This window comes from Patagioenas fasciata, chromosome 1, assembly GCF_037038585.1.
Source record: "Patagioenas fasciata isolate bPatFas1 chromosome 1, bPatFas1.hap1, whole genome shotgun sequence".
Classification (NCBI taxonomy): Eukaryota; Metazoa; Chordata; class Aves; order Columbiformes; family Columbidae; genus Patagioenas; species Patagioenas fasciata.
In genome coordinates this window covers 114,463,971-114,536,059 of record NC_092520.1, presented here as the reverse complement: position 1 = coordinate 114,536,059, position 72,089 = coordinate 114,463,971, and the positions used below count along the sequence as shown (strand labels likewise).

The window sequence follows — 72,089 nt, the reverse complement described above, 5'->3', positions numbered from 1 at the left end:
TATATTCTAATCTTATCAACCTAGCATTTATCTTAGCCCAAATATGCCTAGAATGAGAAGAAATATACACAGTATCTCTGGATATTAAGCTAGTCAGCAGTTATGCAATTATAGAGTAGTGCACATGTGCAGTACCCAAAGGTGAAAAGGACAGAAGCGATGAAGACTACTTACTTCATCCTGAAGACCCCCTGAAAGACCACCAGAGGACACTGCGCATGATCAAAGTAGTTCCAAGGTGTTGCAATCGATGTTGCAATAAATGTTGAGTAACTATTACGTATCGTAATGATTCTAATGAATATATGAATATGTATGTGAATGGATTGTATAAATACTGTGCAACTTAAACTGACCGCTGAAGCCAGCTTTGGGTGCGAACCCCTGGTTTCCCAGCGCTGAAATAAAGCACCGCATATAACTACGCCCGTGGTTATGTGTCCTGCTTGCTAACAATGTCTTCCCTTCTCTCATGTGGATTGTAAAATAATGGTACCATTCTCTGTATGATATGGAATTGTGGGTACTAGTATAAACTACTTCTATTGAGAGGGAGATATGAGCAAATATCTTGAAATTCAGAAGTCCATGGATGCATGGCTTGTCAAATCCAAATTAAAATAAATAAAATACAATCTATATTTGAAAATCAAATAGATAGATAGATAGATAGATAGATAGATAGATAGATAAATAAATAGATAAATGCGGTAAAACCACCACTAACAAAACAACATCTGGCCAGTATAGTTTTCCAACCTTGGAAATCCTTTCTTTTTACTGAACAAAAAACTTTAAAAGAATCTGTGTAATGAAGGAGCCCTTATCCTTTCAAAGCAAAGGGCTCATTTCCACATTGACACACCAAGACCTATCAGAACTGCCTACCAGTAAATGAGCAACATTTTTGCCATAAACTGACATCCTGGCTATGTAGAAAATAATTGTTTTGCACAGATTTCAATAGATGCAAGTGTGAGAACATGAGTTACCAAGAAGAGCTATGGGTGTAGCAGGAAAAGATAAAACAGCTGATGTGAAGCTTCTCTTATCTTATGGCGTGCCATTTTCTGAGTTGTTTTTCCTGCTGTGCAATACATCCTGCAAACACACAGTGTCTTTATCTTCCTCGATCACGACGGGTGGTCACATGGTTCTTTTTCACAACCGGCAAAGAAAACAATTAATGCATTTGGTTTAAAGGTGTTAATTCCCAATGATATTTTCAGTTAAGACGAGTTCAGTGCAATGTGCAGTTCATACCACTTCCCAGACCTTTCTTTGGGAGATAGACCATCTTTTAAGAGATGTTTGTTATTCTCCTCTGTTTTTCAGCATTATGATCTCTTCAGACACTCACACACAGAGACAAAAAAGGTCATTTTCAATAACCATAAAGATTAATAGAAAAACTATAGGAAGGATTATATGACTAATTTAATAGTTTTGATTTCCCAAACAAAATGAAGTATACAACACAATAAGGATGAGGTTTTGACTTTATGGTTTCAGCTGCAAGGTCTGTTATTTTATTCAAAATGGAGAGGATGGATCGAGAAGAGAAAATTACGTATGTAAGTTTTCTTTGCATGAATAAAGATTGAGGAAATTCTTTGATAACTTTGAGAAAAGGCAAAGAGTTATTTCCTGTTAGCTCTGTGAATTGTACCTGAGTTAGGAACAAATGTTCTGCTTGTCACATTATTTCTGGAATTTCAAGATGTTTGCTTTTGTTACTTTTTCATTTGTTTGGGGTTTTTTGTTTGTTTGTTTGTGTTTGTGTGTGTGTGAGTGTCTGTTTCTTTGCTTTTAATCCTGTGCTAATTTTCTTTTTACCCTTTATATTTTGAGTTCCAACTATCAAGTTCAAAAGGCAGCTTCTAACACTGGCATATTTGCTAATCATAAAATAAAGGCTAAAGGCATGATGATCGAAAAATGCTGAAACACCTCAAATTTGCTGAGCTTACTTCAGTCCATGATCTAAGGAGGTCTATAGGACATAGCTATTCTACTCTTACTAATCTTGTACCAGCTCCTTCTCAACACCTACTCATCTAGCACATCTCACAGGAACTGGAGCTAATCCTTAATGCTTTAAAATATATTTAAAAAAAAAAAAAAGTCAGAGAGAGAAAGAATACCAAGCTTCAGAAGACTCACTATATTTTTTTAAGCTGATTTCAAAAATATCTTTACAGTTTCCTAAATACTATAGATATAAAGATATTAAAACTGACTGGAAATTAAGAATAAAATCATAGTCTTTTTGAAAGCAGAAGAAACATTGCTAGTGACTAACTCAGGGAGAAACCTTACAGTTTTCTCATTGTTTTCTGACAAAAAAGGTGTCCTTCTATACAGTACAAATTTCTTTGTATGTGAACTGAAGAAATTTGCATTCAGTATCAACCTAATAACAGAAAATGAAACATCCTGTGCCTTGGAGTAGGTAGGTGTTTCAGTTAAGGTTTTTTATATCTCTGATAAATAAGGATAACTCTATTTTTATTTGTGTCACTTGAAAGAAAAGAAATCAACAAGCGTGCTGCATGCTTGTACTTCTAGTATGAAACTGAGATAAGAAGGAAATTGTAGTTGTAGGAGATCTGAATTTGAATTTAAGATATTGTGTGACTAAGAATGACTGAAACATAACAATAAAGTGACATATTTTCTACATCCATTTACCTACTGAATTAAATCCTTAAAATCTTCATGGCATCTTTTGAGACAAAGTGATAAAAACCTTTCAGTGACTGAGATGGGATTGCCTGAGGATTTAATTTAAGAACTATGCAAAGCTGCATCTAGTTTTTAAATAAAAACTTGACAGATATTTCACTGTTCTTGTTCTGCAATGGTGTATTTTTTTTTTCCTAATGAAGGATTTACACTGGCTGAGGGCCACTTCAAATGGAAAACTGTGAACATCACAGAATGTGATTTATGATATTTCTATTGCTACACTAAGATGGCGAGGACTATTCAGGTAACTTTGCTGTTCTTCTACCCAGTAGAAGTAAGGACAGGTCTATCCCAACAAAGTCTCTTGGAAAAGACCAGTCAGTAGCCTTGTTTTAGAGCATAACAGGCCTAACACAAAATCTGTCTGGTGGAAATTTTCGCTGAAGTCGCTCAAAAGCCCACTGTCTTCTGTCCACTCTCTTTCTGTGCATGGGTGTTCCGCACAGCCTCGAGCCCTAGACAGGGGTTTCGGTGCCCCCTGCAAACCCCAGCCCTCAGAGCCAGCCCAGAAGCAGTAGTCAGAAACTGGGTCAGCTGAAGTCAGAACCAGAGACTGTGAAAGAATTTTCCTTACACAACCACTTCATCTCCTTCTCATTGGAAAAGTATTCATTTTTTCTTTTCTCTCTCATCTTCCCTCTCCATATCTCTTTCTCCCTTTCTAGCCTCTGATCTTCCATATTTATACAGTTATCAGATATATGTACCACTGCAATATGTTTGATATGACACAGTTTAGCTAGTTGAGAATTTTCTGCATTCAATGTTACAGTACTATGGTTTCTAAAATACACAAACCAGGCATTCATTTTAACTGCTACTAAAGAGAAGCATTCCAGTGTTATCTCACTGACAAAATTTTCACAATAAATATATTCACTTTAATTTGATTTGACTGGTTGTGTTTAGTTCATGTCTGTAGTATTTTTTTCCAGTACCTTCTATCCTTCTTTACTTCACAGACCTCACTTACACCAGGTCATCATCTCTCATGAATATGTCTCCACAATAACAGATAGTATAGGTAATACATGGAAGCAGGAAGGAGCGAGAGGCAGAAATGGGGAGGGATTCAAGGAGATCTTTTTCCTCAGCCCAGCATGGTGTGTATTGCCTCTTCACATCTACTGAATGTTATTAAATTTCTAATGCTACATCTTCCTTCCTTACTTACAGAATATTCAATGGTGTAACATTAAGATTTTAGATTATAACAATTTGGGATAGTCACTTTAATCCTCAGTAAGAGAAATGCAATAAGATATCCCCCAAGGAAAACAGATTAAAATTCCACACCACTCTTCCCTATTTGATTCTGCAGTAATACATATAATACAGAAAGGCTATTTTAGGCACAGATTGTTGTATATGTCACAGGGGATTACCTTCTGGGTTGTGTATTTCTATCCACGATTTCAATGTAAAATTGAGAAAGATATCACGAATTTGTAATATTTCTGTTCTGGTTTTATTTTGGTTCATTGTCTGTTTGTTGTTTTGGTTGATTGCTTGGTTGGTTGTAGTGTTTTTTTAAGAGATACAGAAAACTATATTTGGGTTTAGTTATCTTGATGCATGTCCCCCCAAATTAATAATTTCCAAAAGTTGAGGAGGTGTGAAGATTGACAATACATTCAAGGATAATTCCCATTTGAAATAACAGCTTTAAGACTCACTGCTTCACATTACATCCCTGTACTGTGACAGTATTTCATCAGTGATATATACACTAACTATATGTATGTACGGAAGAATACAGGAAGTTTTTATTTGTGGTATTTTTACATGATTTATTTAATCCATTTGATGCACTTATTGTTTCAGCAGAAAAAAAAAAGTTTTGGGTTTAAATAAGAAACATTTCTTCCTACGGGTAAATACTCAAAAAAACTGACACAACAGTAATAAACCAGACTCTTTGATTTAAATTTGGTTTAAAAATATGTTGTCCTCACTTCTGCTAGTCCTCACTTCTATATAAACAATCTAACCCATGGGCCAGTAACCTGAAGTCCTAACTTATGCAAATCCTTCTGAATTACAAGACTTTTAAATTGTGACTCACCTGTTTTCAAAAGACATTTCTTATCAACATTTCAGAAGAAATAGAGACTTTACTTAAAGATCTTAAGAATTTTGCTTTTCTCAGGGTTTCTCTCTTTATTTATAACAACCATATCTCATAGTGAAGGCTGTAACATTTTTATGTACAGCCAGGGAGAACTTAAGATTAATTTTCCACCTTCATGAACACAGTTCTATGTATGTTTCACATAATAAATAACAACTGAATAGCCCTTGGATAAAGACTTATTTTTCATTATGATTTAAACAGTCTCAAGAGGGAAAAAAGGGCAAATCAACAATATGTTGCTGTTTTCATCCATGTTTCAAAAAAAAACAGGGTTAGTAAGACACGTAGTTGACATCAAATTCAATTAACTTAAAATAATAAGTTAATTCCTACTTATTAAAGTTTAATCCCTGTGGACAGACTAAGAGCCCTTATGTGTGATGCAAATCCCATGCAACTATTTTTGGGTCAGCTTCAGAAGCAGCAGATAGCATAACAAGCCAAGATTGCACAAGCAAAAATCAATATTTATGAGGGTCTCAGAAGCTGATTTTAAGAAAAATGGCGTAAATGTTATAGCATTGAAATTAACCTAAGTAGTGAGAGATCAAGTTAGGCTTTCTGCTTCCTCTGCTCAAAAAAAAAAAAGACTTTATACATTGTTGTCATTTGTTGTTACAAGCATTTACATACAGTGTCATTACCTTCACACAGGACATGGCATATTAGCACTGGTGGAAAGGCAATGCAAAAATTTGTGTAGGATATGAAAGAATCATTATTGCAGACTCATGAACAGCATCCACATTGCTCTTAGGCAGGAAAGATACAGTCATTATTGTAGAGTAGTCAGAGTCGGTGTTTTGAAAACTAATTTTTAAAACTTCTTTCGCAATTACACATGAGGAGGTGTAAGTGTTCTAGGAATATTGAATACTAATATAATATTAATCTTATTCAATATTAAAATTAAATAGCATTTGTAGTAGATTGAAAATGATTATTTTTCAATTATACTGTTGTAGCTATGGCATAGCACATTAGTAAACTCAAAAAAGTAAAAATCAAAACAACAATAAAAAACCCTCCAAAAACATAATCACCTAGTAACTAAATGATGACAGCATTCCCAAAGATACACAATTTTTCTAGATAAAGGATTTCTGCCAAGAATGCCTTGGAAGTCTTACATAGTTTGATAGGTGTTGTTTGCCAAGCTGATGTGATTTTTCTGTGACTGAACCTGTTTCATTAATTTGATGTGTGACAAATAAATATTTGCTATGCAATTAACTGGAGATAATTTTGGTCTAATGGAACTTTCTCATACAAACAGATGCTTGGCCCCTTAGATGTATAAAAAGCATATCAGTACTCTGTAAACAGAACAAAGCTGTGAGGAAAATATTGTTAAAGACATTTAATTGGTGAACAAAAATGATGTGCATGTAATAGTTTTGGATTTGTTTAACTGAAGTAGCAAAGAAAAAATAACAGTTACCATGTGTGCAGATATATTTGCCAATTCTGTGGAAACTATATTGAAGGTACAGCCAGTAAAAGTAACAATCTTTTTTTAACAAAAATACATGCATTTGTTCTCAAAATCTCATATATTTATCTTGTATATGTTTTATAAGACCAACTGTGTCACTATATGTTCTGATAAAACAAGAAATGAAAAAAAGGTTGAGAAAATTATGGGCTGAAAATTATAGTACTTAACAGTTAAGATATTTTGTCTATTCTGTAGAAAAAAAAAAAGAAAATATATAAAAAAAGATATATTCAATGTATTGTCTAGACTGCAAACCACTGGAAAGGGAAAATTGATGTCTTTATCCTGTACAGTTAGCCAATTCCCAACTGAGAGATTTGGTCTGACAGTTCTTTTGGTGGTATGATCTCTTCAACTAACTGAAGTAAGTAAGTGAGTAAGTAAATAAACAAATAAGTTAGCTGGTTGGTTAGTTAGTAAGTAAATAAGGGGAAGCTCTGGATGGTAGGTGGTCCTAACACTGCATTTCAGAAACAGCACATTTATAGCAAGACTCTTGCAGCATACTCAAAGTGAAAAATGTATGAATAAAACTAAGAAGCTACAGAAACCAAGAAAATATCAAGCAGATAAATGATAATCAATTCTACCTCTGATATACATGGAAATATTTTGGTCTACAGTAATGTGTTTTAGGCATTCAGGTAGGACTTCTGGTCCATCTCTTTTAAATTATAATTCACTGTTTTAAATTCATTTTACACAACTGGCACAAGACTTCCTACAGTACAAGCTCTTTTCTCCAGGAGCTAGCAGGGGTAGGCATTCTCAGTGTTGATAACAAAGGAGGAAATGTGCATCCCATTCTAGCAAAATAAAGCTAGAACAAGGGTAGCATTGAACCTTCATAAATACTTCTTCTGCAACAGTATAGAACACTTAAAAGATAAAAAGAAATCTAAATATATACATGTAAATGTAAATCTACATCTATCTATATATAAATAGATATATAAATAAAATGGGCCGAAAGGACAATGTTTTGGAATACCTTATTTCTGAAACTTCTCCAAATGTCCTCATCTTTTTTTTTTCAATGCCAGCCACCAGTACAGGAAGCACTTTGAAAGTCTGTAGATCAAATGGTGCTCTCCCATACTGTATAGAGAAAGTTCAAATATCTCAGTACAATGCAGTATGAAACAAGGTACAAAAGTACCTACTCCATAATTCTCAAGAATTACTTTTGTATGGAGACTCACCTGTTAGTGCTGTGAGACAAGTTAAAATGCCAACCTATGTTAAAATATCAAACTGGGCAATGAATGGGCTTTGAACCTTGCACTAAAAGTTCAAGTTGCTACATAATTTTAAAATATTGGTTATATTACCAGTGTTCTTTAATGTAACTATGAAATTAAATTAAAACTAGATGCATAAAGGGAACATTCTGGCTGCCGAGGTTGTAATTCAAAAACAAAGAAACAACAAAGTTTAAGATAGCACACTGTAAACTGAAGAAAGGAACAATATTTATTTTCATTCTCACTGCTCAATGAGCAAACTTCTTTCTCATTAATTCTGCAGTGACTCTCTTGTATGCTGAAGGCCTAATGGCTCAAAAAAATGTATGTGCTAATTTAGTGAGATCTATAGGCTTCAGAAGGCTTAACCAATTTTTTTTGTTTTGTGAACAAATGCTAATTCAGAATAAAGCACAGATCCACATGCTTGAAGGAATCTAGAGAAGCAGAAAATATCTTTATGAAGTCTAGGTCTTTTAAATGATAGATTAGGTTTGTTGTACACAGCACGTAATGCTTAAATAGCATATGTGAACATAGAGAAAAAAATATAAAGACAGATGAAAAAATTTAGGTAAATGGAGCAATAGCAGGAAAAAATGGCTTAGTAACATTAGAAATATTGTTCAACACAGCAGCTTAGTTGTCACATGACTTTTCCACAGTCCTACATGTTGCCAGCCACAGGTGATTCCTCCAGAAATCTTTCTTGAAACTATGGTTTCTTGAACTGAAAAGCTTTTATCCAAAGGTACTTCCCAAGTACTTCCAATATGTTATCTCACAGCACAGGGAAGGAAATTCAAACAGAGAATTAAGTCTGGATCTGAGTATCAGAGGTGACACCATTTGTAAGGCAATTTACAGATGCCAGTTTTCCTCCCTCTGTTTAAAAATATTGCAGCAAAACTCAGTTTCCAGTCCTAAGTGCTTATAATCCTTTGTCCTTTGTGTCTTTTTAGTGAGGCTCTGCTGCTTACGTGCTCTGGCATTTTAGGCAACATGCATGTCTCAGTGCGAGTATCCAGAGCTTCCTGGCAAGCAGTTCCAAAAGAGCATTTAGTTTCCTGGCATTGAACTACTCTAATATGATGTTTGTGAAACAAATCAGGATCACAGCACTAAACCTGAGCACAGGGTAAGGTCCAGCAGTGAGAAGGAAAGCTGTTGATTCCTGGGTCACATCTCTATGAAGGCACAGTGCTTCACCCTGACGTTAAACCAAAGCAGTAGCATCTCTTTGTAGGTTCTCCACAAGCAGAATCTCACCCTGAAGTGACTTGGAAAGCAAACAGCAATCTCACATCAAAGCTATGTTGTAAATGATGCAGCAGAGATGCAAGGATGTGCAGAACTTAGAGGGCACCTGCGTCTGAAACAGTTCTTGCTAAAAGGGAGAAATGAGGGATAATTTGTTATGGTATTTGTCACAAAATATTTCAGTTTAATAACTGAGTGTCCCCACTGATAGAAGGGCTATTAGGTCAAGTGGAGCAGATAACATATTCACATTGGGAAATGTAACATGATTCCCCTTGTAAATGCATTCTGCCACATGGCACAATGTAATCTTTTCTGATATTGTCCATTATGACGTAGTAGCCAGAAATCCAATGTTCCATCTGAGGAAAAGAGAAGGTCTTCTCCACAACTTGTTAATAGAGTCTATCCTGCCAACTTTAAAAACAGTTAGCCTAGCTAAAGGGTTAAAGGAAGGCCACCTTATTTAGGGCCCCATGAATGTCATGTGGTTTCTTTGGTTAGCACTGTTGCTTTTGATGGTTTCACAGACAGGTCTGTTTGCTTTCTGTTTACATTTGTCGCCATAGGGAACTATGTACCTCTCATATCTCAACTGTTACTAGTACTAAAACAACTTAGCTGGGGGCAGGGTGCCAACTGAATAAGGCAGTAACAGGCTGTATTAGAAAACATTAGACCTGCTCCAGTGATTATCGAAAAGAAATGAAATATTAAAAAGTATTTAAAAGCCCTGACAATTGTTTTTAAACAATGACAATGATGTTACACCAGGATAGGTAATGGGTAGAAGGTGAAGGGGTGAAATGATATTATGGCTGGTTCAGATTTCTTCAAAAGGAATTGCTTTGGAAGTTTTTTACCACTTGATGAGTAGCTCTGGCAAGTCACCCTCAGAACTCACCACTTCTTTCTTCGGTGGGGGGCCTGGTCATTTAAAAATATCCCGTTAATCCCCCATCATGCATAACTCATTTTACACTCTCCTCATCCCACTTTGCTTCTCCTTTCCTAATATTTTTGTTCCGTTTCCCTCTCCCTCTCTGCCTCCGACTCTGTTGTTTGTCTCTCTCCCTATTTTTCTCCCTCTTTTTCTCCCTCTCCTATTACCTTTACCTCCACAGACAAACAGACTTTGGAAAGGTAAAATCACACAAGAAAAATAGAGTAGGAATTTATTACACAGAAATAATTTTTCACACTTTAATTAAGCTTCCACTTTTGCAGTACATGCATCTCTAAAATTAAAGAATCTCAGGGAACAAATGCCTTTTAAAATTAAGGGACAAACACAATCATGAAGCAGGAACTACAAGAGTCATATTTAACATTTAGAAGTTACTAAGTGTACCTGGATTTACTATGCCTCTGAACTAATTATTTACATGAAAATTGTAGCACCTTAGTGACAACATACCTCCCATCAAATAATTCTGAGGCTTGTACTATTACTTGACTAGAACTCATAAGTCTTATCTTGAGACGAGCTGGAATCTTAACTGATCTGGTGATGAAGATTTTGGGGCTGTTGAGGGTTAAGATTGCGGGGTGACAATCAAACCCTGGCAGATGTATTGTTAACCTCCTCTCCCCACCCCCCCCCACACTTCCCCCTTTTGCCTCTCCCTCTCCCCCCTTCCCACTCAGGACAGGCGATCAGGAGGGAAAGAAAGACAGAGAGAAGAGAGTTAGAAAAGTTAAAGATGTTTTACTAATGCTACTAATAAGAATAGAGAAAATAATACAAAATATACAAAACCAACCTTGTAAGTCTCCGCAACTGCAGAGTCAGCACCCAAAGTCCTGGATTAGACTCTGTAGCCAACCGGAGCTGGATTCAGTCTCTCACTAGGCCTCAGTTTGCAGGGACGACCAGCAAGGTCCTCTCCTAATGTCAGCCATGAGGAAAAAAGAGAAAAAGGGCCAAGATCCTCGTGATCTCCCACTTTTATATGAAGTATTCACGTGAATGGAATGTTATACACCATTGGTCAGTCCCTCGGTCATCAGTTTCTCATTGCCCCTCTTGCGAGATGTCCATCTGTGCTTATCAATAAGTTTGCATTCCATTGCTAGGTTTAACCAAAACGTGTGTTGAGTTCTCCAGGAAAATGCAGCTAACATGAAGGCAAATTCACTAAACAGGCAAATTCACTAAAAGAGAAACTTGTTTCTAACAAAACCAGGACAGGGGCATACACTTAAAGCAAACAAACATGATCAGTATCTGCTGTTCAACTTTAAAATGCATAAACCACACAAGAAGATAGTTGAGCCACTTGCAATTTATCTAACTTTTTCATTAAAAGACCCTTCCATACTGAACTGGCACGAACAACAAAACTTAAATGAGTGTTGTTACATGTCAGCATGTGTGCACTAATGGAGACAGATGCTGTTCTGACCTCTACTTATTAGGATCTGACAGCTGGTTTAGATACCATCTGCCACCCTTTAGGGATGTCACCTGAGAGTGACATTACTGATGCACCATGATGGCCAATTGCTGCCACTTACAGTTCAGCAAATGGAGGCAGAATTGGAATGAAAAACGCATTCTGTTACTATACCTGCTGCAGAAAGCTTGGCTCCTAACCTGACTGGCTAAAGTTCCTAAAATATTTATCATGGGAGAAGAATATTTAATTGAAGTTTCAAAGACAAAAATGAAACTGTTTCATTTATGGAAATGTACTATGGATTCACAACTAACAAATGAAGAATTTCCTGCCACTCCTGTTATAAGTAACTTCCTAGAAGTACTGACCTTTTCCCTTACCTTAAATGCTCTGTCTTGCACCATGGATATCTATTGTTTTACTGTTTCCTCTTTACTACTCTAAGTAATTGGACATTTCTTAAATACAGTTCCTGCAGCACTCAGAGGTGTTCTTCTGGGAGCTTAAATACTGCAATTTAACTGTAATATTAACAGGTTTAAACTTCACAGTCTTTACATGCTAATTGAACAGTCTCCTCCCATTCCATGAGAAAACAAAACAAAACAAAACAAAACAAAACAAAACAAAACAAAACAAAACAAAAACAAAACAAAACTGTCAGTTTTAAATAGATAATAGACTTAATGACAGTGTCAGGTCTATTAGAGTGCAGTCTTTTGGAAAATGCCTGTTTTCCCCAGACTATGTGTACAACTTCGTTCCAGTAGAGGCTACTCATGATCTTCAGATGACATCATAACAATGAAAAGAGAACACATTAAGAGAGATAAAAAGATTTTCTCCCTTACATTATATAAGTAAATAGTAGGATGCAGTTGCTGGTCTGAAAACCGTAGAAATCTACAGAATGAAAATAGAAAATAAAATTATTATTCCTTCAATTTTACAAAAGGTAAATTAAGACATAAAACTTTAAATGGTTTATTAAAGGTTATGTACCAATTTGTTCCTTAGTTACATGTTTATGATGAAATGTCCCTATATATCTTCCACAGATAATTATCCACATTTCTACAATATAAACCTGATTAAAACAACAAGAATAAAATTAGATGTGTTAATAAGTATAAGCCTGTGGATCTAGTTCAATATAGATGGTAAATAAAAGCAAATTAAACAATTTGCATAATCTAAATATGGTATAGGTGACAGAACTGAATACATAATGTGTTATGCCTAAAAATGTAAATTGAAATTGCATGGCTTTAATACCAGGTTTGTTTATATTTAAAAAAAAAATCAGTGCAATTAAAAAGCTAATCAGATAAGAGACCAGAATAAGAGAATTATGTGCAATTCCATTGTTCTCTCCCCCATTCCACTGCTCAAACAGGACATGATGATCCTATGCGAAGTACAAAATAGAATTGAAAAAAGGGAAAAACAGGAGGGAAAGAGAAGTGAAAGATTGTTTACATTTATCTTCCCCAACTTCCACAATCACCCCTCACATTATTACCTTACTTGCCATTGAATTGGTCAGCTGTCTTCCATTAGTAGATGCTCTTGAAGAGAATTTCAATAATGCCCGTATCTCCTAGATTTGCAAACATCTGAAGAATCTGTGACTTAGCTTCTGAAGCACAAAGAGAAACCGTGATGCTATCAGTGATTTTCTACTAGAACAGAAAGATCTCACAACAGACATGTAAAACTAAAGTACTACTTTTTCATTTCAGGTTCACCCCTTTTAGGACTATAGTGTGGCCAGCATCAAAGGGTCAGAAGTTGTATCAAATCTGACTCTGAAACTGTTTACCTTTTCTCTAGCAAACCAATATCACATAACACAGAACTGGACCTCCAGTCTTCTGGTGGATGAAAGAGAGAATGGAAAGAAATGGGATGGTTTGCTTTTTGATTAGTTCCATAGCCATAAGCACATAATACAGTCTGATAATACAGTGGAGTAGACACCTTCAGGCATTGTAAAGATGGCCTTACTTCAAACAACAAATACTGTTCAGAATGGTTAATAACACTATGAGTTTTATGGAAATGGAAAATGACTTTGTTCTGAACTGCTTCAAGTGTTATATATATGTGTGTGTGTGTGCGTGTGTGTGTGAAAATGTGGTTCCAAATCTAGCTTCAGCTAGCCAGAACAGCAAGCTGTGTATGGCCAGATCTTCAGTTACAGTAAAGTACTTTCAGACTGAAACCCAGAGGCCCACTCTGGTCCAACACAGACCTTCCAGCATCTGCCTGTTACAACATGTGGCTTGCAGCACCTCCCCTTTCACTGGCGGTGCAACTGAATGAAAATTGTGATGGGTGCTTCTGCTGAACTCAGTCACATCAATCTACATTGCTCTCAGGTTGCATGAGGCCCTCCAGGTGATTCACTTATGGAGAAAGAGACTTAATTTGGAAAGACCGTGTAGTGTTAGAAACACAATAATCAAGCCAAGGCTCTTGGATTTCAACAGTCATTCAGGACCTAAGTAAGCTCAGTAGGAATTTTATAAGCTCTGTCCTGGACTCATGTTCTTAAACTTTGCTTTTATTACACTTTAGGTAACTACACAGTATTTATGATACTGAAGCTAATTGCATATTAAACATTTAGTCAGACTGAAAACTATTTATGTATGAAACTTCCAGAAACTGAAAAAAAAATTGGGATGAAGGAAAGAAAACTTTTGCCACAACTAAAAAAAGATAAAATTATTTAAAAAAAGACAACACTTCACAAAAATGCAAGAAATCTGACAGCTCTCTGGATATTTTGTGTTTGCAAAAGGATTGGATTAAATATTATATTAAAAAAAAGATTACATGGACCAGTAAAAATGTTTCCCCATGGTATCATTTCAAATGGTACTGCTCTTTGAACTATGCTTTATGTATTTATCTTTTTTAATTCCTCCTTTAAAATTAAAGGAAAAAAAAAAAACACACTAGGCTAGCAGTAGAAAACATTAATTTTTGTAGCCTTTATTAAAAAAACCAAAAAAAACCAAAAAAACCAAAAAAACCAAAAAAAACCAAATCAAATCAAACCAAACCAACCAACCAACCAAACACACACACAAAAAACAAGACAGCAAAATAAAAAGAGGAAGTTTTATCTCTGTAGTTACTATTGGTGGTTTAACACACACAGCATTTTCACTGTTTCAGTTTGACAGTGTAACATAGAAAACATTTGCTGATTAATGTAAGAACCAACTATTTTTCAGTTTAATCTCATATGTGTATAAGAATCTCAATTACCACTCTTGCTAGCTCATCTATTTCCCCAATTGCTCTGGCTTCTCCATGGGGATAGGAAACAGTAATTTAGTTTCTTCATTATTAACACCTGTGATCTTCACTGGCTGAGAACAAATAAGCCATACTAGATTTTAGGTCCTTGCTCTCAGAAAGTCATTTAACGCTGGACAGAGGTGGAAGGTTTTCACAACCAGAAATTCTAGGTAGATCTATTAAAGGAAAAGACTGGCTGTGACAATATTAGCTTCTGTATATCACCCTGCCAATATAACACAATTCTACCTGGCTTAAATTTTTCTCCATCAATCAAGGTAGAGTTCTTTCATGTTTGGTTTGTTGTTGTTGGTTTGTGTGTTTGTTTTGTTTTTAATTTAATTTATGGATCACTCTCAAGGGAATTAGCAAAAAATTACTAGCATGATATCCACTTTCCAGATGTTTGGAGAGCATCTGAAGCTTTATGCTGAGGGAAATACAGTGCTTTGAGGACAGTCATTAAAATAATTTTTAAAAATGCATTTAACATTTTTTAACAGTAGAATCTGGAGCTCCAGCTTCTCAAAAGCCAGCCATTTTTCTTCTACATTTCCTTATAACACACAAAGCATATTTTCTTCATCAGATCAACAGCCCTGAAAGGAGAAAAAAACCTCAACTAATTACAAGGAGCCTCAAGCAAAAAAAGAAATGTAAATATTTATTCAAATGTTAGAGTTACATTTTGGGAACTCTATCAAACAGATCATTTTGAACAATCTAAATTACTGTTTTACAGATAAATCACAACACAACACCAAAATAATATTACCTTCATGATTAATTTTTCATTACTGATTGAAAAATTGTTGTTAGGAATTGGAGCCTTCAGTCTCACACAGTAAACCAGTCCTCATCAGATAATATCATTTGTGCAGCTGTGAGCATCAAAGAGTCTTACAGAAAACATTCTATCTGAATTCTGTACATTGGGGACCACTAATCTAAAGATATGTAAGTAAGTTAGAGTTTTTACATTTATATTTAGGATTCTCTCTTCCTCTTTTTCATACTCCCTTTAAAATTTCCTTCCTCTGCCTCCCCTCTTTGAGTTTTCTATTTCCATGCATGAAATATAGTTTCTGTAGAGATAAAAGTCCATGGCTTAGTAAGTTGTAGAATGTCTAAATATTGAGATAATGTGAATTGGATTTGAAGGGCATTAACAGTGCTTTATAAGTTGGAGTGATTGTCATGTTCAATACTAGTCCACCAGTGCTGACATAAGCACTGGAGAAACTACTTGTGCTTCAAGGAACAGAGTCATATTTCACAGACATATCCTTGCAGCTCAAGTGTTTTGTGAAGGTAATTGGGGGAAAACAAACAAGCAAACAAACCCAACAGTTATTCAGTGTTAGGTGATGAAGTTAATATTTTCTTAAAGGGGGAAAGTTATCAGATTCTGTCAAAGGAACAGTTCCAAAGAATGTGAATAGTGTCAGGTACATGGTACTTGGTGTAGAAAGACCTTATCTATTTTTTTTTTTTTTACTTTTCCGGTCAACAGATGAAGAATATTAAAATTAGGTTTGACAAGTATGTCATTTACTTTTCATATGAGAAAGTGTAAAGACCTGTTGACTTAGCAGTGAACAGAGCTACTCTTGAAGAGGTTTCACCTTTGCTGTTGAAGGTTTCAAAGGGTAGTTCTGACAAAAAATTATTTTGTATCTCATGTAAGAATTGTCTTATACCTGGCTTAGTCTTCTTTCCTGGACATCAGGACTGTGACGTGTAGGAACATCCACTCCAGAATTTTCACTGTGGTGGAAGAATTCAGGAGATTGAGATTCTTACAGTGGCTATCACACTCTTGAGCAATTAAAAGGTAACAGCTGGGCAGCTGAAGCTCAGTCCAGATAAATTTGTAATATAATTGGTAGGGTAAATTATTCGAAACAAAATGCAGGGTGAAGATTTCTCTGGGAGTGAATGGTTGCCAGTTTTTTTACAGTCAAGCAGGGAGATTTCCAGCCCACTGTAACACCAGTTTATGTCACAGTTACATCATCATTGTGTAAGCAAGGTGTGCAAGAAGGTGTTTTTCTTCTTTTTCTCTTTTATTTTCTGTGTGAATATGATAACTCCTGTCTAAAAAGATATTGTCATTGGTTTACTGGGACTCTTGTGTTTACAATTTTGAGGGAACCCTAAATGTAGTTACACCCCAAGCCAGCTTAGAAACCAAAATCAACATAAAAATCTGTGGGAATATACAAAATGATAATTTTGTGCTTTGCATTAGGTGTTTTCAGATTGCTGGGTGCATTTTAAAGGTTTGATATTGATCTATAAAGACCAAAACAGTTTGGCTTCTGCCTGTTTGATGAACTGCTTCCCTTTTAAGGTACAGCAATAGATAGTGAAAAGCACTGTAGTAAAACATCCTGAGTTTAGCAGGGCAAATAATATTTCCAACTCAGAGGGCCACCTTCACTGTGGTCTTCATGGTCAATGCAGAAGAGAGCAAAGTGCCTGAGGGTGGAAAAAGAAAGTCAAAGGAAGGGTATTTTGACTCCCTAATAGCTTGATTTGTACTGCACTCTGGCGCTTTGTGAAATGCAAAATTTCACCTTGATAAGCTGAGAAAGGGCTGCAGCTTTGAATTTCTGAAACAAGTCCTGTACAACATCAGGGAAAAAAAATGTTTATTACATTTGTGAGACAGTTTAGAGCTGGCCGTGTACATTGAGAATCCTCCGAGCATGTGTGAAAGATTGATGTCAGTCTATACATGACACGTCAGAGGATCATATACGATTAGTGAAACTATGGAATTATCACTTCTGCGTAACTCCAGTATCAGAATGTTGAACCACTAGGTTGGTTTTGGCAGAAATTTTGTTCATGCAACCTTCTACAGTTTAATGCCACTATCCTCCTTGGGTTGTTTGTTAAGAATTTAACTATGGTTTTGAATCTCTCTGCACTGGATTCAAGAAAAGAACTTCCAGGAAGAGTATGTCAGTATACTGTAGACTGATATCATCTGGTCAGTTGAAATGTTTCAAAGTCCTCACTGCATATACTGACAGCATTTCTACTGAGTATGGTGGCAGCTCAAACACTCCTTACACATGGTGGTAGAAAAATGCAGGTGTTTTAGTCTCCACCTTATTCCAATCCTACTCGGAGAATAGGGAATAAGCCTCCAGAACATGGAAGCATGTTTCATTACAGAGGAAAAAACAGCTTTGTGTATAGACATGTCCACAGAGAGCAATGAACTGCTATCAGGTTCCAGATTCCTCTGTGTGGGAAGTCTCAGATTTCTCATCTCCAAGTATTCTGATTAAACCAGAAGCCAAGATGCCACCCAGAAATTTTCATTAACTGACAGTTCTCATAATTGCGTAACATTTATTTTTTAAAATCCAATAAAATTCTTTTCCTCCAGTGAAATTGTTTAAACAGTAGGGGTTTTTTTTATTATTTCTTAGCAAAACACAACAATCCTTGGGTCTGAAATCAACTAATTTCATAAACAATTTGCTCTATATCCAATTTGCAAGCTACAGACCTACTACTGACATGCACTGTTGGCATCTCCATGCATATCTGCTTACTGAAAGGAGCCACGCATAAATTCGGTCTCTGGATTTCAAATTATTAATGCCACTTTTAATTCATAATGGTTAGTAAAGAAATGTATATGCATGGGAAATGTTCTAGTGTTGATGGAATTTTCTCTTTTCACTATAAGAAACAAGAACTGCTAAATAATTAAACTAAGCTTATAAGTAAAGAGACTACATACTCTTTCCATATTTCACCTGTGATTTCATCCAATTTCTCTCCTATTTGTGAATGTAGGGTATCATTAAAGTATTTGCTTTTCCCTTCTGAATTTAACTTTCACTCTTGTTATGTTCTGGATCCTGCAGTGCCTTTAACTTTCTGCTAGCCTAAACAATGTGCTGTTACAGAGACACCCAGCAGGAGTTCATATACTTTGCATTAACTGGGGAACCTGCAGATTTTCTCTGAAGTCTTCAGGAACCATCACTAGGAATAAAGCAGCTTCAAAGGTCCAGTAGGTTGTCTCAGACTGCCCTGTGGTGGCAATCCTCACACCTTGTACACCTGATTAGTAAACACAAAGAAATTCTGTGGTCACATGCACTAGTCAGCAACAAATCTTGTCCTCCATCACTGTCCCATGCAGGATCCACTACATCTACGTCATTCTTTACACATGCTTGTCTCATCTTCCTGAAAGGTGTGCAGCCTTCCCAGAGGAGTTATTGCAAGGTCTGCTGTCTTTTACCATTAGGAAGTTTTTATAGCGTTTGTCTGCTTCATTAGATAGATCTAAACAATAAACTGAATGCAAGTTATGTTATTTGTTTCAGATATCCTAAGGAGATACCTACTTTAGGCTGTTCTGTGTTGTAAAGTAGATATTTTGGGGTAGCTGCTTAAACTATAAGGCACTGTTTTATTTCACACAGCCACATTCACCTCCCATTTTACAGACCTCATAAAATGTTTAATTGCCTCTCATGGACAAATACCTCAAAATAAAGACAGATGAAGAGATATTACTGTCTGAGATGTCTTCTTATCCTTTTTCACTGTTTCAGTTGGAAATTGGTACAGAATTCATTTGTTTCAGCTGGAAATTGGTACAGAATTAATTTTCTCATCTGATACTATTTTACCTTTTCAAAACAGACTGTGTAATAATTGTGGTGTGGTTTTTTTTGTTTTGTTTTTGTGTTTGTTTTTTTTTATTTAAACATTACTTAACTATGCCACTCCTCCAGATTGAAAGCACAGATCAGTGAGGCAGCCATTCAGTTACACTCTTGACTTTAACTACTCGCATAAGTCTTAACACAGTGGAAAACACTGCTGCTAATCAAGGAGCTACAGCCTATTCATTAAATCCATCCATCTTTTTTTTCCCAGTCATGTGGAAGGATAATAATTAGCTGGAATCAAGGTGGTTTTAATTGGGTTTGTCATTGTTATAAGGCCATATCTAATGCTTATGTCAGCAGAAAATTGAAGAGATACTTTTCAGGTAATCAGACTCAAGTTTCTAAATTCTGTGAAATTATAGTTGAAGCTGGTAATGAGAAACCATACAGGAGCGACAGAAAAATCAAACATGTTTATGCTTATATGTTGGTAACTCTCTAATATTTTCATGACCTGATTCTTGTTTTCATCACCATGAGATGGTTCTGAAGTAGATTAACACGTTGATCCCTTAATCCTTAGATCTTTCAAAGTTATGCCCTTCTTCTTAAGAGTTAAAGGGTCACTGTCCTGTTCTCAACTTGTCTTAAGTTTCAACCCATACAATTTTTCTTTGTCAGTCATTTCATGCACAGGAAAAACAGAAAAAAATTACAGATTAATATATCTCCATTGCTAGAGAGTAAAAGCACTTTTTATGCAATGGCATTTTAATAGTTTCTATTCTATGCCATATAAGGTCATTTTTAGATTTAATCTTATTAGAGCTGCTATTTCAAATTTTTTTTTATGTTTTCTTGGTCACAAGTTTCACTTGCATAGCTAAGTACAATAATCATCTTATTTCCCTTCATGAAAGCACTAATGTCACATGCATATCGCTCCTATGGGACATAGTTTTTTCTTAACATCTTTAATGAATAGGCAAAGACTTAAGCACACGCTTATCATTAAGTATGAATATGAATCTTGTTGTTAGCTGAAAATCAAAGTCCTGGCAGGATTTCAACTCATTAGCATTTTTTTTCTGGTGTTTTAGAAAAATAATATATAGTTTTCACCTTGTATAACATTAATGCATAAACTTCAAGTCAGTTAAAATAGCATTTTTCAATGTCTTAGTTAGTTACAATTGTAGGCAAGACTTCCTGTTTGCTCAATAGTCAACCAATAAACAAATGCTTATTTACAGCCTGAAATTCTATTTAAGAGTATAGATCAGCACTATTGTAATGACATATTATTAAAACCAGGTTAACCTTTAGCTGAGCTAAATTCATTGGATCAAGATACTGAGATAAACACTAAGTTAGAATATGGAATAATTCTGTCTGATTAATTAAATTAACTTTCAGAAGAAAAAGAAAAAAAAAACCAAACAACAACACAACAAGAAGAAAACAAACAACAAAATACCTACCCTGTTTGTTCTGATACTGAATAGCTACTTAAATGCACATGTGAATCCCAGACCAGCTGCATTAAATTACTTATATTTGCCTTTGATCAGTTTCATCTGAATCAGCTATTTCTTATTCAAGTCAGTATCTTAAAGGGCTTTGAGAACTTTTGTTCAAAGTGTTACAGGTAAAAATGTTATCTGAGGAGGTACTATCTAGAAACAGGAAATTTTAAGAGTTTTGCACTTTTTTTTGTTTCTCTCATCAACACAATATCAGATGTGATCAATAAGTATCATAACCAATTAGATGTTCTTATATTCAGATGTTGGTAAAATTAATTAAATACATCTGCTTATTTGCTGATAACAAAATGAGGTAACTTTTTTTTTTCTTTCCCCCCTACAGGTGTACATTTGAATGAATGTGAATTAAGAGAATATAAATCTTTAAGAGATAAGTGAAAATAATTAAAATCATTAGAGTATATAATCACTGATTTAAGATCAGCTTGCGAAATATCTCTGCAAGCTATCACTGAGGGCATGTCATTAAATAGCACCTGCTGGAAAGTTGGAAGGTTTGTTTGTAGCCTTTGATATTTAAGGAACACTTAGTATACCTGTACTCCTTTAGAAAGCAGTGACTCTAAAAATATAAATAGCATTCCAAGTAGAAAATCAACTGATAGTGACCTCCCAGTAGGACTCTGTGGAGGAATATCCTTGGATCTGTTAACAAGACAGAGGGGTGAAGACTAGGAACTTGATTTTAACCCTGAAAAAAGGGATTCTAAGGAATCCAGCTTTAAAGCATACCAGTCACAAGAAACAGAATCAGATGCCTTATTCCAGGATAGGGCTGTCTTACAGCAGGAGACTTGCACACATTTTGTGTGTTTTTGAAAAATAATATTAGTGGATTATCCTATATAATGTGAAAGTATCACCTTTAGCACCTTTTTTTTTAGGACTCTAGATGAGGTCTAAAGCTGTTTCAGTGATGAGAGCTGAATACAGAGATGAGAAAAACAATGAAGACCCAGCCTTTCACAGCGAGAGTAATTAATTAGTCATCACAGCAGCCAACTGTTCAGTTGGTAGATTCTCAAAGCCTTCAGGTCAAAACTGGATATTTCCATGGAAGCTCTCTCTTAGTCAAATCCAGACATTCAAATCTGTAGGCATGGTAGCTGGATGAAAGCATGTTTTGGTTAAGCCAGGGGGTAACTTTGCTGGATGAAATTTAATAGTCTACACAAGGTGCTTCAAGGAAGTTATCTAAACTAATGGCCTTCTCTAAACTTAGAAGGTATATATTACAAGGGTAACTACATTGCCCTCTTCACCATGTTATAGTTTTTGGCAGCTAATATTCATGTATCCTGGACTACAGGACGATAATTGGGCATTCAGTATCATTTCAGCAAAAAGAAATACTGTTTATTGTGAACAATTCCTGAGGTACATTTGATTTGTCTAGTTGGACTAATACTAGATAAAGTAATTTTCATCCATGTGGTTTTTAAGGCACAAACAGAACTTTGAGCAAGAGCATCAGAGTCGGGTGTCATTACAAACTTTCCTGTATACATTCTAACCACTGCTCCCAAGCTTCTTTTTTTCTTTTTTTATTTTTATTTTTATTTTTCTTTCTTAGACAGCTTTGAGATTTGCCATCCAAAAGAGATTTGCCATCGTCCTCCCAGTCACCTGAAGAAAATGTTCAGAATGGAAAAACAGTCCCAGTGGGGTACAATTCGAAACTATGATATTAGAAGCTACGTTGTTGCAATGTCCAGGATGTGTGATGGTAGAAAGGGAAATAGTTACAGTGAACGAAACCACAAGAACCTCCCCTTAGAAACAAGGTTAAAAACATGTTTTTAGGAGAGCTTCAATTTACTTTTCAACTGCTTTCTGAAAGCTTTCGTATCACTAATTTTGGCTGAGACTTTAGAAACTCTGCATTAGCAACCTCAGTAAAACAATGTGGCTTGGTATATCAGTTATGATATCATACTTTGTTCACCCTGCAGGTAAGAACAGGATTTTTAAATTTTTATTATTTTTTTTAATGTATTTTACTCCATAATTCTCTAAACCCTAAGTGATCAAGGAAGGCAGTGATAATTTTTAATCAAGGAAGAAGGTGTAGGTTGTTCAGTTGTACTTTGTAAAGTCTAGAAGCTACTGTTTTATGGAAGAAAAATGAGGAAAAAAAGTATAAAAGTACTTAAGAGACTAGACAGAAATTAAAATTACATCCGACTGAAAAAGGAGAAAAATATGGGTACATTTTTGCAGGTAATGTTAGGAATCTGTGCAGATATTTTTTTATATATAGGACAACTGGACAACATATTAAGTTCCTGGTTGTGTGTTGTTGCTCTTGTTGTTTTGGTTTTGTTTGCTTATTGTATTTTGTTCTGTTTTTCCTTTTAGCTGTTCAGAGCACAGTAATAGATTTACTTCAGGCATGCTCTCAGTCATTTTGTTCATTGTTATCTATAGATGTGCAAGAATTTTATCTCAAAATACCCATCATTTACCGATTCATCATCCTTCTGCATTAACTGTATACAGTTAGTTTATGTGCACATAGTAACCATACAAGGTTTTACTTGAAAAATAGTAATAAAAAAATACCCAAAGGTTCTGGGATGTTATATTAGGAACTTTCAAAGATAAAAAATCCTGGAAATTGATGATTGTTTTGAGATTGCATCAGAAATATTCCAAGCAGTGAATCTGAGTAAATTTGGATAGTACTTATATTTAGTTTAATAAGCATAGATTTTTTTCTTAGTGTATTCATTACAGTTCTTTTTATTTCATTTTTAATATTTACTTTGTTTAGCTGTAATTGCTTACCTTGTTTTCCAGTATTCTTGCCTATAACAAGGGGCATGCAAATATTTAATTAACGATGTAATGAAATAATAGGATAAAATCAATGGAGTATTTACATTACTTTTAATTATGGTAATAATGATCTTTAGTTTCTTTTTGTCTAATCCCATTTTAACACAATCCTGTCTTGTTTTGTGATATTGACCTCTAGGACAATCATAACTTCCATTTTCCCCCAGATCTCCAAATTCACAGCATGGAAAGAGGTTTTTCATATTTTTTCATTAATTTATTATTGATATCTGTGCTATTGACAATATGTATCTCCTGGTATAACTTCTTTAACAATACTATGTGCACATACACAGCAATTGTGAAGAGCATTTCAGTTTTGCATCTTGGTTAAAATGAAGGTATTTTCAGAGCTTTTTCAGTAAACTGTTGTCAAAATGAGTGTTAATATCATCCTTAATTTTCACATAAACTTTACTCTGCCAAATGACTATCAAGTCATTGTTAATTGTGTAAATGATATAGCTAATAAACCATTACAAACACAGTCAAATTTGAGCCAGAAACTATTGTATACATAGGAAATATATTTTTAGATGAAGTGCAGACACTTGCAGAACAAAATTTTAAGTTTGTAAAAGTATGTGTATTTTTTCTAGAACTTTTTGCAAGTTGAAAATAGTGTCTGAAATTTTCCAGAGTAAAGCTTTTTTTATGAAACCATCCCAAAGGTTTAAGAATAATAGGAACTGTAGACACATTTAATCTAGTCTTCTGCTCTGTTTGCAACTCCTGCTTTGTCACCTCCTGGGCTTGCATTTCTTATACCCTACATGTAATTTATTTGGTACATGTTCTTTAGGCAAAGTAAATGACTGTCTTTCTAACTCTGTTTTGAATACTGACTGCATGGTTTGTTTCTCAGAAGGCTGTTGCAAAACTGGTTTTTGCCTCACTCGAGTGTACCTTTCACTACACTCACCTGTAGCTGTGGCTTTCTGTACATCCAGATATGGTCTATGTCCACATAGGGGTAATTGTTTTAAACTAAATGAGGGAAGATTCTGGCTAGACATGAGGAAGAAATTTTTTACAACGATGTTGGTGAAACATCAGCACAAGTTGCCAGAGAGATGGTAGATGCCCCATCTCTGGAGACATTCCAGGCCAGGCTGGACAGGGCCCTGAGCAACCTGATCTAGTTGAAGACGTCCCTGCTCATTGCAGGAGGAGTTGGACTAGATGACATTTGAAGGTCCTTTCCAACTCAAACTATTCTACGATTCTATGATTCAGCTGGCCAAGAACCCTGCCCAAGAGCACATACCTCTCTTTCTTTGCCTGTCTTTTATTTTCACCTTACAGCCAGTAGCGGGTCAGAGCTTTCAGTCATGCAATACCCTGAGGATACCAGCGTGCTCCTCAACTCCACAGTGTGGATGCTATGTGTATTTGAGTACCCTGGTGAGGAGAACGAGGAACCAGTCGTGTACTGGAGGAAGGGTCCCAACTGCCACAACCAGAAGAGCCTCCAGTCGAGCCATGGCATGGGCAGGCCACAGGTACACATTACAAAGAACACCCTCAAGGGATTCTCCATCTTAAAACTGAGCAACGTTGACCAGAATGCCAGTAACTCCTATTTCTGCGATGTGATGCTAACGCAGAAAATCCAGGGCAAACGTGGAAACGGTACCAAGCTGACGGTGCATGGTAAGTAGCATTCAGGAGTGACAGAAACAGACTTGATATGTGCAGAGTGAATTCAACTTTCCTTCAGCCTTACCTCACTGCCTTCTCTCCCACCACTTGCCTCTGCTGGAAGAAGGGTGGGAAAAAGCAGACTACAGTTGTGTGAGGAGGGGAGAGAGGGCACACCTCTTGTTTGAACTATTCATACAGTTGGACACAGACACTTCTCAAGTACAGACTTTTCTTTGGATCTAAACCAGTTCACTGTGCAGTAGAACAGTGACTTTATTTTATAGAATACTAAATATTTTATATATTAAAATATATATAATCCATTAATATGACATAAATATTTATTTTAAATATGTTTTCTTAGTCACCTCCACAAACACTTGCTGAGTCCCCTCCCCCCACCAACAAAAAAAACCACAAAAAACCAACAAAACATTGATATGATCTCATTATCATTTTAATAATTTTCTTCAGACTTTATAAGCCAATTGGCTTTTTTGAAATACGCAGTTTGTGCTTTCTCTTCCAGCTACTGAAAAATGAACAGTAAATTCACACAGCAGTGTGAATGGTTTTAGAAATAGCTTACCTGAAAGTAGTGGTGACTGGAAGTTTCTTCCTTTGTTTGTAAAATATTTTCATTTTCTAACTCTTCCCCTATCCTCTAATTATGAATCCAACTTCCATGCTGGGGATGTGATCTCAGTGACAGAAATACACTATTTCAGATGAGCCAAGTTTTCTCTGTGTGGACTTCCCAGACAAATCTGACTTTCCAGCTCAAAGTGTCTCCCTCATTCTAGATTTCACATTATGTTTAACAATCATTGAATGTAATTCTTCTGAGTCTCAAAACAAACACAGCAACCAATGAAATTCTTTTGAGTATCGCACCATAAGCATATGTTTGGTTCAGGATTTTTTTTGTTGGTCATTTTTTTTGGTCTGTTTTTTTTTTTTTTTTTCTTTTTTTGTCAGACTTAGTAGGATAATTGTCATTCAGAATGGCTTCTTCATCATTAACTAAGCATGTGCTCCACAAAAAAGGGTTTCTTTCCGACAACTCACTTCTAGTAAACTGAGAACATTGTTTACTTTCCATTGCATAGGTAGCTTACAACAGGTTCAAAAATCTCATATCTGAGGTAAAGAGAAAACAGCAGTTCTCATACGAGAAGCTCAACCTTTTAACCTGAAAAAACAGTCAAAGAAAATGTGATAAAAATAAAGACAAGTGTTCTACCTGATCAATCCTCACGAATCCTTCAAATTAAACTTTATCAGAAAACCAACTTTTTTTTTCTTTTTCAAATCCGTATTTTTCTTTCTCTTTGTTTCAGATTTCGAATGCAAAGACTGTATAAGATCAGATAAGACCTGGTGGGGTTGGTTCCTTCTTCTTGGATACACCATCTTTGTCACTACAGTTATCATAGCTTTTGGTGTAAGTAATAACTTAAAAAATAAATACTACAAACCTAAAGAAGGGTGGCATCTTCTGATGGAAAGAAATAATAAGCAGATTAGCCTGAATATGCACCTCTGATAAAGTAAAAAGTCATTCTGTTTTCTCTTAACTAAAGTGTTAGAGGTATAACCCCCTGCTTGTGCCTGCCTGTGCTTGTTTGAGGGCATAGGCATGAAAAAAAAAAAAAAAAAAACCTAAGGAAGCTGTGACATACAGAGACATTATATATATATATATACACACATAGGTGGGTGTTTTTTTTCCTTTCTGAGCTTGCTCACAACTGTGAAGCTATTTTCTGTGTTGCTGGTTGATCTTTTTACTTTTACCTGGGAACAAAAGAGAATGGGAAAAAAATGCCTAAATGATTAGCAGTTTGAAATACATCCTTCTTCCTCCATGTTTCTGGACTCCATCTCCTAATTTCATGAGCTCCCCTAGACACACATTAATGTCTTCTCATATTTTATGTTACTCATGTTCCAGCCAATCCACCAGTCATGCTAGGGTTTTATGCAAACTCCCACCCATTAGTTGGCGTGGGCTACTGTCTGACATTTACCTGGCTAGCAGTGCAGCACCCTGGCAACTTGAAAAACTGAAATAAATTTGCAAGAGAAAAGGAAAACAAGTGTTAGGGTACAATGTTTTCTAAGCCCAGGGTGAATTCTTATGTTTCCCATGATATTTTTAAAATCCTCTCCTCTTTCCTAGTTGTGGCTATGTTCCCCACTTCAGGAAAGACATTATAACAATTTTAACCAGTAATTTTTTACAGAACCAAAACATAAAACCAGCTAATAGTGAATATCTCTAATCCTACTTGGTAATATCCTTCATGTAAATGAAACCATTTGAAAGGAAATAAACCTGAGCTATGCCATAATTTGATGCAAATGAGCATGTCAGTCTTTGAAGACACAGATGGCACTACACTTGTGCCTAACCCTCAACAGTACAACGTGTTATACTTATGTTTATAAGGTCCATACTTGCAAGTGTAGTTCAAATGTTATAATTTATAGAAGACCTAAAATATTCCTTGTGCTTCAAACAATGTCCCTTCTCAAAACAACTGTCGCAGATTAAAAGTTAACAAACAGTCTAAATTGGACTAAGAGGTAATAGACAAAAAACCTAACTTGCTCAGAGGAAGAAAACTTTGCTCTTAAGGAATCAACATGGTTTTAAATCAGTAGCTATTTTAAATCCAGAAAGACAGAGATTTTCTAGGTAGCAAAGTCCTGACTGAATGTCAGGATTTACGTCACCTTGTCTTCTCTTTCTCAGCTTGTACAGTTTAAAGTGGCTACTTCACTGTCACAGAACCTGGCACAGTGGCAACAGCTCTCTCTACTCTCTCACTGCACAGCCAAGAACTTCATTATTATTATATAAGACTCAGTATGAGTGACATAAATTAAAAGACTGACAAAGAAATTTATGGTATCTGATTGCCCTTCTAGGTCAAGTAAGGTTTGGGTTTTGTTTTCTTACCAACCAGTTGGTAAGTACTGTTATCTCAAAGCCACATCAAAACCAGAATTGTTCACACAGTAGGAGACAAAGTAAGCATATTTAAGGAGACAGTAAACTCATGCCAGAGAGAGACAGTAACAGTCAAACTTGTTAAAATACAATAGCAGCAGAAGCCTTCCAGAAGCCATTTCACATCTGAATATAAAAAGTGAGCCAACCTATTCTCTCCTAAAATGAGTCACTGTGAGCACAACTAGCAAGCAGTAGGAAACTCTGCTTGGGTCTGGCTGGGATGCAGCCTCCATAGGGTTGTGTTTTGGATTTGTAGTTAAAACAGTGTTGATATCATATCAGTGTTTTGGCCAAACCGTGGCTGAATGGCCTTTCTCTTCTCATTCTGCTGCCTCAGTGAGTAGACTGGGGTGGACAAGAAACTGGGAGGGGATACAGTCAGGATAGCTGACCCCAACTGACCAAAGGGATGTCCCATACCATATAATGTCACATTCAGCAATAGAAGCTGGGGTGGGAGAAGAAGAAAGGAGGTTTTTTGCTTCCGAGGTGACCATTGCTCAGAGGCTGGCTGGGCATTGGTCCACCAGGTAGAAGTGATGAGTGATTTCTTCTGCATCACTTGTTTTTTTGTTGTCTTCTTTGGTTTCTTTTTTTCCTCTTTCTCCTTCACCTGATAAATTGTCTCTATCTTGACCCATGAGGTTTTTCACTATTGTTTCTTCATCTTCTCCCCCAAGTCCCACTGGGGATGGGAGAGTGGGCAACTGAGGGAGTAGCTGTGTGTGCTCAGCTGCTGGCGGAGGTCAACGCACCACACAGACTGACAGTGAAATTTATAAAGTTAGGAAGTTTATAACTTTTAAAGGTCATTTTTTTACTAAATGACAAATGTTTCCTGTCATGAAAATGTACATTGTGTCAAAATTGGACCGTAAACTAATGAAAGTGGGACTAGATGACTCAAAGGCCCTTTGGCCCTTACAGGCCACTGCTTAAATCGAGCGTGTCACGGCTGGTTATGTCCTTTAGGGAGCTTCTGTATGGAACTGTTAACCTCGAGGTCTGACCTGCTTTTTCTGATTCTGAAAGTCCTCTCAGCTGTTCCCTTGCTTCTTACTGCTGCCAAACTTTTCCTGTGCTTCCAAGTCCAGAGTAGGGCAGAGCAACACCAATGACATCTGTATGACAGTTTTGTCTGGTTTATGGAGAAACTATTACAGCGGTCACTCGGGGATTCTCCCCAAAACATCCATCACATCCACTCTTCAAAAAACGTGTTTGTGCTACCTAAGTATAAAGAGTGAATCAAAATGTTTGTCCCCGCATTCCCACACACTATTTCTTCTAAAGTAACAGCACACATACATCTTCAAAGATAGCATTGGGAATTACAGAAGTTTTAAATGGAATCACTGTTACACAGTCAGATGCTTTCTGCTTATTTCTTGAGTATTATATGACACAACCTTCAAAGGCTTGGAATTCAGTATATAAAATCTAATTCACTAAAATAGTTCTTACTCTTATTTTAAACCAAAATGTACCATAAGTTTTCTGCTGTATCATAATAGCCCATATCTGGCCATATTCCACTTAAGTTAGAACCAGAAAAGCTATAAAACAAGAACTACATAGGTATTAGCACCTTACCTTACATATCACTAACATTTATTATTATTAAGAATAATAATAATGAATAGTCTGTCAGTTCATGAAGGTGTAGTTAAAATCAGTATTTTCACATTTCATTTTCACTGTGATATACATTAAAAAAAAATCAGAATGAATGTTGGATTGCTGTCTCAGTTAGGGATATGTTCTCTAAAAAGATGGGGTATTTATTTAAAATGTGTTTACTGCTTAACAATATATTTTGTGGAATATTGTAACAGATTTACCAGTGCTGTAAAAAGTGCAAGAATGAGACAAGAAATACAAACAGCAGTACTACTGTGCCAAGTGAATGGACTTATGACCAGCCATCCAGACCAGTTATAAATGAGTTTAATCAAGAATACGAAGATATGTCACTAATAAGAACTTTCAGTGACATTGGAAGGAAAATGACATGAAAAACAAGGCGCATGCGGTTGTAACTAAGTTATGAGCATGAGTGATGGTTGGGGGGGAGGGCTTGTGGGGTTGTTGTTGGTTGTTTTTGTTTGGTTGGTGGTTTTGGTTTTTTACTTCAAACACAAGGACACAGTTGGAATTTTGTTTTTACCCAGGTTAAGACAGCCTCTTTCCTTTACAAATGCAGTTCTGTAATACCATATCTATCTACTGTAATGACAGATTTAAAGAGTTTGTCAGAGAGGAATTATTCACATTCTCCCAGTGTACTGTCTGACCTTATTTCTAAACATATCCCCCATGTTTACAAATCCCTGCAGCTTCCTCCACTCTTAGCTATTTAGCCAGCTATGCCACTCACATAATGCATATTAAGTACATCCATCTCCTAACAGAATGAAAATACTTAATGTGTTTTTGAAAGTTGTAACTTATATGTTTTCTGAAGAAAAAATAATTACTAAAATAATCTATATAGCCTATCTACATGTCAGGATTTAATTTTACTGCTGTAGGGCTTATCCTTTATGTGCCATATCTAAGATTGTAGCATAAAATGTTTGGATTTAAAAAGTGTCTTTTAAACTTGTTTTAAAATGCTTAGAATCATTATGGAATCTATGTAAATAGCAACAATAGAAATAAGCTGCACAGAAAGAGCTTATCATAATTTGCATAATAATTAAGTACTTGAGGAAATGCTGCTTTGGTATAGTTACGTATGTGTGATTTGAAGGAAATTAATAGTTTGACAGAGGATTTAAATTGTTGAATTTTTTCTTTCCCCAGTCAAATATTGCAAGCTGAATATCATGTTTCAAACTTGCTTATCACTGCTAATGTATTATGTAAAAGGAAACAGTTCACAGAATAAAATGACAGAGATCACAGCCTTATACATTAATTGTGCAGTAGTTATGAAAAGTAACTTAACTCTGTTCACTTAAAAGGGGACAGTAAGTCATATAGTTGACATTCTGGGCTGGACATTATGAAGTGGATACATACTGCTAGATGGATTCGGCTTCAACTTCATCACTAGCCTCTTCTAAAATGTTTCCTTATTCCATCAGTAAAGATGGCAAACAAAATAATTTTAATTTAATAAATTGATCTGGACATTTGATCCCTTTTGGTGAAAGTGCTGGCTAATACACTTAGAAAAAGTGAAACATGACTTCCAGAGGAATACATACACTGTGCTTGAGCATTTGAAGAGGACAATCATAAAGGTTATTTTTTTTTTATTTGGACATTTTTAAATTATTTTTTTAATTTGGATTTTTTTTTTTTTTTAATTTAAACAACAGCCTTCCCTCCTCCTCTATCTAAACTGAGAACTGACTGGATCTGCAGTCATACATATTTAGGTTTCCAAAGTCAGTAAATCAAATTCTAATTGTGGATGTAAATATGTAACTTATTTCTTTTCCAGTGAAACTACCTCTTCAGAAGCACTTCAGATTTCCTATTTTAAGAATCTTAGAAGTATTCTCCTTTTTGCATATATGTCTAACTCTTCATTTCAAAGTTAAAATTATACAATGGATTAAACACTAAGGGGTTAAATACATGGAATGTTTATACATTTAACACAGAGCTTTAGAAGAGAGAGAAATAGCCATCCCATCCTCTAAAATGTGTGGTGTGAAGTCCATCAAAGTCAAAGATCTGTGAAGAGAAGAACTGAAGGCAGCAGTCACTGAACCAAAGTCACCTTCAAGTACAAGAAACACTACAAGGTCTATGCATTCAGTGAAATCTTCCAGCTCTGGCATTTTGGAAAAAAATGACAAGAATTCATTCCTAGTCTAACAGACATAGGTAGAAGGCACACTTAAAAAGCATCTCATTCAGATAACTCATATACTCAAATGGGGCCACTTTCTTTACACTTTATAACACTGCCTGCACTTCAGGTCAATGGCCTCTTGAACAGCTGAGCTATTTTCTACATAATGTTTCCAAAGAAGTTGGACATAAACTTCCAGTCTGAAAGGTTAAATATTCAGGAAGTTCTGGGGGATGGAAGATAAATAATAGGTAATGCATTTCATCATCTAACATCAAAAGTACAATGATAGTAAAAAGACATTATTTGTTATGTTGCAGTCCGCAAGGTCATGGATTTTTATGGCAGCTTAGTACAGAATGAAACACCTTGACTGAATTCAGAATGAGTTTTGAACACAAGCAATTCTTAATATTAGACATGTGAAATACAACTTTTTTCTATTTATACTTCTTTTTCTGAAAGTGCACAATGCAGTGTTCAGTTAATATTTATATGAAATGCTAGTCCTACAGTAAGTCGAAGAATCACAGAGCCACCGATTAGAGGAGGCCTCTGAAGACCATGTTTTCTAATCCCCCTACTCGAGCAGGGTAGGATAGAGCTGGTTGCGCAGGGCCATGTCCAGATGACTTCTGAATATCCACGAGGAAGAAGACTATAAAGCATCTCTGGGCAACCTGTGCGTGGTCATTCTCACAGTAAAATGTTTCCTGATGTTCAGATGAACCCTCCTGAGTTTCAGTTTGGGCCCATTCCCTCTGGTCTTGCCACTGGGCACTGCTGAAAAGAACGAGGCTCTGTTTCCTATGTTCCTTCCTATCAGGTATTTAAAAAAACTGATAAGATCTTCCTGAGCCTTCTCATCTCCAGGTTACACAGACCCAGATCTCTCAGCCTCTCATACATCAGATGCTCCAGTGCTTAATCATCCTTGTGGGCCTGCAGTGGACTTATTCTAATAAGTCCATAACTTTCTCATACTGGGAAACCCAGAACTGAACCCAGCACTCCAGATGTGGTCAAAGTATCACCATCTTTGAACTACTGACAATGCTTGCAGGAGAGGATGTTGTTGGCTGCTTTTGCCATGAAGGCACATTGTTGGCTCACAGTCTGTTTTTTTTTTTTTTTTTTTTTTCTTTTGTCCCCAATACCCACAGGCTCCTCTGTGTAAAGCAGATGCAGGATTTTGTATGTCCCTTTGTTGAACTTGATGATATTCTCTGGTTTGTCCAGGTCCCTCTGGACCATGTGTTTACCTTCAGTTCCAAATGACTCAAAACAAGAGTCTCAAGTTTATGACTTAATAGATGAAGGACAGAGTCTTAGCCCATCTGGGAACTGCAGACAGAACCCTTGCTAATTTTAGCAGGAGAGAAGTTTACCTTCAAATCATTTGAATATATGTTCTGACAGGAAACATGTAGACAAGCTAAAGGAAAAAAGTAACTGAAATAGTCATTTCCAAATATTTCGTCTGGTATTAAGGATTATTAAATATATACTCAGCTAGGAGTTTGACAGGAATTACAGATTTCAATATGTATTGTGTATACATTTAGAGTGTGGAAAACTGATCTGAAAACACTTCATAGAATTTTTGGACCCCAGAAAAATGTACATAATAATAGCATGCATGCCATACAGGTCTTGGTTCTACAGAGGGAAAAGAGTTCGGAAAAAGGACTGAAATTGATGGTCTTATGAATGGGATGGGAGAAAGGGGGATGGGTATTGAAGTTCATGTGAAGAACTTAACTTGAAGGAATGAAGTACCAGCCTAGGCATCAGACATCCATAGAGTGCCTACAACTGGGTGATGAGCATTACTGCTTAGCCTTGTAGTCCCAGCCAATTATAATTTGTATTAACTAATAAAATAATTGTTGCATACTTATAGTGATCTTCATTTCTAGGTGATCAAAGGTTTGAAGGTGAGACCAGAGTTCAGAGTCATTTTAGGAAAACAAGAGCTTTTAGAAAAGGCAGAATTACTCCAGAATATCCTAGACAGGGCACTGATGTGTTCAGATAGAAATTAATTGCATTTTTCAAAAATGGAAAATTATTAAATTCAAGAATGCAAGCATTCATAGAATGCAACATCCCAGTCACTTTACAGTTTCCAGGCAAGAATGAGTTCAAAGATTCTTCCATTTCAAGAATGAAAGTGATCCTCCTCAACAGGTCTACAAAGAGGTGAAGCTGTCCTGTTTGCCTCAGCAAGCAGAGAGACTGAAGTTTAAACAGAAGACTTGGTGAAAACTGCCTTTTTAGAAAGCATGCCTATACCAAAAGACTTTCTCTGCAGCATTTCCTTTTCAAACACCCACAGCATGCTACATGCACATCTTCAAGGCCTCAAGAAGATAATTATTTCATTAGAATATCACAAATGATGAAGCTACATTAGACTAGAATGAATAGCATAAAAACCAAAACCACACACAAACCAAAACAAAACAAAAAAACCCCATACAAACAAAACAACAACAAAACACCAAAGAAAAAGCCACAGTTGGATTGTTAGCTGGTCCAAGCATAACCGGGTAGGAAGTTAAAACTGTAGCTCAAGCTTCAATGCACCCAAGAAGCTGCCTGTTGGGAGTTTCATGAACTGTGACTGCAACACAACTGTACAGCAGAACGAAATCACCAAGATGATCAACTCATGAAAAATGCTCTCTTCACACCACAGATTTCCCCATAAATATCAAGGTGGTTTCCAGGGTCTTTGTCCCACCTTTATGGCACTTTAGGTCTGGTTTGGGTTCCTGGAGATGAGCACTGCTTTCTCCCTGTGAAACAAGCTCTCATGTTTGCTGCCTTCTTAGGGCAAAAGCTGAGCTGTCATCGCTAGGTGAAGTTAAGGAAACGGGGCCAGGACTAGGCTTTTTGCTGTCTGACAGAACACATACCAGTAGCTACACATGAACAGGGGTTGGAGAGAGAAAAGCAGGAGTGGGTCATCCATAACTTCTTTAAACATGAAGGATACACAGAATCACAGAATGTTAGGGATTGGAAGGGACCTCAAAAGATCATCTAGTTCAATCCCCCTGCCAGAGCAGGAGCACCTAGATAAGGTTACACAGGAATGTGTCCAGGTGGGCTTCAAATGTCTCCAGAGAAGGAGACTCCACAACCTCCCTGGGCAGCCTGTTTCAGTGCTCTGTCACCCTCACTGTGGAGAAGTTTCCTCTCATACTTCAGCGAAACCTCTTGTGTTCCAGTTAGCCCCCAGTGCCCCTTGTGTTATCATTGGTTGTCACTGAGAAGAACCTGGCTCCATCCTCCTGACACTCACTCTTTACATATTTATAAACATACTAATGGTTTAAGACAAGACTTCCATGATGCTTTGGGGTAATTCCATTATTTTTCTTTTGTAGTTGGTAGCTTCTCCAGAATTTATTTGTAGCTTAATGTGGAAAGATAGAAACTTACTGCATTCTTCTGTTCTCATACTGAAACTCCAACTTTCTAATCTCAGTAGATGCTTAGATGCAGTGTTGCATATTCTTATTAAGATTATAATTACAATGTAAGGCATGAAATCTTACACAGATGTCCAGTTCACAAATATTGAAAACAATCTTTTTAATGCTTCTCTGTCATTTCCTAGTACAGCTACAACTGCACAACTTCTCTGTCTTGTAATTACCAAAGTCTGATTGAGAAAAATGTATTTCAAATTTGCCATTACTTTGTGGCATATGAAAAAAATGGTGGTAACTGATCTGAACAGAGGAGGAATGATATCTATATACAGCTTACATTCTCAAACACGCCTGTTCTTTGGCGAAATACAAAATTATTTGAGACAAAAACCAACCAAACAAACAAACAATCAACCAACCAAAAAAAACCACCACAATCCTCACAACACTCTCTGACCTAAATCACCTAAGTCATGCGAGACACACCCCTAGAATATAACAGAATCTCAGACTAGTTTCCTAAAATCAGTAAAAATATTTCAGCATAGTAAAGAGTGTTTTAGGCAACACAGATCCTTCTATTGACCAAAAGCGAAACATACAGATGCAGTATAGGAATGAACAATTCTTAATAATCTCTGAGGATTTGTGAGCCTTGACTGCTTAAACATACCTCTGCATGTAATATTTAAATAAGATAAAATATCTTAGCATACCATTAGCATATTCTGAAGTACAAATTTATTAACATTGTGCTTTATCATAAAAATGTCCATATTTTGTTACCTTATCCTGACTTATCTTCTAGATTTGACTGTGCCTGTGCTAATGATTTTCAAAAGAATCTGTGAATTCCAAGTTTAAAAAAAAAGTTTCCCAGACAACACAGCTAGCAGAGCCAGTAATGTTTCAGCAGAAATGGAACATGGTGGTTTGGTTTTTGGTTTTGTTTTTAACAGTAAATGTGTTTTGCAATTTACTTCATTGCAGCCACTTAACAACATCATGGTACAAAATAGACACAAGCTTTACCAAGTTTCATTTCCTTCTGCCTTTTAAGATATTAATTACATATTTTTATGAACAGTTATCATAGACGCACCCCAAAGTCAGTTTTAGGTGGACAAATTCCAAAACAGACTTTATGCTAGCTAGAAAAATGTAGCAAATAAACCATCTAGAAATAAGGTTTATTAAAGTATTTAGCACTCCAACAACATAAAATACAGATTCAGACATCAGTTGAGGAGATTATTGGGGTACGAGAATGTAAGAGTAATGAGGATCCACAACATGCACTCATACTCTCACAAGCAACAAAACCAGAGGCCTCTCACTCCAGGGTACCCAGAAGAAATAATCACTTGCCCGGGTTAGGCGAGGGCTCACATTTGCCTGGGTTAGGCAAGGACTCATTCAAGGATATATCCAGTAGATAACCACTCACCACAGGAGGAGGTGAGGTGCCCTCGGTCCCAGAGAGTCTCCTCAGACGGTGTCCCACTCTAAGGGGAGGGCTCCAGTTCACAGTCCCACTGTTTCGAGATCACTCAAGGGAGATCCTGTTTTATAGTCTGGTCAGATCTGGCCATGGGCATTACAACATGGTCAAGAAGCTTCTCCGTTTCTCTGGGCACCTTCTTTGTTGGGGACCCCATCAATCGACTGAATGTCCCACCCTTCCTGCTCCCCACCTGGGTAGAGGTGAAGTCACCCTGCCCCCAGGTGGGGAGGACGTGACGGTCAGCACCACTGCAGGTGTGTACTTGGGCACAGGCACAGTGGGGCACAAAAGGTGCTAAAGAGCCATCAACTGCCCCATTGAAGGCTCCGGATCTCAGGGGGATGTGCAACTGCCACAACAGCTATTCAGCCTATTTGTGTAGCAACTCCATCAGAAAATGAAATTCTGACAAGTTCAGGTTCTGCTTTCAGCCACACGAGGACTACACCTAAACACTCTCAACAGACCAATCATCTATTTAAGAAGTACTCTTAAAATTACAAATTAATATCTTTCATTGTGGTTTCACTTGACAAAAGGGATCACTAACTGATTTTTCAACTTATTTCTTTTTTTTAGGACTATTGAAAAAGGACTCCCTACTACCTTAGGATTTTGTGCAAAATGTAAATAAGGTGGTTAGGATCCATTTTCAGCAGAACTGATTTACGACATTCTAACATAAAATTTCAGCTATTAGCCAGCATAATTAGCCAGAAAATATTCACACCAAACTGAAGAACTTGGAAAATGGTAAAAAAGCCCTGAACTACCTTCATTCAGAAAGGCTATTCAGTCCTTGAGTAATATGAGTACTGTTAATAAAAAAACAAAGTCTAAGAGGTCTGATCTTGTTAGATTTCTGTTTCTCTTTTAAATAGAAAATATTTAACCAATAAAAATGTATAAGCATAATTGACCAGTAAGACTGTACATAGAAGATATTTAAAACAGAAAAATGATTAGGTTGATAACACAAGCAGCCATATATATATATTTATGTATATATTCCAACTAGGAAAGCTGGGATAGGGTATGGATGGCATCAGTATTAATACAGAAGGTAGGTAGGAGGCTATCTAAAAGGGATCAGACTTTTTCCCATGAAACAGACTGTTCTACATAAAGCTATTTACCAGGCTTCCTACCCTGGAAGCCACCTTTGCAAACATTGCGAATGCTATGTACATGCTGCAAAATAAGAAAAAAATATTCCCCACATCCATACGGTCTCTGTTCTAGATCATTTGGGGCAACAAAAACATCACTGTTTTATCAGATATGAGAAATTAACTTAAAACTTGGGATTTTAAAATTAAAGTTCTGCGCAGTCTCAGGCAATGAAATTGTGAGTCAGTAGATACAGACCTAAACACAAAGCTGAATTTACAAAGATAAATACGTAGAAATCATGACCAATTCACACAATTATGAAGACTAAAATAGAAAGCAAATGGACTATCTTTTAATAAGGTTGTGTCTCTACTGTAAAAACACTGCTTAGAAAAAATGGGTTTTCTTTAAATTTTATATCTGATATTTGCCAGGTGATACAGTCAAGGCACTGTGGAAAGGAGAAACTAAAATGGGCGGTATTCACAAAACCCAAATGCTTAGAAGCAGCCTCGGATTCTTACATGCAACAGAGATTGTGACTGTTCCCATGATTTATGTTCTGCAAATATTTTCCGATGTTTGGGAAATAGCCCTTTTTTCAAACAAGGTATCATTTTTCACACAAATAACATGCATTTAAACACAGCTGAAAAGAATGTATTTTCTGAATGTGCTTTACTATGCTTCATTAGGACAAACTGAACAACTTGGAGAAAATTGGCTTGCATCCTTCTACTTTGTGTAGGTCATACACAACAACAACAACAAAAAAATAGTGATAACTGAAGAATCTCTGCCTTCCTATGCCTGCAGCAGTATCCACTCTGAACACCAGTGTTATAACTGAACAGATTTCTCTTCTCCTTGAACTTTTATGCTCCAACATAAAAAAAAACAAACCAAACCAACCACAAAACCAAAACCACTTTATCCTATCACAGTGAACACTTCTAAATCCTAGGTCAGGATTAACATGATTTTATTCTTCCTGAAAAATCTTATATCATCCTATCACAAATCTATGAAGCTTAATTTCTAAGCCACGTGACATTATCTGTGGCTCTTAAGGCTCAGTAAACAGAACACTGCACATGTTCCTGTGCATGACATACATACATGCTGAAAGATGTCAGAATTGTATGGACTAAAGACCAAAACAAACTCTGACTGTGTTCATGCTCAAAAGCAACATGCATCACCAGTAAATGAACTCCACATTTAATAGCCTGCTTTAAAAGCAACTGTTACAAAACTGCATCCAGATAAACAAGCTTTGTACAGGCTCACTAAATACATACAGCAGCATGCTGAGAAAGGTCACCAATTGTGCTGGTTTGACTGAAAATGGATTAATTTTCTTCGTGCAGCTACAAACCTTTCTTTTTCATAGCTAGCATGCTCATTATTTGGACTTAGTTTGAGAAGAAGCAGTTAACACCCCAGCACAGAGCTAATGTTTTTCATTGCTCTGGTCTGAGAATCAAGAACATTCCGAGCGCTCTGCCCACAGGTGTGAGGTATGGAGGAAGCGGGGCATGGATGTGGCAGAGCTTGACCGACATCCAGACTGATCACTGAGAGTATTACATCCTATTAGCATCATGCTCCAGATTTAAGAGTGAGGCCTTACGGTTTCTTGCTCTCCTCTTCTGCTCTCTCTCTGGGGGTAGCTGGGGAGGTGTTGGTTGGGATGTTTAGCTCAGCCTTTTGCCATTTTGCAGAAGCTTCTGGGCTTTTCTGCCTTTTTCCTCTATCTTTGTCTCTCTGGGAGCAGGTGTGGCTTGCTGGGACCAGCTGCTCAGTTGTGGACAGAGCTCGTGAAGAATTGCCTTGAGTATCTTTTATTTCTATTTTTTACATATATTTACTACTAGCGTATTAGTGTGAGTGAATAGCTATCATGGTTGTATTGCTAGCTCGGGTTAAAACATGGTACAGCTGAGACGACGTACGCTGTTTCTGGAAGCTTGTGAGTAGCTCCAAGCCCCCAGAACACAAAGTGAAAAAGAGCTATTTCATGTTTTCTCCAGAGTGCCAAAAGAAGCGTTACTATTGAATCAGAGACTCAGGCCATAGCAGATCAGCATGAAAGAAGATAATTCCTTCACAGCATTACCTACTGTTTCTATTCATGCTGAAAGTTACCCTCTGTATAAACAAGTATGCAAGTGAGCCAGGCACAGGTGCCTTGGTAGCAAAGTAACTTATTTCCGTTTTACATGCAAAAATGCTGTCCTACAGACCTGGAAATCTCGCGAGCTGTTTTCACTGTATACAGAACTTCGTGCATCTAGAAAGAGTTACTGTTTTGAAATGAAAGCAAGGTGCTTTCTATCAGCATTTTAAACATTTTCTTTATTAAAAAAAAAAAAAAAAAAAAATCCCAGCCACATGAATCCTAATCTGAAATCTACATATGAATACAAATCTGGTGGTTGTGTGGTGAAGAGGCTTTCAAACAGCTATGAAAGTGTTCTGTTGTTGTTTGTTTTGCTTGTTTTGGGTTTGTTTGTTTGTATCTTGTTTCTCACCTCCCCAGATTTTCTGTTATTTTTGGAGAATTCTATAATTGCATATGTTCAATTGAATCTCTACTTTTTTAAGTATTAAGAAATAAACTGCAAAAACACACTTAAAAAACAAACACTGTTTGCTTTTAAATACCCAGTTGTAGATTTTAGGATTTAAGCATTAAGACTGAAAATTCTGAACTCACATTTAGGGCAGTCCATGTAAGGTGAATGGTAAAAAATGACATAGGTGAGTCTGAGTTCATTACCTGCTGACTTACTTCCACTTTTCTCCAACAGACTTTTTTTTTGTAGATAATCAGGTAGTTACAACATTCTGAGAAATTAATAAATGAACTACTGACAAAAGTTTCAAGAAAATATATTTATTCAATTTTAGCAGATGAAGAAAATATAATAAATATAGCATTTTCTTATACCCTTCTTTACAAGATATTTTTTTCATTCAAACATCACATTTTTGTCACAAATTTCAACTAGTATTTAAAAATGTAATAGACATCATTCACTGAAAATGGCAAGAACTTTTAATGTTAAAAAACAACACATAAAGAGTGCAAATGTTTTATTTCTTGTGCCTAGTGCTAAGTGTTCTAGTCCTTATAACACTGAAAGATACGTATTAGATCTGCAATATCATAAGCATCCAACTATAGGATGCAACTGTTCAATGCACAACTATTATGCTAAGTGAACAGTGCAGATTTTGATTTTTAAGGTACAACCTTGATTTGTCTCTCAAAATAACATCAAAAAAGACTTTTCCAAATTTCTGCAATTATGACGACACAAGATTTTTAAAAATCCCACACTCAGCTGAAGCAAAATGGATCTAGGTTTGAATCTCCTCAAAACAAGACAATCACCAGGCAAGTAGAATTCCATTCTGACATGTTCATACAGGTCTTCAGAGTGCAACTGATACTCTGCCAACAGATGTAGATGCAATTCCACTGAGATTTTTATTTTCACAAATTGGAATTGGGGCAGCAATCCCCCAGATTCTGTAGAATACCTGGGGCTTCATTTTGACAGCCATCAGGTTTTGTTAACTTTCTGTATACCATCTATTCAAACCAGTTTTCTTTTAGTAAAAAACGTACAGCATCATCAAATCCATTTTGGTACAATGATTCCATTTTCTCCTGCTTTGGTGGGAACAAAGCTTGATTAAGTCTTACCAGGTTCGCCAGAGATAGCTGCAACAGAGCAGGAAGCTATAAATTAGTTTATTAAAGCAACTTATCTAGACTTAACAGAACAGATAGCAACACAGTTATCTGTTTCATGTACCACATGCAAAATTAAAAATTCATGGCTATGTCTACACCAGTAAATTAACCATGTCCAGGTACACTGTTGAGCACCAAGACAAACTGGCATAAACAGTCTGGACATACACTAGTAAACTCACAGCCTCCAAGACAGACTGTCTGCCTGTAAAACTGCCCAAAGTTTCTGAAACATTTTAACTTCAGAAACATTCCCACAACCGTCTGGCAGAGTGGCAGCTGGCACATGCTAAAGTTGTGCAAGGAAATATTTTGACAGCTTACTAGTGCAAACAACCACATTCTTGGGAAAATTCCCAGGCAATGTTTGCCATATGAGTATAAATGCAGCTTTTGGTACCAACAAATTAAGAACTACCCAGCATCTCAAGTGGTCATTTTGATGGTGTGAAAAGATTTCAGAACTTTGTTCTTGATATAATGATATTATCAAGTTGTTTACAACAAATTAAAAAAAATATAATTAGGTTTAATACAGTTCTGAACATTTCATTTATATGATTAATTTAATACTTTAGCCACATAATTTATTATACACAATTCTGAAAAACAATATCAAAATGATCTTCATTATTTGAAGTAAGCAATTATTCAAATTCTGACACTAATAGATGGAGGAGGTGCAAAGAGACAGAAAACTGTTCACATTATAATCTAGATAAATTAAGATACACAACTCTTCATTTTATGCAGATTACAACATTACTGGAAAAAAAAAATTATTCTTAGTTTACATTTTTATAGCTCTAAAAGCTAAGAGTGCTTCAAGTGAAATAGTTTAAAATGTTGCCTGAGATTCTGCACAAGCCTGCATTTGCAGGACCCTAGAAGCAATGTAAGTCCACAATTAGTTTTCTATCCATAATCTAAATAGCCAGTTCATTTTTCCTCCTCTAGATCCCCTAGATATTAGAAACAAATCACAATCAAGAAATATGTAGTAAGCTAATGCATATATCTTCAGTACATATGAAGTAAATAATCTCATGCTTTATGATCATTTACCCAGTACTATCATGCTTCAAATCTGTGAAACACTATGAAGATTCAGAAATTGGTTCAATTTAGGATGACTTTACTAAATTAAGAAAACATATTAAGCCCTGTCTAAAATAAACTTTAAAAGAAAGTACCAATTATTGCTAAACGTTACTTTTTCTTTCTAATGGAGTTTTGTTGACAGCTAGGTCTAATGCTATTCAATATTTTCTTATGTCAAAGGAAGCAATACAGTGGTTAAAGTTTGTAAGGCAACGCTTGCAAAGACAGAAATGTCAATGATGAAAATATGGCCATAAAAATCAGTCTTAGCCTATATTTCAATATACAGAAATATTTCTGTAACATCTAACAAAATAACTTGGAAAAACATTGCAGTCACAAATGTTAAAAATCTTAACATAAGCTCTCTTGAGCAATGAGGTGAGAAGTCACTGTTTACTATTTCAAATGTATGACTTCAATTTGTATTTTAAATTCAGTTAGAGCAGCCAATTTCAGTAAGTATGATGGTATTCTGGAGTTTCCCTCTCTTGAGGTATTCTCCAGAAGTCTTGCTTCCCCACCCACCCTTACTTAAAGCAAGCCTAGATTATTTCCATTTAAGAGCCTGCGATAACTTGCTCTATTTAGTTTTTCAGTCTTTTGACAAAATTTATTCTACGTTTTCCTTCTCTTGTGTTTAATAAGTTGTTTACGCTCCATTTGTAAAAAAGAAAATGCCCAAACATAAGTTGACATATACGCAGAAAATAAACGTTTAAAAATAAGCATAACCTTCACTGTTCAACCCCCTTTTCTTCTTAAGTTATTTAATAAACAAGCCACTTACCATTATATCTTGTTTTGCAAATTTAACATAAAGATCCACACGTCCCTTATCTTGTGGACAGATATCTAATCGACCGCTGAAAGGAGAAACTGTCACAGTTCTTCCAACAGGCAAGATAGGAAGGCCATTGGTGAGGCCACCATCAACCCACTTCTATTAGAAAGTAAAAATATTTTCAAAGTAACCTTAGTATGTTCATAACTGAATACTTCACCCTTCCTGTCCCTGACTCCTCCACCCCACCCTCAAGAAAAATTAGAAGTTGCCTTCTCAGAATACCATGAATAAGCTTGAATATGAGGCATAAAAATCATGGAACTGACAATGTACACACAGAGGGTTCAACCAATTAACGTTTGGCCTAATGTGTAAATACATATGTAATATATTTATCAAGCTACAGATAAGGCTTGTTAGTTGATTTAGCAATACAATTTCCCATGCACAAAGTTTCTCAACACACATGAAAAGATTGTCAATATTACATGTGAACCATGTTCACAGAATCTTAGAATCGTACTCCTCTAAAACATTACTCTGATTGAACCTGGAGCTGGACAATCTGTATGTGCAGGTAAACTGACAGCACAAGCTAAACCAAACATGAGTTCTCTCCTTTCAGAGCCTCTTGTCTTCTTACATATACACAAGACAGCAATAGCTGGAAAGTAAAGGATAAAGATGGGAGGGAGGCTTAGCAACTATGGCACCTAAGATGGAGAAGACATCTAGTCTGCCATAGCAATTGAGTAAGAGGAAGAAATAACAAAAGCAAGCCATGAATTTCTTGCAGAGCCCCACATATTGATTTTAAAGGCACTCCAAGGGCACAAGCCCACACTTCACAGGGACCACAGCCAAATTCCATCCCAGTGTAGTAAGCAGGGACAGCTGTGACACCTCTCATCAATATAATTTATACATTCGTACTACCTTCTGTACTAACATGCATAACCCAAAACTCAACATCAGTCTACGGATAGATGCATTCACTGACATCATACATGACATCTGGTGATCAGATGCATCTCACCAAACTTTACACATTGACATCCAACTAGTCACTCTACACTTCACAGAATCACAGAATTGGCTAGGTTGGAAAAGACCTCAGAGATCATCAAGTCCAACCCTTGGTCCAACTTCAGCCCATTTACTAGATCATGGCACTAAGAGCCATGCCCAATCTCAGTTTAAAAACCTCCAGGGACAGTGAGTCCACCACCTCCCTGGGCAGGCCAATCCAATGCCTGATTACTCTCTCCGTAAAGAACTTCTTCCTAATATCCAGCCTAAACTTCCCCTGGTAGAGTTTAAGCCCATGTCCCCTTGTCCTATTGCTAACTGCCAGGGAGAAGAGACCAGTTCCCACCTGGCTATAACTTCCCTTCAGGTAGTTATAGAGAGCGATGAGGTCACCTCTAAGCCTCCTCTTCTCCAGACTGAACAACCCCAGCTCCCTCAGCCTCTCCCCATAGGTCATGTGCTCAAGTCCCTTCACCAGTCTTGTTGCTCTTCTCTGGACCCGCTCCAGCACCTCAATATCTTTCCTGAACTGAGGGGCCCAGAACTGAACACAATACTCCAGGTGTGGCCTCACCAATGCAGAGTACAGGGGAAGGATCACTTCCCTTGTCCTGCTGACCACACTATTTTTGATACAGGCCAGGACACCACTGGCCTTCTTGGCCACCTGGGCACACTGTTGGCTCATGTTGAGCTTCCTGTCAATCAGTATGCCCAGGTCCCTTTCTGCCTGGCCGCTCTCCAGCCACTCTGTGCCCAGCCTGTAGCGCTGCAGGGGGTTGTTGTGGATCATCAAGGGACAGAAAACACTTCTAGCACGATTCACCTCGCCCTATGTTTTAGAGCCTGACTCTTGACATTAGCTGATGTCGGTACCCACAATCCACCACTGAATTTCTTCATTTTCCACAAAAATTATATTTCTTAGTGCCTAGGATTGAGATTGGTTTGCCTTAGAAAAGGATGGAAAAAAAAAAAAAAAAATCAAACCCACCCACGCACACAAACTATCATACAACAATTCCAAAATCTTACAAAGCTATCCTTCAGATTTCTTGAACTCAATTACACTACTGCTGCAGTAACTGTAAGTAAAGCTGCAACATACCTAACACCAAGGCTTTTTCCTATGTGTGTGGGTATGTTATTATTGATTTATATGCAATGTTCTTTGAAATACTAAGTGGCTTTTTGTGGCAATTCCTACAGAAACAAGAACAGTGGAGTCCCTGCCTAAGCAAAGTCAAAGACACCGTAACAGACGACATTATTAATGTCTTTCACAACAAGTCTAGCTTAGTATTATTATCACTTAAAAGCTCTCCTACTTTAAAAAATTCTGATTATTTAGGTTTTTTCCCCCTCTCCTCCTATGCAACTTCAATATGTATTTGATAATCACAACCTTACTAAAGGAAGGGAAATATTTTTTATTAAGCACTATCTTTTGTTGATTCTGTTGTTCCTGGACAACATGCCCTCTGTCATTTTATTTTCTTTCAAGCATTTGGGTGAAACTGCTTCTCAGTCAAAAATATTTTGGCTCCACAGTCCCTCATGTTACATAGTTAAAATAAAACATTTACATGCTGCAAATAAAGCGATGTAATGCCCCAGATTCTTTTAATTCCATTAACCAATTTTTAAAAAATGCTTCTTATCTGATGAGGTAAATTCCTGCTAAATTCTCAATTAGTGTGGATGGGTTTCTGTTAGATGGAGATTCGTTACTGAACTAGCCAGGCCCAAAGGAATTTCAAGGCCAACTTAGCAAGCTGAAAACAGAACCTGCCATGGGAGAGAAGCAGTTCTACAATAACAAGGCCTCAACATGACGTAAATCAACGGACCGATCAGCAGTGAGACTTCAGCGTGCGGACAGCTCGTGAACATAGATGATATCCAATTACTGAATGCATGCTTGGAGCACGGATGCGTGATCAGAGATTAGCTGCATATATAAGGAGGCTTGCTTCTGTAATAAATGGCTTCGCGTGATTCACATTGAATCGGAATGCTGAGTCCTTTATCACTCCAACAAATTAGTTTCTCTTTTGTAAGTACAGTGCAAAGATAATGTTCTTAAATAATGTGCAATGAAAACCAAACCAAACAATGAAACTGAGGATGCAAGATGGACCTAACAGAATCTACCCAGTTACCAGCAGATGTTTTTTACAAAGCTGTTCTGTACAAACTACGGTGACACAAACTACAGCCTCATCATCAGAAAAAGTCAACTCAAACATCTGCAGATCTTTACCTGGTTTAAAGACTAACCTTGCCAGAGATTCAGAGGACATCAAACCAACTAAAAGAAGACAATTTCATGTGGAGTAAGTTTGCCCTGCTGTTACAGTAAACCTAGTCCAAGGGCACCTTAAATACCCAACTTGGATAAAAAGCTAGCCAAATCCAGCTAAGGCCATTAACTGACTATAAATTCTCAGATATCATCTTACACTCCCTTTCCCTTCAGATTATTTTTAATTGATGTTATGTCTGTGCTACCATGCAATTTAGCTTATTCGCCCCAAAAGTCTAGCCTCCAAACATGCATAATCCAGGTACGCCAGCTAATTCCAGTGTGAGTCAAACGCTTCCTGAAAAAGAAAACTGAAGTGCAATACTGGGAACAGTTTGCCCTGGGGTTCACTCTCTGTAGTCAGTATGAACAGGCTAGAAACAGGTTTGGCTGTTTTCTGATACTATTCCAGCAAAACTGCTCCTCACATATAATGCAATGTACCTCAGTTAATATACTGAAACACATTTTAAAAACTCTCAGATGACCTGGTGATATGTACGCAGGAGACACATGTAGCTCAGAGAATGTCAAGACCAACTGTTCTAAAGCATAGTCAAGGCCAGTAGATTTGAACAGCAAGCAGGAAGTAAGCTCAGTTCCATGCTGCCATGGACCATCATAAGGTCTGAGGAATTTACTCCCTGAAACTAGTGTGAAGGAAGACAGACAGAACATCGGTCTGCTACAGTAAATCTTTCAGGAAACTCAGAATATGATACCAATATGGCAGGTGGCCTCACAGCAAAATCAATATCCAATCCATCTTACTGACTTCAATGCTTACTGTGTCTGGATCATGAAGTTACATGCCGTGTATCTGACTCTACGCTGCAAGCTTTAGGGCCCCTATTACCCACCCGCATACGCTCATTACCCACTATTCCAAACCATGGAAACACTACTGCAAGAGAGATCCTAAGGTTTTTGCTCTCACCCTGCTCTAGGTATTTTGGACTAAAGACTGGAAGTCACATGCATTTACAGGCAACAGTTTTTTCAAACAAATAAAAAACCAAAACCACAAATACACCTTTTCACAGAGTATGAGAAAAGTAAGTGTACAAATGCAGAACTAATCATTCCAACAAATAACAATAAATGAAAGCAACCTCATTCCCAGAAATTGTCTTCTCTGAATCTCACTAAATAGTAGAGAGTAGCAGAGTGATAAGATGCTTTGGGAATCACAACAAGTTTTCAAGTATAAGAACCAGCTTCCACAAAACATTCATTGAATTCACTTTTGAATGCAAAAAATAAAGTTAGGTAGGAATGAGAACTGTCCACTAGGAAGAGGCTGCAGGTGTTTCAGTAAATACTGCAATACCTATACAAATCATAATAGCAGCAGGTTTTAAATAGGTTTTGCACAGAACTCTGAGCCAACTTCTCAATTTCTTAATTGAAAGAACACCACAAAAAATTTAATGACACTTCCTTCCCTTTAACTACTGGCAGAATGAACCTAAAACATCCACATAAGCCCTTTGAAATGCACAAGCAATATATAGACTCCAACAAAATTTCCAGACCCTGGGAAGCTACAAGCAGTCTCCATTTAAGTCAAGCAGTCAGGCAATACTGACTTAAACCCTTCAAACATTTTAGCTGATATGTGTTGCTGTATACATAATTCTAAAGCGCTGACAAGCTTCCTGACATAACGAACTTCAACTTTGTTTTGCTAGAAACAAATGCATATGGGTTTGTGTCAGGGATTTTGTTTGTTTTTTTCCAGGGTGGTTGCCAAGATTATAGATGTCCTAAGGGCATCATTTAGATGTGTAGAGGAAATAAAGGAAAGAATGTAACATATTTCTCAGAAGGAAAGAAATAACTATTTTCATGTTTCTAGTAATTAAAATCCTAGTAATTACAAACAGACTCAACAGGCAAAATTACACTTAAAATGTTAGTATATTTAGGTAAAAAATGACAAAAGTTCTTGAACCTGAATCAAGTACAAGCAACTGTAAAAAGATTTTCTTATAGTAGTGAACACCTCTGAAAACTTCTTAGCTGTGTGCTATATGAGGCAAAAAAGTTTATTCTTTAATGCTTGTCCATAGGTAAGAGATTTGAAAATACCTAGTAAGCATGTTATTCTGTACAGAACATGAGAAGAACATGTACATCAACACAGACATACTCCTGCAGCACCCAGTCTTCCAGAACCTCCCTTATCACTCCTTCCATTAAACAGAAAAGCAGAATAGTGTGCCTTTCAATTGCAAAAAATATTTTCGAGTTGATGAATAGCTTGTTATGAGAAGTAACTTCACTGAGAAGCTTCTTCCCATGGTAAGTATTAGACATTATCTTTAGGAAACAGCTTCATGCTATAGAGGTCATTTCGGTCTCAGCACACACAATTTTTGAAACAACACACGAACAAACTCAGGTCATCATCAGGTGTTAGTATACAGTATCAACAGAAACAGTAACAATTCTACAAAACAGAGTACTGCAGTTGCCTTCCCTTAAGATCAAATAATTACTTAATAAACGAAGAATGCTCTTACACACAGAGAAAAAACAGTTGGGAGTTAATGAAAAATTACCTCTCCTTTGTATTCCACTGGCTTAATTCCTGCATATAGTGGTATAAAACTACTTGCTAGCAGGACCTAGAGAAAAGCAAGCAGAAAGAATAGAGAGCAAAATTGAAGAAAATGCAACAAACTAATCCTAAACCAATACATATTTTCAGACATACTCATCTATATTAAATACTACAGCAGTAATCAGTCAATATATTCATTTTATACGAAACCATTGTCATCTCAAAATGTCATCTTGTGGTATGTCAAAATTCAACTCAAACCATTCAATAAGGTTTTTTTAATGACTTGACAGTGACAACTCTCAAAATATCACAAATTAACTCATTGATTAATGTGATTCAAGAGTATGAACTTAGTCTTACACAATGTGTAGTAAACCTGTAATTTTGCAGAAACTAAATATGCACATGTTGAAAAAAAAAAAAGGCGATATACGGTATTGTCAAAGAAGCAGCCAACCCAATCATTCTGCTGGCATTTTTATATAGTATTTACTCTTTTAATCAGATTTTCTAAGAATTTAACATTCCAAAACACTATAAACAGCCTGAAAATTCATGTGTATCTTTATCACTATTGATACTTTGCATTTAATACATTCAAGTTTTAACAAATTACTATTTGCCCTGCGGTAAGCCTACATAGCTGTGTACAGCAGTTCTCGAACTTTATGGTTTTTATTTAGGTCAGGACATCTCTTCTGTCATGTATAGATCTGCACACACATGTACCTTTCTATCCAGTTACAGCAATATCTATGACAGAGTATGTGCGTATCTCGATACCTATGTATCCACCCATATATACATATATACAATCAGTATCCAGCATTTCAAAGAGAAGGGGTAGATGTGTGGATGAAGTGCAATATGTCAGAAATTTTCACGTGGCTAAATGTAGTGAATATGCATGCATGTGCTTGCATGGCTGCAAAAGAGACAAATCTGGGGAACAAAGGCAGATTATATTTTTGAGTATATACTATACGGAAGGTGATCAGGAGCTAAAAAAGCCACCAGCCATGGAGATTACGGAAGAAAATGCTAGAGTTTTTCTGGTGGAGCTGCATTTATTTTTACAACAAATTAAGCTACTTTCAGAATTAGACACCTCTCCTCTAGCAAGTTTTAATTAAGCTTCTCCATGAAGGTTTTAACTTTCACTTCAAGAACTCTTTCTTGCCTATTTCTCTTCCCAGTGATCTAAAGCACCAGAGCTTTGTCTGAGCTCAGATAAAAAGGATTTCTCTTCCTATTTTCCAAATGTGAAATTGTAGCTGTTGCTCTACCAGACAGGTCTTTCCATCACAAAAGCATAAGATATGGTCCCCCTTGAACCTATTCCTCTCCAGATTTTCAAATGTGACAGTGACATCCTACAGAGTTTTCAAGTTCCTAACATCAGCTTCCTCCCCTGCCCAGCTCCCTGTCTCCACCGTCCTTCAACTCCATCTCAGTACTTTTTGCCCTTCTAAACTAAGAAATATGGACAAAAGCTTTAGGGAAGGAAAAAAGAGTCAAAATCTGGTGATCACTGCAAAGTGTGAATTCTTTCCAAGAAGACTGAAGAAAGCAGTTGGCCCTCCTTATCAAGTCACTTAGACCTCAAGAGTGAGGAGAGGAATAAGTTTTAAATGTCAACACTTTCAGTATTTCCCTAGCACTAACAGACCAGCGTAGACTCCTGTTCACTGCTCCCACCTTTCCAAACTAAACACAACAGTGTTCTGTACCCTGCTCTATCACAAATATTCAAATCACACCTTTCTTTCCCCTCACCTCCAGTTTAAGAACTGCAAGTCTAGGAATCCTGGTACGTGATTGTCTTCACATATGTAAAGACCATTTCAAAAGTGGTAGATTATTAACTGCCTTTCCACATCCACTGGGAATAGTAAAAGCAAGTAAGAGCTTAAAATTGTAGCAACACATCCTCAGTTTAGCCATTATGAAAAACTTCGGAAACATAAGGCTTGTTAAGCATAGAAACCAATTGCATATGGAAGCTGAAAGATTTCTGGCAGAGAGTACAGAAGTTTTGCTGTTATAAACCACTCTCTGCTCAGCAGTACTTTTATCCATGCTTTGGATATAGTTGATCATGTCCAGGAGAGACACAATAGGCTTTCATAAACCTAACAAGCTCGTCTTCCATGTTACCTGGGTAGTCACCAATATTCAGACTGCTGTATAAATGACACGTGTGCAGCCAAAGGTACACACAAAACATGTATTACAAGATGCCCTGCAAGAACAGCCAATATGAATGGACTCCAATGAGTAATTATTTGGAATTTTATTACTGTTGTTCCAACTCATTCCACTCCTAGTATATGGAACAAAAGAATGTAACATAGTTGGTAAGTCAATTAGAGAACTCCCAAAATAATAATAAAAAGTATATACTTCCAAGGTCATCTTGAAGCTTCTAATTGTCTTCAAGTTAGAAGATTTCACTGCAAACAAATCTATAAACCTACAGAATAATCATGTCCATGCTCTTGTCACTGTTGGCTACCATAGCTAGAAGTAACACTGGATAATCTGAGATAAACTTTTTGCATAGGTATCTTTGCATGATTAAGTCCTGCAAATTTTGAAAACTGATTGACCGTGTGTAAAATAACACATCAAGATTTGTTTTAAATGATACTTTAAAGCCAAACTTCCAATGCGTACTTTGAGATTTTGTGCTTTTTTTTTTCTTTAAGTATTAATTATAAGGAAGTTTTTATTTACTCTAAGCACCCACAATGATAGAGAAAGAAGGAATTCCTTCTTATTGTATTTCCTCCTTTATTCTGCTGTATGACATCCGCCACCAAGATATAATCGACCATTAGAAAGAACATTTGCTTTACATACATCTGAATCCTCCTAACATTTAATATCGGCTTATGCATACAATCCTCATCCAAGTTTAAAAAGTGGCATTCAAAAGAAGAGATGGGCAGTAAAAGATATGCTGTCCAGTGACAGTTAAAATCCAGTCTATGTATGGTACTTAACATCACATTATATTTATTCCCCACAAGGACTTGTAGAAACTGTTGGATTTTATTTTCTTTTTTCAAGACAGGGACTTCCTTTACTTTCTTTTGTGATTAAACATAATATAAATGGTATCAGTGAAGTAAGAGGTGCAAAAAGACTCAGCAAATCATTACAAAATTTGGAGATTCTCTATTTTACTCTCATCTACTGTAGCCATTAGTTACCCTGCTACTTTTTAAATAGACTTTGCCTTCGAGGTACTACTTTAAAAACAGATAAAGGACACACACAATTTTGGCAATAATTGTGAAACTGCAAGACAAATTGTTTATTTTATGGTTGCAGCACCACTGATAGTATAAGTGATCGCTTGAATAAAACCGTGATTTCTTGTACAGCAAGTAACACACTCCTAAGCCTTGAAGAAACTCAAGCATTTCTATTTAAAGCAGCAATATTCAACTTCATTACCTTAATGAGGTCCTCCCTGGAGGCAAAACTTGAAACCAAGTGATTTTCCCCATTTTTCGTGTTAGTGACTGACACATAGAGCCGGTTCTCAGCTATCTCATGAGCATTAGAAGGAAGAATAGACTCTATGCCTTCCCTAGAGTAAAGAAAATGCTAAATATTATTCGCTATTGTTATTTAAAAACCTTGCAAATATGGTAGGGGTAAAAGAAAAGAGTGCTGAGCTCCCCACAGTATAGAAAAAATATGCAGACTCTCCATTTTCATTTACAGCGTTTTACAGAAAAATGATCTTATGGGTGAATTAAGACAGGTACCTCAGTGTTTTCATAAAATCATAACCAGGAGTTACAGCACCAAAGTCCAATTTTCGAACTTCCTCTGCAAATCCATAGGCAAACTGCTTACATGTCTGCAAATTAAAATATTCACCATTAATGATGTTTTATCTATTGGAAGTTATGTTTAACTGTGTATGTAAAACCTACTAGAGGCTAAAGCTTTAATGAAGAAAGAGCTACAAAATACAACTAAAAAAAAAATTCCCATATGTGCTTGGTTTGTAACAACATACACATGACAAAATGTTGATCCTTTTAGAAACAAAACCAATTTCTAATAAAACAAGTTCCCCAATTTTAAATAAGTAAATAAATAGTGACAATAGTAAATCCTCAAAAGAACACTTCAACAATTAAGGAAAGTTAAAAGGCTATTTTTCTATGTATTACCAATGTTAAATAATCAGTTTTCTGAACCATGTCATTACAAGAACAATCATTTGTATTTGAAGCGTAAAGCCATTTTATTGTAAAAACTACTTTGACACTAATACCAGACACAAGTACCTTAAGATGCTTACAAGCATTAAAAAAGTTACAATTACCACAATTTCTTCTCACTAATGCAAAAAAATCCTACTAGCCAGTACATGTATTTAATGAATAAAATACTATGGGAGTACTTAACTATTGCAATACTATGATGGAAGACAAAGAAAGAAAGAACAACCGCAGAAAAGCAGACAACAGATTCCACTGCACAGGGAACTTCTTTTATGCAAGCTGAAATGTCAAGCAGTAATCACTGCAGAAAAATAGCCTGAAGTGTGAGTGAGAAGAATCCAAAAGGAGAGTCAAGGAATAGATAGCATTTATTTTTTACGAAAAAGATTGTGAAACAATGAATTATGATTCTGAATGCTTAAGACTCACTATTCAGTATTCCTGTTCCTTTTTTAAATCCTTTCATGCAGACTCCTCTAATGATTTTAGGGACCTGAGGAAAAGCTATAGCAAGTTTTATGCAAATTTCTGAAATTAGTACTCAATAAATATATTATACCCATATTCACCTATATAACCACATGTTTATAGAATAAAAGATCCATCTATAGGTAATTTTGGGTTCCTGGCTTACTAGCTTCCTGCATGAAGAACAAATCTGTTGCTAATTACAAAGTAAATGATTGATGTGACTGGGAGAAGGGAAAAAAAGAAAAAAATGAAGAAGAAAATGTGTCCTATTGAGGAGAAGGGTATAGGTTTTAATGAATGGAAACAAGAAGCAAAAGAGTTGGGGTGAGGATTAGTACAAGATCAAGAGGAAGCTGACTAGAGCAGTTCAACTTCCTCATATCACTTGTATGACAGAGCAGTCACCTAAATGAAAGACAGAAATGTAGTTCTTGCATCTATTTTCTCTATATAGCCTTGTCATAAATGTATGAAAAAAGTTAACAGGTGTACACTCTTAAAACAACAATCACTGTAAAGATTTGTGCCAATTCATTTCATATAGGTAAGATTTGTACCTTTACCATGGGAGGTACTTGCCATTGCCAGTTCCAAGCCAATTCAAATAATATAAAAATAATTATATGTACCACATCTTGAATTTATTCTACATTAAGCAGTTAGGCTTCTTCTGTAGTCAATCAGCTGCAAAGAGGCACATTCAGACACCTTTCTCTCTTAACAGAGAAGAAACCCACAAACCCTACATAGAAGCACCTGAGAACTACTATCTTTCTGCCTAAGATGCTTTAATAAAGTGTCAGGGAGCTGGATGAATCCAAACCTAGTTGAATGACAGAAAACTGCTTTCAATATTACAAGCACTAAGAATAGACCCTACCTAGACTCTCAATTCTTGCTGCCAAAAGCAACAATTTCTTACAGCTATGAACTGTTTATAACTTTGGTGCTAGAACTGTTAAACAACATATCTAAATTTTAAATACTGACTGAGGACATGTTTAGAAATTTTAACTATTTCTACTGAGTTAAGCAAACTTGACATCAAACATGATCACAGTACTTTAGAAATAAACAGGTACTTATCTATAACTCTATAAGCCTCCCTGGAATTCTCAAGTCCCATGCTTTTTCAACAGTGACAAAGAAATCAAGATACAACTGAAAAACATTTGCGAACTGTCATATTAGAACACCAACAGTCAAAACAAGAAATCCACAATGTTACATTCTTTCCCAGATAAGGGAAAGTTGAATTAGAGCTTTGAGACTAGGAGATGGAGAAAGTCCCAATTACAGCTTGCCTAACAGCCATCTCTGGGGAGAGGGGAAAAAAAAAACAACTCATGTAAGAGTTATATTTGTGGATATATAACATTTCAAGTTAGAAATGTAATAAAGCTAATAATTATCCTGATATGAAAAGTTAATTCTGTTCAGTACACAACATTGTCTTTACTTAAATACCATAAGAATTAAGAAGAATTATTCCCCCCCCAAATACCTCTCAATTTTCCATTTAAACAATATAACAGAGTGACAAAAAAAGTAAATAATTTAAAAAATCAAAAGGACTAAAAAGTTCAAGATGCATTCTTCTGCTTATATTAAAATGACATATTTTCAAGGAAAAATCCATGCAATTCAATGTAGTATAGGCTTAGTTTCCACAAACATCAAAAATAAAAACTCTTCTAATATTTTTACTTGAAGATTTTTGTAAGTTGGACCAAGCTGGGAACAAATACTCATACCCAGAGCCTAGAAAAAGCAGAAAAATGTACATGGGCTAAGAAAAGTCCATCTGCTGTGCTCACCATATAAAAAATTAAAGTCAGAGGTATGCATTATACCAGGCAAACTTGAAACTGAACTAGTCAGATGCTACAGAAAAGGAGTAACACCTGAACAGAATGCAAGTAAGGCTGTCTTTCATAACAGAGTGGAATTATCTTAATACCTAGTCATAAAAGGTTGCACCTGGGGAGCGGTGGAGTGGAAAGAGGCCAGGGAAGAACTTTCTGCTGAAAGCAAGAGAAGGATAGCTAACAGCAAGCCAAGTTCATATCACAGCAGAAACAAACAGAAAGATAAGTGACAAAGTATGGTACTGGCTGGAGCTATTGTTTAAATCAAATGCAGTGAAGGTTCTAACAAATGAAGCCTGCAGTAAGCTACCTGATGCTCACTGGGCTGAAACCTAAGTGTACTTATAACAAAAATCTAACTGCCTTTTTTCCACCGCAACAATGATATTTATTGTAACTCAAAATATTAAAGAAATATTAACAGTCGGACAAGGCCTAGTCCTCTGCATTTTCTAAGGAAAAGTCACTACAGGCACTTCAGGAAGGTAAAGCAGCCTTAACCTAAAGGGAAAAAGCAATACAAGCAAATGGTCTCCTACAGAACCTGTAACAGAGTAATCATTGAATATCACTTTGCTGTCTACATGACACTAGATGCATGGTGAGAAAAACGTAGCATCTCTTTCAAAAAAAACCAACCACACATGTATGCAGCATGTAAGAACAGAACACTGTGAGGGTTAAAATCCTCCCTGGCATACAGTGGGGTTGCTGCTGTTAAGTCATGAACTGTACTGAGTTTAAAGGAGGTGCACAAGCCACTTTTTGCTCTGTCTAATGAAGGACAGCAACAAAGAAAAAAATGCGAGCTCTGTGGTGTTCTTTGACTTTATGAACGTTCAGTCCATCTACCATTTTCATCTCCTTTCACAAAAGGATGAAAGGATGGTGCTATGCATTTGTTTAACCAAGCCTACCTCTAGCCAAGAAAACAATTATTAACTTTGTAATGTACACTGATTAAGTGCAAATACATTGCAGTATATTAAAGCATATCTGGTTGCATACAATTCAACATTTACACACACGTTATTTATATTTACATTGCTTAAAATATAAAGTTTGTATGACAGAATTTTGTCATAAAGAAATATTTGCTTCATAAACATTTCTTTCCACAAGTCACAGATTTTGTTAATGAAAACATATACATGAGTCCTGTTCTTTTATAAGAAGCAAGAAGAAAAAGAAGAACCAAATCATTTTTAAAATACTTAATAGTAGATGATTATATCAAAAATATTCTTTGAAAATCATCATGTCCTATACCTACGATTTTATTAATTTACCTCTAGATTTTCTGGTACTGCTAATAAGACAGTGGCAGCCAGTGATCCCGCAGAAGCTCCCGCAAAAGCTTTCACAACTTTCAGTAACTTCTTACCATGCCTGTAAAAAGCAGCTGCTGCCCCCAAGTGGTATATCCCCAGAAACCCACACGCTGCGAACGACAGATTGATATGTTTCATTTTTGCTGTGGAAATAAAGTTTCACAGTCAGAAAAATGATCAGTTAATTTTATCTTATAATATACATCTATTATTTCATCACGGAACACATAATATACTGTATCTATATAACAAAAAAGCAGTTTATTTAACATCAAACAAATCGCAGTTTAGCATCTCCAAAATTGAAAACAACTCTTAAAATACTCCTTAGCACAAATCCTTTTTTCAATCAAGAAATATAGATATTTATATAAAACATAACTGCACATTTTAATCTGATTTGTCAAAAGAATACAGAAAATAAGAATAGCTCCTCAAAAGTGATAAAATAATGGTGTTAGAAAGTGAACACCATTATCGACCTAGAGTAAAAATAAAATTCATTATAAAACCACTGGCTACTGTGTCATCATACTCCTGTTACACACATACAGTCTTGAACCCAATAGAATTTTCTAAGAAAGCCATTTTTTCTTTCATCTTTGGAACTCATTTGCTTACTAGTATTATTACTAATCACGAACAGACAAATTCTTATCTGATTTCTTTTTTAGAAAAGAAAAAACACACAACATATCACCGCTATTATTAAAATAAGAAAGAATCAAATCTCACCAAAGTAAAATACAAAGCACTAAATGTAACACACACACACACTCTGAAGGTTTCAAGGACAGAACTTAAATCTAACACAGAGAGCATGTTTTCAGCTCCTTAGGGGTGGTTTATCGAAAAAGAAAAAAAAAAAAAAAGTAGATTTTATTAGCTCTTCTGTTTCTGCAAATAACTACAATTATGAGAGCAAGCTATTCAACAGATAATATTGTACAGATATACCAGATATTGTACAGATTATCTTAGTATTGCATTAAGATCCTGGCATATTTGGGTATACATCAATACAAATGGGACTGAAAAAGGACATCAGTATACTCAGAACTGTACTTGTTTTTTCTGGTTTGCAACAAGATAGCTGATGTTACTTCAGCAAATCATCTACAGACATTGTGGTGTCAATTCTGATGAAGACAGGCAAACATATGCAGCAATAGATTTTGGTTTAAGTTGCCTCTTTAGTGTGGAAATGGAAAGAGCAGGAATGATGAGCTTCCATGACCACTAGGTAAGATGACATGCTAGCAGATAAAATCAGGTTGCTCAGGGCTTCATCCAGTTGTTAACTGAAAAATCATGTAATGTTTAGGTTCTAAGTGATAGCTAGTACCTGTTGCTGGGTGACAGAATATTAAAATAAATAGATATTGTAAATAATAAGCATTATATAGAAGAAACTAACATCTTCATTCAGCACTATGCATCTACTTGCAGGGAGTTTCTGTACATTGAACTGAAGGCCTCTTACAACTAATCTGTAACAACACAACCTATAAAGAGGATACAGATGAATAAGAATCATGGTTCTATACAAACTATGTGCTTAACAGATGCAGTTAAGCAATGTCATTCCACCTTGGAAAGGAATCTCTGAGTAAGAGGAAAAAATAAGAAAGCATTCATTAGATTAATGTCCCGTAAAATCAGAAAAGCAAGAAATAAGAAACCAAGATACTCACTTTTATAAGAATATAAACTTTCCCATTGCTTTTGACTCTTGCAAATGTATCATGGTAAGACTTGATTTGCAAGTTAGAATGGTATATTTCAGAGACAGTATGATTCAAAAATGTCTTTTGCTTTGATGATCTGGTAGATCACTGCTCTTTTGATCAAAAAGAATAGTAGGGTTACAACAACTCCCAAGAGGACATACAGAGAAAATTAAGTCTACAGTATGACTATTCACTGCCAATCTCTTACAGAGTATCAGAAATAGAAGCACATCTGGACATCAATCATTTTTTCAGCTGCCTGAGCAAACAGCAGAAATCTTGTCATCTTAGAAATGGTATGAAATACCTGTTCCAAAAGACTTCAGACCAAATATTCTTAGATGATTTAATCTAAGTTCTGACGGTTAAACTTGAAGTTATCATATTGGCATGTGTGAAGAAAAAATTTCAATGAACTTTAAAAGATACGCAAGTATATTTTAGCTCAACAGTGCAAACACTATGAAGATATGGAATAAACAGGACGTAGCAAATGCTTTTGCCACTGTTTTTCAAAAACATTCTCATCTTACATGATGGCCAAATTTCAAAATATGAAGATTTTAACTAGCTAAGGGCTAAGTATGCTTCTGTTGTCTACAAGAAAATCAAGCGTAAGGAAAGATAAGCACAGGAAGAAAACAGAATTTCACTGGGGCTGTTCAATCTCATTACAGACAGTGAAGAAGCGTTCAGGAATAAACACAGACCCAGGAGTTCTATTCAAAATATTCTCACATCTGCAGGGAAAAAAAAAAATAAAAAAAATCACTGGAGATTAAAAATATACTAGGAGGGTGGAGGGGGCATTTTTCTTTACTCAGCAGTATCTCATCCATTTGTAATGCAAACCTACAAGAGAATGTATGTAAGGAGACAAGCCTGCACAGCAGAATTATGATGTAGTACAATATAGCTTTTTCAGGATAGGTCCTGTTTTGCTAATTGTCATGCACAAGAAATAGCACAACAGTTTCTCATACTGCTGTTTCCTGTGCAATTATATACACAGTATAGCATCTCAATGTATTAACCAGTCTACCTCCCTCCCTTGTCATCCAACCTGTAAACAAAAGCTGAAAATGCCCAAAGCAATTGACTAAAAAGCCTTCACAAACAAAAATTAAAAATTCATAGAATGTGAATGACTAAGCACCCTGAAGCACAGGAACCAAAATGTATGACGTAAACCAGCACATTTGAGGATTAGTTATTAGCTAGAAATGACAAAACAAGCAGTTACGGAAAGAACTGTTTAGATAGGCAGCATTTCTAAAATAAAAGTCATAACTGTAACTACTGATTCACCTGAATCAGAAATCACCACTCACACAGGAAAGCTTAATTGTTTTTTCATATTTATAACGGAAAAAAGTTCACTGGCATTGCAGACCATTCATAGTGAATATTCAAGAAATTGATTCTCCCAGACAAAAACAGGGTCACACAAAACAATAACCCATCCAATAAACTGTACTCTGCTTAAGAGTCAACCACAGTTGTTAGCAAGAGAACAGGAAAACTAGTTTTGCATCTATCCAGTCACACAGAACAAGCACTGAAAGAATATGATGAAGTTGAAGAAAAAAAAAAAACAAAACAAAACACAAAATCCAATCAGCCATTAAGACACTTAGGAAAATTACATGAGTATTTGCAACCTATAAAAATTGTGTATAACCCCGTTAAAATTAAAAAATAAACACATCATATGATACGAAACTTTCAAATTAAGAGTGCGGACCATCCTGATCATCAACACAAGATGTCTAGAGAGGACAGTGAAGGCTGACTTCTTAAGAAGAGGGTGGCAAAAGGTTCAATACCTTCCAATGAATGTTGGCTTTCATCACATACTCCACTGGGACTTTTTCCAGCATCTATTTTAGTTCCCTCTGCAGTAGTAGTCAATCCTGTATTTATTACCAATCGTTTATCATTTACCTTGGAAACCTGCAATCATACAGTCAAATATTTCTATTTAAAAAAACCCCAGACATTATTTATCCTTAAAGAGATTAATAAAGTCAATTAAAATATCTTTAAAACCATCCAGATTAATTTTTCAATTGCTTAGCACTCCCCCCTAGTTGAAACCACAATGTACTAGTATGTATAAAAGTGCATGCAGAAATGTGTATTTTAAAGACAAACTCAATTAGACATCTCGAAAAAAAAAACTTTCCCATTTGGAACTGTCAGTGTCTAAGATTAGCCTTAACCTTGTGTCCTTTCCCGCTATGTTTGTTTATACCCGCAGATTTTTTTTTATAATCAAATTTTTATGCTTTCATCCTCCCTTAACAAGCCAATACAAATTGTCTTTTTTTTTTTTTCACCTTTCTTGTGCAATATTGTGTTAGTTTTCCAGAGAACTCCAGTTCTATTCTTCACTAAACGGCTGTCACTCTAACTAATAAGCCTGTCAGTTATCATGCAGCATTGTCCGAAGTATAATTTGAAAAAAAATGTTTCTCCCCAACTTAGAACTATCAAACACAAAAAGTTCATTCTGAAGCACTGGTTCTCCTGCAACTTCTTACTGCCTGCCCCTTTACCTGGATAAAAGCACCTTCAATTCACAAACAAGGCTGCAAGATCAAAAGCTTACCTCTGTAAACTCTAAAAGAAGTCATATTATCACTGTATTGATGCATAACACTTACACTTAAGAGCAGCACAAAAATATTTACCTGGAATTGAACTCTGTTACTTGGCACTCTTACGGTGCAATAGTTTAGAATTCCAATCCAGAACTGCTGAGCTTTTGGAATCTTGGAAGTACACAATCTGCCTTCTTTCAACGGAAGCAACAGTATTTGAGCACTACAAAGACTTTTAGCAGTCCACATTTTCTTAAGAGTGACTTCTAGATGTGGTAACCAAATTGATACTTTCAGAAGATGTTTCACCATGGAGTTACAAAGGAAGTATCAATAGAGGAGCTGCTTGGGCATCACAGAAGTACACAGTAGAAACTTCTCCTCAACAGAACTTCTTTAAAAACATCAAAAAAAAAAAAAAAAGAAAAAAAAAAAAGAGTAGTTGAAAGGTAGTTGCACATCAAGGCCCTGATACTGCAACAAGGCCCTCTTCATAACCCTCTCAGTTAAAACACAGATGCTTTAACAGTTGATTCACTTGACAATGAACCAGTTCTAGGAAGAACTTCTGTTCAGTAGCTTCTCTCTCTCTCCCAGCAGCCTCCATCTGGGACTGTATTGTTCACCACTACCATAAAGTCAGTTGTTCAGAAACAGGAAGGACTAAAACTGTTAGTAACACAAAGAACAAATAAATTGTTCCTTTTCATTAACACGACGAATAGTGTTCATTCTACCTAGCTGAAAAACATGCCAAGGACCGTTCCAGCAACTTCAAACCACTGCTCACAAAAACAAAGTGCTGATGTCAAAATCCTATTATGAAAAACCTCAGGCATACTGGCTGGTAGGAGGCAAACCTTGTAACATTCCGTGCTACAAAGATATCATAGAAGTGACACAGAAATCAACCGTAACTCTGGTTTAACCTAGCAAGACTTTGACCATTAACAGTAATGTATGGAAATGCACTTGTTCAGAAGAAAAACAAAGCATATTATTGCCCTGACTACTAATGCAAACAAATCCAGTGTGATTCTGCATAGGCAGGGTCTCACAGGTACATTGTCAACTTCAGTTTTAACCCAAATCAAATAAGGGAGCTTCATTTTTAACTAGTTTCACCATGTGTGCCATGAAGCCTACAATACAATTGGATTTTTATTTCCTCTACTTTTGCTGGTAAACAACCAATGTAAACAAGCAGAACAGAGCTGAAAAGATTAGACAAAATTTTAAAATTTAACGAATGCAGAACGTCAAGCGACAACTGAAGCCAACCACATGAAGAAAAGTCACTGTGCCTTTTAAGCTTCTAAGCTTGCGGCAGAAGGACGATTTTTAAGCGGGTCACTTCCCTTCGAATTTTAACCTCAAGCGCCCCAGTCCTCCCTCGCTTTCCCCCGCGCAGGCTCCTGCCTCCGACCCACCCGGGGTCTAACGCGGCCTACGCAACGCCAGGCCGGCGCCGTGCCCCTTTGGACTCGCAGGCGGGACACGAGCGGCAGCGGGACGGCCCCACCTCCGCCGTTAACGACCACGGAGAGAACTCTAGCAGGGAGCAGCGAGGCCGCCGACAACTCGGGTCCCCCCAGGGCGTCCCAATCCCCGAGGCGCCCAACGTCCGCCCGCCCGCACGTGCCCTACCACCTCCCCCCATGGCGCGCGCGCGCCCTCCCCCTCGAGCCCGCCCGCGGGCGGCTTGTCTTCGCGCCAAAGCTCGCGAGATGGCCGGGCTTCCACCGCCGCACTACCTCCTGCTGCGACGGCAACGCGGCCTCTGTGCACTGCGACGGGCGGGGGTTTCGGGGCGGGGGGGGGTGCGGGACGCGTGAGACCGCAGAGCCTTGCGGGAGCTGCCCCTCCCCCGTGACGCTGCCTCTGCACGCGTGCGCAGCCGGGGGCGACTTGTGGTGGCGGGGGCGCGGCAGCCGTTGTGCGACGCGGGCGACAGTCACGTCCCAAGCGCTGGGAGGAACTGCGCCTCAAGGGGAGGCTGTCGCCGGGTGAGGGGAAGCTCGTTCCGTCTTCGGCACCTGGGCGACAGGTGCCGGGTTGGCTTCGCCCTTCCCTCCCCCGAGGGAGAAGGCCTGCGGGTGCCCTCCTGCCCGTCTCACGCCGTCACCCTGAGGTGTTGCTGTCAGCGGGAGACGCCGTGTGGGCGCGTGTCCGGCCCCGCCCTGCTGCCCTTGTACAGGCCTGGCACCGCGGAGGAGCCGCACAACGCAACCGGCGCCGTGTGGGGAACGCCCATTGCTGAAGGGGTGGCCTCAGGGGTGCAATACAGTTCATAGATTTGTTTGTTTCTTTGTTTATTTTGCACGCGTGTGTGTTTTAATAAAGCGAGTCTGCACTCGCCGCAGCAGATAAGTACCAGAGTCAACCCAGCATGCAGATTCAAGGTGGAGAGGGATCCTATAGCCAGCAGTGCTTGAAGAAAACTGGGGAGAGCAAAGATGCATGTGAGAAAGAATAAAAAAAAAAAGTGTAGATTTGTGAACTCTCCTGGGGTTAAAACTAAAGGAGCTGGAGGACAAAAAAAACCCACCACATATATACGTATATATATATATATATATATATATGTTAGATTTCATACAGCTTACCATCCTTCACCTCAGGCATCTATGAGTCTTTCTTCTTACTGGTATATGGGAGGGGGTGGTATGGATTTGGGGTAAAAATGGTGCAAGTGGTTTTAGGGGGAATTTAGACAATTTCTATTGTCTGAAGTGGTTGTGTACAGTTTAATTCAGTTATCTTTTCAACTGCTAAGTTTATATGCGTAATATTAATTGTGCTTCAGTTTAGTCTGTTGTAGACTTTATAGGATTAAAGAATAGTTGTATTCCCTTTAGAGATTTGAACTTTTGCAGGGTCCTTAAATTTAACTTTTAAGTTGCTGCTTATCAAATTTATGCCTGTGAGGAACAGAATATGCAGATAACAGTGATGGGTTTTTTCTGCTAATTAATTTGAACCCAGCATCTTACTGACAGGCATAGATTTGTAATGATGATATCCTAAGACAGAAAATGCTAGAATAAAGTTTACAGGAGAGTTTCTGCATGGAATTATGCGAAGTGCTTATTTGCTCATACAGATGCTACAGACCTTGTTGTAGCATAACCCACAATTGCACTCCCTGGCTATAATGAAGCATAAATTATCAAAGCTTTGACAGGAAAAAAATTGTAATATTTAAGGCGAATCATGGGAAAATTTGCTTCTGTTATGTGTGTATCTTACCAGCAGTTTGAAGATGTTTAGGAGTGAAAACAGCAGATGTGTGTCCATGGGTCAGAACATTAGAAGATACTGATTTGCATATTACTTTTCAGTGTAAGGAAAAAAACCCCACATTTAATTTGACTTATGCTAGTGAAATACAAACATTTACGAAATATTTAGTGTTATAGGCATCTTTTTGTTCAACATGACTTTGGAATTGCTTATTGTGAATGTATTAGTTGTCTTGTATTTTCTTCAGTGTGATAGTGCATGTTATCAATCTATACATTAAAATACTGCTTTTAAGTTAGACAGAAGAGAATTAAAGTAATCAGTGGCATACTCCTAAATATGCTTCTCATTAGGGCAATGCAGAAATATATGAGTGTTGAGCCTCAATTTTCACAAGAACACAAAATGGATCTCTGATATTTTCATATGAATGCTTGTTTGTAAAAGCTAGACAAAAGAAAAGAAAATAGAGACCTGAGTATGTCTCCCACTAATTAACTCCCTTTTTCTCCCTCTCTTCTACTTTTTCCATGTGTCTGTTACCCATTGTTTTTATCTCATTCTTATCCTAATTTAAATGGTTAGCATGATTAGCGATACAAGATGCCAATCCAGCTGATTAGTAAAATACATTGTTTCTCTCGTTGCTCTGGATGGGAAATGGAAAATGGAAAATATTTCAGAAACAAAGGAGCCTTTTTATTTTTTTAATTGCATTGTGTTAATACAGTTGTAATAATAGACAAATACTGAATTTCTTGACATCATTGTTTCCCACAGTCTTGTAGTTAACTTTTATTAAACCTGTTTGTGATATATGTGCATTTGTAAAACAGGCCCATCCCCAAAGAAAGATCATTACACTGAACAGCCTACATCTAGTGCTGTCCATCTCTCTCTGCAAAAAGGAGAAAGCTCTGCACTCAGCTTTTTGACAGAAGTGAAGACAGCTAAGCTTGAGTTACTATTGTCACTGAACTTCAGTTTGCAATAAAACAGGAACAAATGTCACAGAATTGATAAAAGTCGTACTAAAATCTTCCTGCATAAAGCACTATTTCCTTTGAATTTTCAGTGTGCATAAGGAATAGTCCTTTAATACTTGACAAAGGGAGTTGTGGGCAGTTTTGGTTGTTTGGGATTTACTTAAATTGAAATATGCTGCAAATATTTTGTGTGGGCAGGAAGAGGAAACAACAATAACAGCAACTGACTTGCAGCCCAAATGCACAGTCAAAAGGAATAGTTACAAAACAGAGCGCTGGGATTGTCTTGCAACAACCAGACCATCTCATGGTGGAGTTACTGCCTTCTCGTTTTGTCATCCTGCACTCTTTCCGCATATTTACAGGATGAGCTTGTAGATGAGAAAGCCAGATGAACCCTAGTGGTGGAAAAAAAAATCTTGCTTTAATCATAGACAGACTCCTAATTTGTAGTAGGCAGTAGTGTCATTAGGAACACACTTTGCATCTAAATTGATACTTGGTTGACAGCTATGGCAAATACGAAGATCACAGAGGTGGCAGGAGAATCCTTTTTGTTCTCATCCTTGTAGACATGCACTCAAGTACATGACTGAGCTTTTTGTTCCTATTGAATTGTGTCTGATCTGTTAGTGAACTGGATAATAAGGGATGTAGGTGAAGATTTCTGAGCTCGTGAGAATTAAACCTTTAATGAGAGGTAGTTCCAAGTATAGGCAAAGCAAGTCATTACCAAGGACAGCAAACAAAGATAATGTCTCACAAATGTAGCAGCTGGCACCCGTCTCTCTTTTGCACTTTTTTGGAGAAAGAGTAAATAAGTCCTTCAGCTCCTTGTCTCAACTAAATCCTTCCACTTCCGTAGCTAAACTCAATTCAGACCCTTTTCCTTCAAGTGTCAAAGCCTTTTTTATCTTCTGTGTGTTCATGTTTAGATAAATTTATCCATATTCAACATTTTTATAGCATGACGTATATTTCATTCTTTGATCTTCTGGTAGTTCTTTGTAATACTCTGCCATTTTCTTAAGAAAAAAAAATGTACAAAAAAAAAAGTCTTACATGAGTGATATAAACATTTCAATGGCTTTATAACATGGCGTTTACCAGAATGGGTATTTTGGAGCACCAATACAGTTATTTGGAGGTGTGTGTAAGATCGGTTCGCTTAACAGGCTAAGCTGCAGCAGCAAAAGGAGCTTTTGGCAATATGGCTTTAACTTTGTTACATTTTTTTCAGCACAGTGAAGTTGGTCAGTTGGGTGAAACTCTCGTCACTGACAGAGATGTTATGTGTATAATTCAGTACTGTATATATTTAAAAAATATGTCTCCTACTGAATGTCTCTTTTCTATGAGCTCTGCTTAATAAATTTTCATGAGGAGGAAGATTCTTGTTTTTGATAGGTGTCATTAGAGGATTTAATGCAATTTTTTGCAACATTCATTCAAATTGGCCTAGATCGAAATGCTGATGCATGGATTGAAAGGTTCAAGAATATGTAATGATTTATTGCAGTATATAAAGATCTGAAGAAATGTCTGATGGTGCATCACAAGGTAAAGGACAAGATTTTCTTATGGGGTGGGCATGAGCATATAGAAACTTACTGATGAGCAACTGATACCCAGCCCTGTGGGTTTGACTGTTAGGCACCTATAACTAATCCATCTCCTTACTTCCTGTGTAGCATCCGAGTAGCTGCTAAAAAAGGGGAGTGTGACTCCTCCTATCCTGAACTCTGTTGGGGTGTCTGTGCTCTAAAGATGCAAGGCCCGTTGCTGATACTGCACAGCTACATAACCGTGGCTCAGAGTTCCTCGGAAGTTGCCAAGTTATGGGGTAAAAAAAAAAAAAAAATCTGTCAGAAAGTCTGAAGAGGAGAGAAAGCTAAAATTGCAGACAGGGTAAGGCAAAGAAAAGCACCAACATGGGCAAGTATAAAATCATAAAGAAAAAACAGGGTGGTAGAAGCTGTGCTCCGGGGAGCTACAGGAGCTGCCCCTGTTCCTCCTGACTTCAGCCTGCCTGGCTAGCAAAGGCTCAGTGTTTGTCTTCAGAGAGGGGGTCAGCATGTTAATGCGTAGCCTACTAGCAATAATTTGTGTATGATTACCAATAAATAGCTTTTTATAATTCTAAGCAGGGTATCACTGGGAATCACTTTGTGTTAGGATAAGGTGTCCAAGAAGTGACCCAAATAGGAATGATTACAGCAGACAGAAGTTCACAGATAAAGCAAATGTAGGAATTGTCTTCCAAAAAAAAGTGAGATCAAAAGAACAGAGGTGCCTCAAGATTAAAAAAAAAAATATATATATATATATATGTATATGTGGAAAGAGGCTGTTGACTTCATGAGGTGAGAGAGGCTTAAATTAGCTGAAGATATGTTGAGGCTCCTGAGAGAGAACAGTAGCAGGTGTCTTTCAGAAGACAAAGTTCAACAGCTGATATGGAAACCAGCTGTGATGCTAATGGCCAATTTTATCCAATTAGAGTTAGCAACCTCTAGCAAAGATCTTCTCCAAATGATATAAACATAATATTTAAATATTTAATAAAAAGGGAAAAGTAAAAAACAAAATTGAGTTAACTTTGTTGAAAGACAAGGTGAAAATAGGTCCAGTATATCACTGAGTCATGACTGGAATCTTTCTCAGGTGTACTTTCAAAGAGAATTTTTGGGAAAAAGTACTTTTTCAAAGTATAATTTTTGTGAATGATACATACAAGAAAGAAAAAAAAAAATACTTAGTTTGACCATAACTAGATTTGAGGGTGAAATGCAGTTTGGGGTATTGTATGGGAAGATAATTTCTTAGAGCAGGGAGTACAGTTATTTTTTCATTTATTGTGTTTTCCAGTTACCTGTCCTGCTCCTTTTCAAGTTTGTGGGAAAGAAATCTAAAACACTGGGACTACATCATTGCTAGTGAACTTTGTTAGTAAATGGTAACGTTACTAAAGCCAAGCCAACAGTTAAGGAACAGCCCATAATTAAGAATGGGCTTGAATTTTATAGAATAGGTACAGCTTACATTAACTGTTGAGTTTGTCATTGCAGATAAAAAGAGTCAAATTTCAGAGAAAGCAAAAAAGAGAAAGATTTTCTATTTCTAGCAAGAAGAGCTAGGTGCATGTACTTGAAGTTAAAAGTTCCAGAAAGCTGTACTACACTTGATCCAGAAGTGTGCCGAGGAAAGGAAAACGGTGATATACCAATGTCTGAACAACACCCAAAAGTGACAAAAAAAGAGAAGAAAGCAGATTTAACTTCTCAAGAAAATAAGTAACTTTCGTTACAACAGTAATTACCAAGGCATTGTGTTATTGATTGCTAATTACCAGTTTCTGGCTATTCTTTTGATTTTAAGCTGAATAATTGTAGTTGCTCCCAGTATTTGAAGCCAAGTCTCTCAACAGTATGTAGGCAGAAGGAAGCTATCATTTTCAGCTGGGTAGACATTGCATCATTAGTTTGAATAAATTTTAGAAATCTAAAATAAAATTTTACTGATAAATAAGACTTTTCATAGAATTCTGACTGAAGGGGGAGAACCCCTAAATTGCCTAATTTAAATTGTCCTTAGAAGTGCTAAAAAAGTCTTTTATTTGTCATATTCTAAAAAAATAAGAACCTATCTTAAAACGCAATTTCGAAAGCTGGAGCATAGGTTACCAGAAGGCCATTGAACAATGGACTTTCCAGGTGCAGCCCTGTAGTGTGGCCTCTCAGACAGAATCAGAACTTTATATTTATACGAAGCATAGGATAGTTCTCCTAATTAGTTTATTTAAGCCAAGAAAATAATTCAAGGCAGAAGGCTGTCTCAGCCTTTCTGAACAGAAAGGTAGTATACAGTAGTTGGTTAGATCTGCTGAACCTCACCAGAAGTCCAGTCTAAGCCTGAAGGAGGTTGAGTTTAGTCATATCCAACATTGCATACTAGTTTATATGATACAACTTGCAGTGTGACCAGCCTGTAGTTTATTTGAGCAGGGAGGCCATGACTGGCATAGTTAACTAAGCAAAACATAAATATTATAAGGGGTAACTGACATTATCCAATGTAAGACTCCTTAAATAAAATAGTATCATATCATTTATAAGGAATATGTAACACTGTTTTTTAATGGTTGTTTTGATTAGAGTTTGTCTTTATCCTAATTTCTGTCTGTTTCCTTCTGCCCTCAGTTTATCACTTGGATGCCATTTATATTTACTTTGATCAAGCTGATTAGGCAAGGTACTCTCTATTTTTATTCCCTTGCACCTGTCTGTGCTTTATCTGCAGCATTTTTTTAATAAAAACTGAGGAACAGCAGCTAACAAAAAGACTGAGGGTGAGATTTCCCAAGTTGACTCAGCTGCTATCTAGTCTGAAGATGACACGTTCAGGTTACTTCTAAATCTGAAAGAGAAGATATTTCTTCCTCAGTTTCCAAAGGCCTCATCAATCTAGACTGAACAAAGTAGCATTATTTAAATCATGCATTTGATCTGGTTTTGCCACCTAGATACTCTACTTTTAGCAGCTTTACATCTCCTAATGGTCTCTCAGATTTTAGGTCGTGCCTTTACGTATACATATATATATATGTATAATCATCTAGTTACAATACTGAAAATTGTTTTCAATATTGATTATCATTGTCCCACAGATAAAGGAAGTAAAATAAGAGTTTACCTGTCCTTAGTGGTATACAACTGACCACTTCAGACTAGCAATTTTGTCTTGATTGACACTTAGCTTGTAAAGCTATTCTTTGCTTTTCTTTGCCACATATAGCAAATGTGCCAAGGAGTTTGTTGAAATGGAATGATGATAAATAGAGACACATCCTGTTTTCTACCCAAAACCAAAAATTGCAGGCCAAGGTATACTTAATTCTACTAAAAGCAAATGTCATAAATTTTAAAACAACGCATTGTTCTGAAAAGAGACTTGAAATTCATCTTTTTGAAAGATTTTTATTGAAGATTTTCTTGCCCTATTAATTTTGTCCAATTTTTTAATTAACTTATTTATTTAATGTAAAGTTAACATTGACTTATGTTTACATTAAGCTAAATCAGCTCATATCATATTTTCAGATGAAGCAACTAGCCCTCTGAATCGCCTCTCTTATTTCAGGTACCTGAGGTGGTTGAATTAGGAGCCTCACAGTCCAGTGGCTTCAATGGCTGGCATATAGCCTACGTTTAGGGACTGTATGTTACTGGAATATTGCAGTCATTTTACAAGAGGGATGACGAATATAGAACTCACAGCTTTCTAGAATGTTGTCTCCAGCAACCTCTTTAAGGATTTTTTTGCCGGTAATAATCTCAACTGAAAATTTTGTGATAGGCTGATGTGTATATGCGTACCCGTGTGTAACACAGCTGAAGTTTAAGAGAACAAACACACGTAACAAGAGCACTGTCGATTATCTGGGTAATACAGGAGGAGGTTAGTTAGTTGCTATAAGTTGGAAAAACACCTCACACCCACAAATGGCCATCATTTCCCAAAGGATCTGGTAACCTTTTCCTTCCAGCTACTTTCCACACTCAGCCCTGCTTGCCCCAAGCCTGTTGACAGGAGTGGGGGCTTGGGGGGTTAGCAGGGAAATCCTCACAAGGGGCAGATGTCCAGGCTCAGTGCATTTCCTATCCTGGAACTTGCGGTGCCAGGCTCCATCCTAGCGTGGGCTGTGCATCTCCCTGGCGTGGAAGCGAAATCAGACTCAAAGATTTGCTGAGCAGTTATAAAGTTCTGATGGGGATGGGCCCCACTGCCCCCATGATGAGAGCTGTTCCTGGATACCTTGTTAAACATGTCAGTACAAACATTTCCTCCAAATAAGTTCTTCTAATATTGTATGTGCACTTGATCAATCAATATG

At 36.7% G+C, this 72,089-nt stretch overlaps 2 protein-coding genes across 7 annotated transcripts; one reads left to right on the top strand and one right to left on the bottom strand.

The window, feature by feature from the left end:
- The first annotated feature begins 22,509 nt into the window (after positions 1–22,509).
- LOC136116257 (uncharacterized) lies at positions 22,510–31,389 on the top strand. Its single transcript, XM_065862458.2, has 4 exons — positions 22,510–22,743; positions 24,935–25,282; positions 26,614–26,717; positions 30,128–31,389. The coding sequence occupies exons 1-4, from the start codon at positions 22,695–22,697 to the stop codon at positions 30,305–30,307; spliced, it is 681 nt and encodes a 226-aa protein (XP_065718530.1). The 5' UTR covers positions 22,510–22,694; the 3' UTR covers positions 30,308–31,389.
- Positions 31,390–41,043: 9,654 nt separating this feature from the next.
- Positions 41,044–64,139, bottom strand: PNPLA4 (patatin like domain 4, phospholipase and triacylglycerol lipase). Of its 6 annotated transcripts, none has more exons than XM_065862323.2 (9): positions 63,722–64,139; positions 62,058–62,361; positions 61,191–61,317; positions 57,593–57,777; positions 53,497–53,591; positions 53,180–53,315; positions 49,713–49,778; positions 43,818–43,970; positions 41,044–41,893 (listed from the first exon to the last, which is right to left on the bottom strand). In XM_065862323.2, the coding sequence occupies exons 2-9, from the start codon at positions 62,277–62,279 to the stop codon at positions 41,762–41,764; spliced, it is 1,116 nt and encodes a 371-aa protein (XP_065718395.1). In that variant the 5' UTR covers positions 62,280–62,361; positions 63,722–64,139; the 3' UTR covers positions 41,044–41,761. The 6 variants fall into 6 exon arrangements, with proteins under 6 accessions (XP_065718395.1, XP_071669166.1, XP_071669161.1 ...); XM_071813065.1 differs by having other exon boundaries at positions 62,058–62,358; XM_071813060.1 differs by lacking the exon at positions 63,722–64,139 and adding an exon at positions 63,398–63,579.
- Positions 64,140–72,089: the final 7,950 nt, after the last annotated feature.

Coding starts and splice junctions, on each gene's coding strand:
- LOC136116257 (XM_065862458.2), top strand. CDS start 22,695: ATGTGGCTTGGTATATCAGTTATGATATCATACTTTGTTCACCCTGCA. Junction 22,744..24,934: donor ATACTTTGTTCACCCTGCAG/GTAAGAACAGGA, acceptor TTCACCTTACAG/CCAGTAGCGGGTCAGAGCTT. Junction 26,718..30,127: donor CAGTTATCATAGCTTTTGGT/GTAAGTAATAAC, acceptor ATATTGTAACAG/ATTTACCAGTGCTGTAAAAA.
- PNPLA4 (XM_065862323.2), bottom strand. CDS start 62,279: ATGGTGAAACATCTTCTGAAAGTATCAATTTGGTTACCACATCTAGAA. Junction 57,778..61,190: donor AAGCCAACATTCATTGGAAG/GTATTGAACCTT, acceptor TTATTTCCACAG/CAAAAATGAAACATATCAAT. Junction 49,779..53,179: donor CCAGGGAGGACCTCATTAAG/GTAATGAAGTTG, acceptor GCTTTTCTCTAG/GTCCTGCTAGCAAGTAGTTT.